The following is a 60948-nucleotide window of genomic DNA, read 5'->3' on the forward strand; positions in this document are numbered from 1 at the left end:
TTCAAATGAGTTTTGATAAAAAAAAAAGGCATATGCTTGATTGAAATTCTTATTTGCATCCATTACAGCTAAAAGTTTATTTAATAAGAAGATAATTTTATCTATGCAAAACCAATCCAACTTTACAATTTATATGAACCGTTTTACATATTTGCATTCACAATAATTTGCATAGTTTTCAAACACAGCTTAATTCATGTACATGCAAATGAAGTGAAGTAAATTTGAAGCAAAGTAAAATAACTTTTGAAAGCCAAAATTTGCATTTATTAAAGAAAATGTAAAATTGATTTAAATTTTGCATTGGTGTCAAATGGTTTTTGTTGTGATGGGCACAAACATGAACTCTAATATTAAAAATCACTTATTTTACATTAAGATAAATTGCGTTTATTTTCCGTATAAATATGTGACGAGTGTAAAACTTTACTCCCAATCTGTATTTATTGGCATTTGTTTTGAATGTACGTAATTTTATCGATGTAAATTCCACTTAATATAAAATTTTACATAAATACAATATCAATAAAATCGACGTAAATATTTGTTCACTTAAAAACAGTTCACTCATTTAAACCAATCAGTGTTGAAATATTTACACCAAAGTTTGTGTCTATGTTTTTTTGGATAACTTCATTTTCATTTGGAATGCAAACAAACTGTCATTTTGAATGCAAAAATGTGATATTGTCAATATGACCGTAACATTGAACCAAAATTACATATATGTATATTTAAACCAGCATTCACACTTTTGTCAAACTGAATGATTTATCTGACGTCAGAGGTGTATACCTTCCTATCTTGCAAATTATACAAAGATAAATGTTTAGTGCGGGTGGCATTTCTCATTTGGTGGATTTGCCATGTGGCAACCAGAGACTAAATGAAGTTATGACAAGAAAAAAAGAGGTGTATACCTTCCATGTTGACGCATGGAAAACTCTCATAAGTTTTAGGCAATAAAGCCCAAGGCATTCGAAACCCGGGGTGGCCGGGTGGGGGATCAATATATACTAACCAACTGATCTCGGCAATTCCTCGTCTTTTCTCCTTTTTCTTCTTTCTTTATAATCAGATAAAAAACCTACAAGTGAAATATTTTTTTAGGCTCAGTTTGAAAAGAATATTAATACAAACATGCAAGTGTCAACATATTTGTATTATATTATGCTAAGTTTAGAAGAAATACAAATACAAATATATGTAATATAAATACATACAAAATACAAAGTTTTGCATTCTACATATTTAAATTTATACTTCTTCCTAACTGAACTTAAGAAGTATAAACATAAATACATACTCTATAAATACATACAAAATAACAAAAAATACAAGATTTTGTACTCTACATATTTGTATTTGTACTCTTCCGATCAATAAAGAGTAAAAAATACAAATATTTTCTTATAAACAGAGCCTAAGGTTGTCTTTGGAAACGATGCAAATAAGTGTGAATGCAAATATATAGAGTGTAAGACCATTCATATAAATTGTAAAGTTGGGTTAGTTTTGCACTAACAAATTTATCTTATTACCAAACAGACTTTTAACCATAATGGATGTAAACATGAATTCCAATAAAACGTATGCTTTTTTTTTTTTATCAAAAGCCCACTTAATTGTAAATTTACTTTTTTCTTATTGATGTAGTTTTACATCTTATTATCAATTTAAATATGCATTGGTCTATCATTTGTCAATGCATAAATGTAATGATGTCAAACACAAATAAAAATGAACTAGAATACAAATTTACCCTGAATCAAGATTTACACATCATTTGTATAATTTCCAGATACAGCCTAAAGAGATAATTTTCAAGCTCAATGCAAAACAGCAAAAATGCTACAAAACCGAGATAACTATAATAGAGATTAGACTGGATTAGTGTCTTCACTAACATCAGTAGTGCACTCCTCCAGGGTTAAAACCCATTTTTATGTAAGGTACTATTTTTATTAGGTTTAATCGATTCATGTGCATCATTTTTGGTGTTTATCATTCAAGTGTGCTGCCGTTAATAGTGTCTCCAACGTTGTGTATATGGGTGCAGTATACGATAAATAATAAAAAGAAACATGGCGGTTAAAAATAAAAGGAAGGAAAATGAATGATTTTTTTTAGAAATTAAAATCCAATATAAAACCTGGTTAGATGGGGAGGGATCATTAGTTGGTGTAATTGTGAGGTATCGGACTGACAAGCGTGAGAATATGTAGGGTGGCTAGGGGTGATCATTTCAGTCCGGCCCGCACAAGAATAGTTCGAAAATTTTGGGTTTGGGCCTGGGTTTTGTGTTTAGGCCCGGGTTCACGTCAAGTCTGTAAATTTTAGAGTTGGGTTTGGATTTAATATTTGAAGTTTGGCTCGGTCCGGTTCGCATATATTTAAACTTATACATTTTATGTATAATGTATACATATATATATATATATATATATATATATATATATATATATATAAATGTTATTTTACATTATATTATATATTTTATATATAAATATTATAACATGATATGAATAATTTATATTATATGTAATATTTTATATTATACAATATATAAAATAAAAGTTTATATGCATGTTATGTCATTTAATATAAAATATTATAGATATGTAATGTTTTATATATGAAAGACATTGGCCTAGAATCAGGCCCAGCCTAAACCGGGCCTGTGTAGACATGGGCTAAGGCTTATGCTATAGGCCCAGAACCCCGGGCTGGGCCAGACCTAGGCCTAAGCTATAACCCTTATCATAAGTGCAAAGTCCGACCCGACCCATGATCACCCCTAGGGGTGGCCATTCAGTTTATTCGGTTAAACTGAATTTATTGAAAGTCATAAGAAACTGAAATTAAAGAATAAAAAACGAATTGAAATCAAATTATAAGAAAACCGAAATAATCAAAATAAAAAATTTTGGTTATTTTGATTAAAACCGAATTTCAATAATATATTTTAATATATGTAATGAAACCAAATTTCATTAGAATATATTATATATTATACATTAATAAATAAATATATTATATTATATAATGAAATTTGATTAATTTCTAATTTTAAAAACCAAAACTAAAGCTGAATATTCAAAAGATGAACTAACCAAACCAAATTAACCAAAAATCAAAAATGTCAAAACTGAAATTTTTAGTTTAGTCTTTAGATTTTAACTAAATAATGCTCACCCCTAATTTTTTAGTATTCGAATGAGAATGATCGATTTATACAACAAAAAATGGTTAGCGCCGTATCAAATCAATCCCTCCCAACATCTCATATGGTTGGATCAACATTGGGTAATCTTTTTAGATGTCCTTGGGGGTAAGAATCTACTGGTAAAAAAAAAAGATCTTCTTTAATCTGTGTTCACTTTTCTCTTCTTGATGATGTTGTAAAGAAGTAAACATGATGATCATATTTTCGGTCCCTACAACATCATCGTCCTTTGTTCCTACAAGTATGATTATTTCTCCTCCTCATTAATCATGTGATGAGGGGTGATTTTCCCTTTCAATCACATAGAACCACGTGGTGAACCCAAACCATTTTGTAATACATCGGCACTACGTGTAAATAGGTCGCATCCAACCAATTGGCCTAAGCTGACCAGTCTGAACTGTATTTTGACCGACGGAAGATCAGCGGGTTGCTTCACGGCAGAATGAAGCATGCCACCTCGAGGGAGAAAGCTAATGACTTCAGGTACCGACTTGTCCTCCCCCGACATGGGCATCCAATGACTTGAGTAGTTAATTTACCTCTAAGGGACTGATGTACGTGACAGGCTATCCTTATCATGTTAGCACGCTTATTGGTTCCGATATAAACTGCAGCACGTTGCCCACCTGGCAGGGATGACCCCAGTTTTGGTCACTTCGTGGGGACTGGATGAGGAAAATCACCAATGTCGATAAAATTGCTCCGAAGATAACGAGCCGATAAGTCTTACCATTCTCGGATCTCTAGGACATTGCTCATGGACCCCTGAAGCCTATAAAAAGGCACCTCCATACCTTCACAAGGTGCATGTGCGATTAAGAGCAAACAAGTTCTCTTTCTTTATGAGTCTCTATGCTTTCTTATTTTATAGTTCACCTAATTTAAGCATTGGAGTGCACGACCCGGAGCCAAACCCCAGGTACTTTGATCCTTCATCTCTTGCAAATCAATTTATCGGCCTTGGCATTCATACATCCGATTTATTCAATAGGGGTAGTTAGGTGATTCGCCCTATATCACCATGCATGCATAAAATGTAACCATGGTTGAACAAGATCGTGACACAATATAGATTTGAGAGAGAGAGATCTTCCTATTAGAGCAGTCTTGATGCTTAGATGGTGGAAAGAAAGGTTATCATGTCAAATTTTTTAATCAATTGGTTAACTTGGTCAATTGGAGAATTAATCCATTTGGGCAAGCACCGGTCAATTGCTTAACTTGGTCAGGTCGGTGTTGTGCTCTCAGGGTGTGTGCACAATTTTGGCTTTTAGGAGACTCAAACTCCATTCAACTATTCAACCTTGGGTTTCAATGTAAGGCTTATCATGTAGTAAGTAGATCACACATCCGAGAGTTGGGAAGAGTGCATTTGGTTCATGTAAACGTAAAGTTGGTTCAATTTTGCAATGATAAATTTAATTTATTGCCAAACGATTTTTAATTGTAATAGGCGTAGTAGAAAATAACTTTTTAACATTGACCAACTTTGAATGTAAAGATTCATATCTTTTTTTTTTTTTTTTTTTTTAAATTTTGCTCAAACATGTCTTGAAATACATTTTCACTAAACGCCAGCAAAACAGAACCACAATTTTATATATGCACTAAATCAGCATTTGCACTCTCCCCAAATGGAGTCTAATTGTCATTCATTAACCCTTCCGCCCCAAAAAGGTATATGATGTGATCCATGTAAGGAAAAAAATAAGGTGGTCCACCTCTAATTAAAATTCCATCTGGCCCACTGAAACCCATAATCACTCATGCCTCATGATCAAATAGCCCTAGAGGCCTGGACCTCCAAGAGTAAGGTGTCCATTACCAAATGTTGGTCCCGGTTCCAGCTACCTAGGGTATTGGGAGGGGTAATTAAATCTGCATTCTTGCACTTTGCCAGCTTGAGATTTTATTATTACACCAAGTAAGGACCCCTACCGGACCTCCAAGAGTCCAGACAAAGATAGCATTGGTCTCGATTTTAGTGACCATTCTTCAAAGTTCAAGCCCATATATAACCCATGCCCTCTTCGGATGAGTGGGCAACAAGAGTGTAGTCATTCTCATACTTCCCATGGTTGAGGTCGGCTGAAGCACTAAACTATCAAATGTAACGATACAAGATTGAAGCTCTTTCAGGGTAAAAAATGTACACAACACGTTTTTGTTTATTGATTTAGGAAACCAAATAAAGTATCAAAGAAAATTAGGCCTATTGCAATAAGGTTATGTTTAGTTGCAGTGCACTGGTACAAATGCCTGAGAACGTATTCTCCCGAATATTAAATGAATGTAGTATCTTTTTTTTCTCCTCTGTTCATTTTACATGGTATCAAAGCATTAGATCTTCTACTCCCAAGAACTGCCATCTCTCTTTCTTTGAGCAAGAAGATGGCATCAGAAATCGGAAATTCTAGCAGAAGCAAGAAGTTCTCAAATCCTTTGTCACTGTTTTATCTCCATTCCTCCAACACCCCCGGTTCGATCTTGGTCTCTTGCCTGTTAACGGGAGAAAATTACCAAATGTGGAAGAGTGCTATGATTTTTGCCTTAAGCGTTAAGAACAAAATTGGGTTTGTGGATGAGACAATCAAGAAACTAGACCATTCGAATTTAACTGAATGGTATGCCTGGTCTAAATGCAACTCAGTGGTGATTTCATGGATCTTCAATGTCATTGCTCGAGAACCACACTAGAGTATTGCAAACATTGAGAATGCTTATGAGATTTGGCTGGATTTGGAACAACGCTTTTCTCACTACTAAGACAAGAAAATCTCCCAGTTGCAGTATATTACACCAAGATCAAAGACATGGGATGAATTTGCAACCTTCTCAGGCACACCAGTTTGTTCCTGCGGTGGAGCAACAAAGGACTTCTTTGTTGAGAAAGAAACAAAGCACGTCTATCAGTTTCTCCTCAGCCTAAGTGAGAAATTCAACGCAATCCAATCCAGTGCGCTTAACATGGAGCCTCTCCCAAACATTGCTAAGGTCTATGCCTTGGTATTTCAGGAAGAAAATCATCAAATCTTGACCACTCAACAGGGACTAACGATTGATGATGCAACCATGAACATAGCAGTGCCACCCAAAAGTGGAAACTACAAGAATGTCAATGATTGGCCCATGATGTGTTGCAATCATAGCAAGAAGCAAGGACATACTAAAGACCACTACTACGAGATGTTTGTATATCCAGCAAATTGGGAAGCTAGGGGGATGTTGAAAGGAAAATAACCAGGAAAACCTTCCAACCAAAATCTGGATCACCAATTCACATGCTGAAATTTCTCCAATTAATGGTCTCTCATATGAGCAATATTAGTAGTTGATCAATCTTATCAATGATAGAAAGCCTATACTCTCCAGTTTTGCTGGTAAGGCTGCACAATTATATTGGTTTATGCACTCTAATTGTTGATGACTATTCTCAGGCCACATGGGTGTATCTCTTGAAATGTAAATCAGAAGCCTATTCTTTTTTGTAATGTTCTGTGCTATGGTGAATACTCTGTTTAATGCCAAGGTTCACTACGTACAATTAGACAATGGTTTGGAGTTTTAGTTTAGACCCATGAAAATTTTCCTGAACGAGAATAGTATCATGCAACAAACTTCTTGTGTAGAAACCCAGAACAAAATGGGGTAGTGGAAAGAAAGCACAAATATCTACTAGAGATTGCCAGAGCTTTGCGGTTTCAGGCCAGCTTGCCAATCAAATTTTGGGGGGAATGTATATTGACGACAACATATACAATCAATTATCTTCCCATACCCATCCTTTCTAGGAAGACGCCAGTTGAAATTCTACATGGTTGAGCACCACCCTATAACCATCTTCAAACCTTTGGTTGCCTTGCTTATGCTGCCACTGCAAGCCATGGTCTAGATAAGTTCGATCCTCACTCTAGGTGTTGCCTCTTTCTGGTATACCCCATGGACAATAGGGGTACGAGCTCCTTAACTTAAAGACACACTATTATTCGTCTCACGTGGTGTTAAATTTTTTGAAGTTCTGTTCCCTTTTTCTAAGCACAATCAAGTTGTTCTTTCCTTAGATTCAGTCGCCCAAACTCCAATTATTCCAGCACCAGCAATTGATGATTGAGTTGTGTTCAGGTTATATGAAGGCTTAGATTCCTGTCACAAAATTGGGCTGCCCACTAATACAAACATCATTGTTACTCTTCCCGTTCAAGTTATATGAAGGCTTAGATTCCCATGACAGAATTGAACCCATGAACAGAGTCATTAATGACCCACCACTGTTTTGGGCCCTACTAATCAACCCATTAGACATAAACGCATTTCAACCCACATATTAAATTATGTTTCCCCTACCATTCCAGCCTCCACCTCTCACCCTATCAAATTTTCTAAGTTCTAGTTCTACCATGTACAAACAAGCCCATAAATATGAATGTTGGAGGCAAGCCATGATAACTGAATTGACAACCCTTGCAGACACTAATAGATGAATTCAAACAAAGCTTTCACATGACAAGAAACCCATTGGATGCAAGTGGGTCTACAAAATCAAATACAAACCAAATAGCACCACTGAGTGCTACAAAGTGTGTCTCATTGCCAAAGGATACACACAAACAAAAGGCATTAATACACCGAAACTTTTGCCCCTGTTGCAAAATTGGTCACAGTGCATTGTTTTTTAGCCCTTGTTCTACACATGGTTGGGAACTTCACCAAATGAATGTGAACAATGTGTTCCTTCATGGTTCTCTTTATGAGGTAGTATATATGGTCCCTACTCCTGGACTTCTTTCTCCTGATGATACAAGGGTTTGCAAGTTGAATAAGTCAATTTATGGGCTCAAACAAGCATCACAAAATTGGTTTGACATACTTGTTCATGCTCTTAAACAGGGTGGCTTTCATAAGTCTTTGGTTGATAATACTCTTTTCACTCTACACAGCTCGGGGTCTTTCTTAGCAATATTGGCTTATGTAGACAATTTAGTCATTGCGGGTGATACCCTTCTAGTTGTCAATGACCTCAAGAAGTATCTAAGTACTTGTTTTCCTATCAAGGGTCTCAGTCATCTTTGATAGCACTGAGATAGTTCATCCTCTGGGCTATTTCTTAGTCGACATAAGTACACGTTGGATATCCTTCAAGAAGTTGGTATGCTGGGTTGTAAGCCTAGCTCATTTCCTATGGAACAACAATGTTATCTTGCACTAGATTCAGGGCCCCTAATAACTAATCCTGATCAATATAGACACCTAGTTGGATGTCTCATTTACTTCACTATTACAAGACCTGAGCTCAGCTACGCTGTACATCCACTCAGCCAATTCATTGGTCATCATTGCCAACATCATTTATTGACTATTACAAGACCTCAGCTATGTTGTACATACACTCAGCCAATTCATTGGTCATCCTTGCCAACATCATTTAGATGCTACCATGCATGTCCTCCGTTACTTGAAGTCATCACCTAAACATGACATTCTACTATCCTCTACTTGTGACTTTCGTTTGTGAGCTCACTGTGACTCGAACCGGGCATGTTTCCCTTCCACTCGCAAATCAACCACAGGTTACATCACATTTCTTGGTTCTTCTCCCCTATCTTGGAAAACAAAGAAATAAACTGTAGTTTCTCACTCTTTAGCAGAAGCAGAATACTGAACTATGACAACCAGCACCAGTGAGTTACTTTGGTTAAGACGATTGTTTGCTGACTTGGGCCCTGATCATTCTCAGCCCATGCTGCTCTTTTGTGACAACAAAGCCACACTTCACATCACAGCTAATCCCATGTTTTACAAATGAACGAAACACATTTAGATCGATTGCCACTTCATACGAGAACATATCTGGTCCAATACCATTTCTACTTCACACATCAGTTCTTGGATTCAGCCAAGAGATATATTCACCAAAGCCTTTAGTCGAGATCATTTCGTTCTGTGCTTTCCAAATTGGGCATCCACGATCCAACTTGAGGGGAGTATTACACATTCAAACTAGTTCGTTAGGTCATTACACTTAGCTGTACAGTTTGTTAGCCAGCTGAACTAGCTGGACTCCACTATGTATTCTCTATATATTCTCCCGAATATCAAATGAATGTAGTATCTTTTTTTTCTCCTTGGTTTTGGTTCAGTTTAGACCCTGAATGTCCTATCCGGAGATGGAAAACTGAAATTTTGGCTTGGAAGGGAACTCGGGGAGTGTGATCCCCTAAATTCTCTTCGAAGACCGAGTCAAATGAGAGACGGTGAAGCTATCACTCTCCCTCCTGCAGCAGCTGGGCTGCAATGCTCATTGGCGGAAATTGACTGTTTTAGTGGCGCTGCTGTTGAACTGCATGGCAATTCGGACCCTCACGAAGGAAGCTTGTAAGGCCTTATAAGTGGGTTCTCCCTGACGCAAGACAAAATCACAAGAATTCATTTTAATAGGACCTATCTTTTAAAATCAAGAAAGAAGTTGAACAAAGCGATGAATTGGAGGTTGACGAAGAAGAAGAACCATTCCTCTTACTCAAGCTAACGCTAGTAATAGATGAGGAAGAAGAAAAGGGTAAGAAAGAACTTGAGATGTAGAAGCTTGTGGGATTACAAGCTAATCTTGGAGAAGATGACATTCCTTGTAGGCAGTTGCTTTGGGTCAGAATTTGCTGATTCAAGACTCCATTTTGGTGGGATTTCTCACAGAATTTGAAAGAAATTATTATTACAACTTCACAAGAACACCCAAGAAGATAGGTTTTACGGTTTTAGGATTGCGTCTTTATTATCTAATTTATGGAGACAAAGAAAAGAAGGGCAGATTTGACCTTTTCTTCCGTTTTCTTCAGGCTTCAGCATCAATCCTGACCACAATATGGCTAGGCTTCAGCACAGCTACATCATGGCTAAGCTTCCAAATCTTATTGAGTGGAAGCCGGAGACTAAAGCCTCCACCTCCAAAATTTGAAGGTTAGCCAAGGAAACCCAATCATTCAACCACATGCAGACCTTTTAGACACCATAACTGTTGCAGGGGACTGGGATACCACCAAGTAGGTTTTCCATATAAAACTCATCCTAGCACAAGTATCCAGAAACAAATAGTTCTAGTTATATAACCATCGTCTCTGTCAGATTATCTCTGATGATCAAAGAGTTGGGAAAACAATGCATATATGTAAGCATTTAGCGATGAAATTAAATTCTCATTCACCATGCATCATATAAAAATGGTCTCTCAATATACTACTGCCACATCACTTGTGTGGTGTAAACTCTGAAAATCTTCCAATATTATTATACACAGACACAGGCTAGAAAAGACAGTTCATTTCAGTTCCTCAGATCACAATGCAGCATCAGCCAACATGTTCGACATGAGTCAGAGATGTCACCATGCCATTATACCTCATGATAATATGTCTACTCAGAAGTTTAGGAAAACATTTTAACGGAGTCCTGAGCCACTGAAGCAGAGGACTTCCAGACAACAGGTTAAAACATTAAAGCCAAAGGCTAAAAGATAACAGAGCCTATTTGAAATGCAGATTGTGAAGTTAAATCTGTGAGGACCAGTTTGCAGCACTCCCAACTCTTGGTATGCTACTTTCCTTCTTGGTCTCTTCATCAACTTTGAAAGTCGCACCACAAACCTGGCCTGAACTGTCAACCCTTGGCATTGCCTTCAACGCATTCAGAGGGTGCTCATAACTCCTCAAGCCTCCAGAGGATGTGAAGAAGCATCCTAACAAGAATCAACAGAAAATCAGAATGAAGCTACAAGAAAAATCTGCAGTTGCAGAAAAACTTGTAACAAAATATATTTATGGGATTTCTGTCAACGTTGTACTTCAAGAGCTCACTGTCAAAGTGAGAAAGCAAATCATCATCAACGAGTTTCTTCCTTTGGGAGTGATTCCAACTTCTCAAAACACTGATGTCAGAGTGGTTCATGTTGGTGAACACTCAATAAATCATTATATACCTTTGGGAAATGGTGCGAAAGACTTCCCACAGCCTTTTTTAACGACCTCCGCATCATCCGAGAAAACAAGATTGCCATCAGAATCAGTTCCCCAGAAGAAAGGAACATTCCCATCAGCATCCTGAGTTCAGGAAAATAATCAAAACCCAAAAGTGAGGAACCTAGCCCCAATCCGTATAATAATACACAAACAGAGGATTATAAACTGAAAAACAAAATTAGTGGTTAAGGATTTACTCACAGAGGCAACGAAGGTGAGTTTTGAAGAGCAGTCATAGAGGATAAATGCAAACTTCCCATTGAGATCTTTCACAACCTGATCCGCAGGATAAGGCCCTCTGTCCCTGAGAGTTCTGTAAGCTTCTATCACAATGATGACTTCATTCGCAGTCTTGTTTAATCCATATTGTTGCTTCAGAAGAGCAATGTTCTCGATATGTCCTTGGAACAAGCAGAATATATCGTCCACCACAGAAAATAATCTGGCAGAGGAAAGAGAAGGGGTGAGATTGAAATTTGTTGACAAGTTCTAGTAATGTTTTCGATTTATCGGACAGAGGTCGTTTCTCAACTATAGAAATTCTTAATCTGTAGTAAGATTTTTTCCCCCAATAAAAAGAATTATAGAAAGAGATGCAATCGAACTGGGGCAAAACAGCTTACAGTTTGCAGATCATTCGTGTATGGAATCAGTATATCAATGTATTACTGTAGGAAGTGTATATGGATACTACTAATAACAAACTACGACTAGTAATACAGAAATGGACTAATTATATCTGGTAGAGATCGATCAAGTAAAAACAGAATAAGCATACTGGATTTTGCACTGATCTTTTTTTGATACTTGATTTTGCATCGATCAAACATGAAAAATACAGGTATCATAATTTGGGATGTAATTTTTTTGGTAGGGAGACAATGAGATCTAAAAGAAAGAATCTCTAATGCCAAGTTTTCTTATTAGGCATGGTTTGATCATCCAAACCCAAACCAAAAGACATTCCAAACCACATAATTTATGCAAAGAATGTACACAAGAACAAAATTTCTGAGATGGGTCCTCTCATTTGTTCACAGACTAAATAATCAAAATGGAACTAGATTTTACTCTTACCCACTTGATCTCTATAGATAATCAGCACCACAGAACACATGGAACAGCAAAGAAAACAAAGAACAAATCATCCGAGCCAAAAAATATATAATCAAAAACCAAATTTATGAAATTAAATTTATGGATCTGGAGTTACCTTGGGAGGAGAGGGTTCTGTCTGTCGGTGGTGTACACAAGGGAACCTGCAGTCCCCAGATTAATGGCGACGGAACCCGGATTAACAGAGGAGAAGTAATCGACCAAAACTCCATCCTTCAACGCAGAAACCGATTCAGAATGGGGGCTCTTCAGGCCCTCTGGGCACTTCGCAACCGATTTGTCGAACACCGCCAGCATCCTCTCGCTCGAGTCTTCTTTGTAAAGCGGATAGAAAGTAAGCTCTCCAACTATATAATATTGGGTACGATTATTTCAGCCTTCAGGAGCGATTCGAGTGAAAGTCCATAGAATCGGAAATTGAGACATTAAAATTCTAACTTCACCCTTGTTTCATAGACAATATTACATAGTGCCACTGAACTGTTGGCAGATTGGGAGCTAAAGACACGTGTAGGGTTTGCAATGCGTCGAGCGTGTGATCGCCGATTGAATGTTGGGGTTCATACGTGTGAGTAAGCTAAGGATGACAATTTGACTGAATTGCAATGGGCATTTTGGGAAATTAACTTCAAAGCATATATTTCTGTGCAGCCGTACAGGCAAGGTTTGACCAACAACAAATCACAAAGCTTATCCACCGGGTAATTATTAACATTGATGACGAGTAAACTCGGTGACTCGGTGTAGTGAATGACTCTGTCAAAGTATCCGCTTTGAGTAAACGTGTACGGTTTGATTTCCACTTTTTCAGTTTCCACCACGGGCGGTGAACAAACTGAGTAAAGCGTGCAATCGCTGTATGACACTGTCCATCTAAAGCCACTGTGCGATGAGTTAAACACCACATTGCGAGACGCGTGTTGCACGGTGATTATATGCTTACGCTGTATCCTAGTATGGCTACTGGATCTGGAGAGTTCCGCGGGCCCACACCCAAGATTTTGGATGATGTGTCCCCTCGTCGGAAGTACGTGTTGTACTCGCGTGGGAACGGGATCAGCTCCTCACACTTGGGCGCGTCACATGCACATCCACCGTATCCACCGTGCATTAGAAACATTTTCCGTAAAAAATTACTTACAAGTTAAATTTCGATAAAATTTCATTTTGTTTGGAAGGTTAAACAAAACAAATACAAATATAGAATAGTTACAAATACGGGTAGGATATGCGTGTTAGGCGCGTGTATGGCGCCCTACGTGAGGAGCAGATCTGGTCTCGCTCGCGTGCTTGAGTGTAAGTCGCTCCCGGTGGCGGCACCTACCATTTTCACAAGGATAGAATCATAGATGGAAGGTGGCACGTGATGAAGGATCCGAGTCAGAATTCAGAGGACAGAGATTTAATTTTTTTTTTTTGATAGTAAATATAAGGGTTTCAGAACAGCTATTTCGTCATATTTATATTTAACTAATAATAAATTTATACGCTGTAATATAAAAAATAGATGCTCATTGGGCTGTCTCTTTTTATATTTTTTTTTTATGTTTTAAAAATAAGAAATATAAAATTCAATTCTCATGTAAGATCAGGCGTGCATTTTTTTTTTATTTTATTTTCATCTTTTACCATGCTTCATTCTATATTGATTTTTCATTTTGGCAAATGCTAGTATGTGGGAATGTTCTTCAATCCATACCTGATTTTTCCAATGTGCAGTATTTTGTAGTGTGAGTAGAATTTTTTTATGATGGAATCATTTAGTAATTTGTCTAAAAAATATTTTCATATATTAAATGAGTTGACTAAAAGTAACAAAAATATTTTAAAATCTTCAAAATACAAATATAAGAAAAAAAGCTTAATACATTAATCATATTGACTCAACAAAAATGATAAATGCCATTTTATAATTGTCTTATCTTAAAACAAAAAGTAAAAAATAAAAATAATTAAAAAACAAAAGGCACCTCTATAAAATGTTGAAAGCATATAAAACCATGCGCGAAATTGGGCTTTGTCATTTGACTCATTTCTAAGTAGGAATGGTTAGGCACCCGGGAAAAAAAGTTTATTAATGCTTAAAGTGTGATTTGAACCAAGCCAATTAACGATGAACTGTAAACTCTTAACATCATTATAAACCACTAAGTCATCTCACCTCTTGCAGTATTCATTGAAATAAAATTATTTTTATTCATTTTTGTATTCAACCAAGCAAATAATACATATTTATGATTAACAATTTCAACTAAAAATTAAAAGAAATAATATTTAAAATTAGTATTATATAAATAAATAGAATAAATAATCTATTAAATCCAAATTTACATCAAAAGGTGGGGTTTGGATCTACTCTTCATAGAGCGCACCTCACAACCCCATCCCATCATGTATCGAGAACATCTCCTGTCCTTTGTGCTGTTATTCATGGGGAGATGTTCTTAATACACGGTGGGATGGGACTGTGAGATCTGTGTGAGGTACACTCTATGAGGAGCAGATCCCCATTCCAAAAGATTATTTTAATCCCAAGAATTTATTTAAATAAAATATTAACAATAGAATAATTATCTTAGTACATAAAATTTATAAGTTGGTGCATGATATATATCTTACAATTTATATATGTTTTTATAATTATTACTTAATATTTTAATTTGTATTAAATAGCACTATATTTATCATTTACAAAAGCAATAAAAAATTGTTTATAAAATATTCAAGAATATAATATTAAATTGAATCTATCAAATCCACTAATTTACATTCATATGAAAAAAATGATTTTTAGTTTCAAAATATTTGTACAAGTTCAAATTTTAATAATGAAATAATTATTTTTGTAATTAAAAATTATGAATTTGCATAATATATCTTAGAAAATTTAATAGATTTGATATATTTTGAATAAAAATTATATATTTTTATAGATTGTTAAATGATAGTTTAATTTATATCTGAGAAATTAATATTTGGTTAACCTTTTTTGTTAATGTTAAAAGGTAAAAATAAAATAATAGAAAATAATTGATATAATAATTAGGGTAAATATAATAGGTTCATATGTTCTATGTATTGGACTCTTAATTAATGTATTGTTTGATATCCATATCCGAATCCAAGTTGTTTGATATGATACTCGACACCGATGCTTTAATCCTTGGTTCAATATCAAGTGTATAAAAAATGTTCTTCAAATTTCATTATCAACCAATAACATTCTACAAGAACCAAACTTAGATAGAACCATTCCATATAAAAGAGTAAACAAGATAATATATAAGTCCAAAAATAAATAAAACGAAGTGAATGAATGGGTAAATAAATAAGCTTGACTGTTGATAGCTCATAATTAAGGCAATCCTTATGTAGCACTGCAACTGTTACATGGAGTCTGAACTCCGAATTAGACCTGTTTATTATGAGCCGAGTTCAGCTCCAGGTTTATTTGTTAAATTTTGAACAGGGTTAGTCTGCATTAACCTGTCATGTGGGAAAAATCCTACTAACAGCCCAGGCTGTCAAACTTAGCCAAACTTTTTCCAATCCTCAAGCTTTGATGAAGTTCCATATCACAATTTGTAGAGACAAAACACAGAAAGTGAACGCTGCAATGAAATAGTTCTTCAAAAAGGGATTAAATAGAAAGGTATTACGTTTTGATATGCAAAGAGTATTAAAAAGCAATTTTAAGATAACTATCAAAATATGCTTTTATATGCATGGATGAAGTAAGTCACTAGCTGGTCCCTTCTTCATTTGCTGGTTCATCTTGTTCTAGGTTAAAGAACTCTAACACTGTTATTTGTCGGAGTTCCGACTAGATTGAAACAAGGTTCAAAGTATCGACATGTATCGGCCCGTATCAGCCAATACGTATTGTTTTGGGACCCCTCCGATATGCTCTTACACTGGGTGTATCGGGGGTTTGACCGGTTCAGGGGGTGGAGGAGCCTTAAATCGCCCCCCCTAAACCGGTTGTGAAAAAAAAAATGCATCAAAAGCTGTATTGATTCGCTCAATACACCCATATCGGAATATTGAGCATAGCGATAGTTTGAACCTTGCATTGAAATAATCTGCCGTCAACCATGAATGACCACGACATTGCTCTATGTTCAGACTCGGCTAATTTCTTGAGTCCAAAGAAGAGAGTTTGAGTGATGGGAATTTCTTCATGTATATATGCTGACTTCTTCTTCATGGTTTGCCGAGCTGACCAGAGTGTCGAGCTGCCTATTAGGTGACGAGTTGACCAGAAGGCCGATTTGCCTGAAGGCGAGCTAGATTAATTGTTGAGCTTTGTAGTTCTTAAGACCTGCGAGGAACCACTATCAGAGGACCCGGAGTGGCTAACCTGACGAAATCACTCCAATGCTTAAGTCAGTACTCTCATAATAGACTGTGAGCTAAAAATCACAAAAGTATGAGAGCTAGAATATGCTTACTTGCCACCTCCATGCCATTGGGGTTGGTGCCTTTATATAAGCATTATTTGGCGTGGGCTTCACGCACCATATCCAAGATTTCTGAAAAATTGTCTAAGTGGTCTGAGATTCCCTGAGGCAACCACCATGCACGTTGACCACCCTCCGGATCGTTTGGCACGTGGGCCAACTTCTAAGGATCGTGGGAGTGTTTGGATATGCATGCCAAATTTGTCACCGAGCACATCTCACAGGTTGCTAGCGCCTGTGCCAGGTTGCTAGTTCGCGCCTGGGCCAGATCGCCAGGTCGGCGCCTGTGCCAGGCCGCCAGCTCGCACCTAGGCCAAGCCACCAGGTCGGACACCACCAACTTGGCTAAGACAAGTTGTTGCCTAAGTGGTTCTAGGTGTCACTTAGTTGTTCCGAGGTGCCATGTGTCACAATATCGTTGGAGGGCCAAATCCGCCCTCATCATATATATATATATATTCAAGTTGCCTCGCAAGCTCTAGTAGGCTCAAGCTCAACTCATTTAATAATCTAGTTAGTGAATTGCGCAACTCGTGAAAAGCTCGACTCATTGCCATCCTTGATAAGGAGCATGTTTACAAACCATTTTGCGAATGCCATTCTCAGCTTGTCTTTAGCTGAAGGTGAAATAGATGATAAACTTATTTGGGCTGTAGATCCAAAGGGTATTTTCTATGTGAGATCTGCTTACCTTCTAGTTCTAGCCAAATCCTCTTGCCCTCTAGGCCCTTCTCATAGGAGATTAGATGTGGATTTCAAATCTGTTGGAGTCTTCTGTGGTCCATGTCAGTGGAACCAAAAATCAAAGCTTTTTTTATGGAAATGTGCTCATAATAGGATTGTTGTTAACTTAAACATCCATAAAAGAGGACTAACCCCAAATGAGTTGTGCTATTAGCTCACCTTGAAATGAAAGTAGTGTGGGAGTGTTCCCTTTTGATTCCATGCGATTTGTAAACAAGCTCCTGAAACGGTTTTTCATGCACTATGCGCTTGTGACCATGCAAAGAATATTTGGCTTGTCTCCCCCTTCAAAATAAAACTTGATCATCCCTACAGACACAAGTTTTCCCTCTTGGTTTTTTGACTGGATCAATGGCTGTTCAAAGGATAAATACCAAAAACCTTTACTTCTGATCTACAGTGATGCAGTTCTTTGGACAGTCTGGAATTCCAAAAATAGGATTATCTTTCAAAGTGAGAACACTAATCATTATGTTAATTATGATATATTATTCTTGAACAGGATGGTTTCGAACTCGATGGTGTTAGACAGTTTTGTATGCCCTTAGCTTCAATCAAAATGATGTACTTTATGAGTTTATTGTAAATGGATAAAAGTGCATATTTGATTCATGTTCCCTTGGTATGTTTCTGTGTAATACCCTTAAACTGGACACTTAATGAGACTCGTGTTAGTTTAGAATGTTCACAGCCAGTGGGTCAGTCTGGGGAGACCTATCCTGACAATGCTGACACTGTGGCGCCACCAAGTCCGTTGGGGTGGCTTGTCTCAGCCACCGAGGTGAGACCCTAGGCACATACAGTGTAGGATTAATTGAATCTTTGAACTAGACCAGATTTTTAGTAGTGCCTTGGACCTTGGAGATTGATGGGCAAAACTGGAAAGTTACACTCGACCCCTAGACTCGATTATGATACTGCACTAGGTGTCGGATTGGGTTGTCTTTGATGTACCAATCAATAAGATCCTTAGCAGGGGTCAAAACCTGGGTATGTTGGGACAGTCTGAGAATTCATCTGAGTGGGTGATCATAGTGACAGAATCAGCCCCTTTGTCGGGCAAAGGTAATGATCGGGGATGCACTCTCACTAATGGAAACCAAGACTGCCGGCAGTCGATTTCAATAGTTGAGATTTGTTTTGCAAAATATATTTTATATGAGATATAAAAGTATATATATTATGGTTTCGAAATGATTTGCAAAAGGTTTTAATTCCTGGGATCCATATAAGCAGAGAGTGCAACACTGTTCCTTGCAACTGAGGGAGAGGTCCTCTCTTGTCGGGCAGTGTATGATCATTATGGGCTGAGAGGTAAGTGTAAGATCGTTGACGATAATACCTGATGGGCTAATCTTGCATCTGCCCACAGTCCCTGGGTGTTACAAGGTGGTTTGGCCCAAGGACCACTTAGGGTAAGTGTTGGGCCCATAGAGCCCATCTGATGGGTTTCAGGGGGTGCACTATCCATAACAGTGTATTTGGCTAGGCCTTGTAACAAAGGCTAGGCTAAACCCATGTGACTGATGTGTAAATCAATGTTTGGGTCCCACGCCATACAAGGAAGCCCAACTGGGCAACAGTTTGGAAGGCTAAATGAATACATAACCTTAAATGGGCCTTAAGCCCATTTCGAACTGGGCTAATTTGATTAGTCACTTAAGGGGTGAATTCTGAGATGGATCAGCTAATAGGATTGGGCCCACACCCTATCCACTTAGAGAGTCCAAGATCTAAATAAGATTTAGATCTGGAAACCTCCTAATTAGATTAGGAGATGGCTGATCTAATCTGTAGATAAGATAAGGATTATCCCTTATCACTTAAAGGGACTTCTAATCCAAATATGATTTGGGTTAGCAACTCCTAATGTGATTAGGAGCTAATTCCTTTTTAAGTCTATAAAAGGAAGAAGGGGCGGCAACCTTTAGAGATGCAAGCAATACACTTTCTTGTCTTCAGAGCTGAAATCACAAGAAGAGAGAATCTGCACCCTGCAAATACTCTCTTGCCGCCTCCTTCCTGCAGCCGCCGCCTACAGCAGTTCGATCTCCAGTTCTTGGGAGACATCAAGATTGGATCTTGATACCAATCTTTTGGAGAAAAAATTGGTGGGAGTTGTATTCACAAGCCGTACAGGTGATTCTTGAGAAGGGTCAAGTTCTTTTGGAAGAACACTGCTGATTCTGCTCCACCCTGCACTGTGCCATATTCAGTTGGAGTAGATTTTGGATCCTTCCTTGGGCGTGAACAACTCCATTGGGAGATACTACTTCTCTGTATTAGGTATTATCTCTCCCTACTCCTTTTGGTTCAGATCTGGTTCAGTTTATGGTTCAAGAATGATTCTTGAAAATATGATTTTCTAAATAGGGAATTCGATTCCCAGTTGAAGGGAGAGAAAAATTTTTGAAATTTGCCCCCTTATTCCGCAATCTTTGGGCATCCATGTGATGGATTTCCTATCCCTTTTGTGGTATTAGAGCCATGGTTCAAATCTTGAACCATTCCGTTTCAGATCTGAACCTGCGCAAATAGGGAGAAGGCGTTCTACCCAATTTGCGCAGATATGGGTTTTGGGAAATTTGTTTCCAAAATTGATGGGCAAATAATCTGAAATTAAATTTATATAAATCTGATTATTATTTAGAATAGTTATATATGATTTTCTTGATTTATGGGTTGTTTGTACAAGAGGAGATCGAATTCTTGATTTGCGTAGGGTAAAATGCAATATTTGCAGTTTCTTGAATTTATTTATTACATTTGGTCTGTAAATAATTTTTTTTTTTATTTTTAGACTCAATGTATAGGCATTCGATCTGATGTAATTATTAATAGAAATAGGATTTCTATTTAATTTTATTTTGGATTGAAGATGGCAGCGCAGAGAAGGAGATTTCACAGATGGGACATTCGCTATTTGCGATTTGCAGTTTGTGAAACTGCAATCTGTGATCTAACCTCTGTTTTGTAGGATGGAGTGTGTGAACAACCCTGATTAACTGATTCCTGATTTTCTTTTATCAGTTATTTAATTTCTGATTATATTCTTGAATTAAGGATTTAATTAAAGATCAAACCCTAGACCCATTCGAACCAAGATTGGTTCAAAACTGTTTGGACCAATTCTAGGGTTTAATCAAGGCTGAAAATCAGCCCTAATTTTCCCACTAATGGGCCTGAGGATTGATATTTAATTAAATTGTTAATTCGTCCCAACCTGTAAAGGCCCAGTTTTAAATAGTTAAAACTGCTAAAAGCCCACTTCAAAGGATAAAGCTATATGGGCCGACTGGATAACCCTAATTCAGCCCATATACCTAGATAATATTAATGGTTAATATTATGGATTTTCAACGGGCTTCCAATGGGCCTTATAGATAATTAATTGATTGGATCAATTTATCCCTGCATGAGATGTTTGGATGTGTGATGTGTTGCGTGCATGGGCTATAAGTGCTTGGCCCATGCTCATTCGACAGTGGCTCTTGCGCACACCATGGCTGAATGCACATCATTTCCATGGTGTCCCTTTTGGTCATTAGATGACCTCCCTCAGTGGTGGGCCCCACACCTCATCAAGAGGTTACGTGCGGAACCCTAGCCGATTTAAGGCCTACAAAAATCTGACTTTATGAAAGTCAGTGGGAACCACTTTGGTTTGACCTAAATCAAACTAGGGCGTAATTAACTGTTCCCTCCAGCTAATATGAGTGCAAGTGATAGGGAGATTCATATGATGAACTCTCTAAAGGCCTTCCATCATTAGCATGAGGATGGGTCCTTCAATAATGAGGAAACACACCAGAAAATGGGTTATCCATTTGCTGTTGGGCTTGTTTGAGTGTTTCATAAGATGATAGGGGCGTCATAGACCAATGTGGGAGGGGCTTCACCAGAAAATGGAAACTCTCTCACGGTACTTTAGCGTTTACGAATATGATGGGTAAGCACTCATTGGACAGAAAGGTTTACCTGAAAACGGCTCTGAACCTTGTCTGACAGAGGCCAAAGGGAAACCTCATATGATGAGTGGATATGATCCTTCACAGAAAGGTGGTGGAGTTATGCAGCTGAAACAATTGGCTCCATGCACCCTATGTGATTTCCCACATTTCTAGAGACAACCCGTAGTCTCCATCACTGAGAAATGAGGGAAATCTCTGAGATGAATAAATGAAAATGGAACGTAGATTAAAATCCTCTATGAAATGAACATGAATCAAATTAGGTTGTGGACTGATGCTTGCTCTTTTATCAGAAAATGGCAAACAGATCTTTTGCAAAGCTTCTTGACGACAACAAGCTTAAGGGCCCAAACTATGCCGACTAGTATAGGAACCTTATGTTGGTCTTAACCTCTGAAATGTTGGATAAGGTAGCCAAGAATCCTGCCCCAGATCGTCCGGGAGATAGGGCTTCTGAGGCCCGTAGATGAGAATACCAAGAATGGGAGGAGTAAAACTCCCTTGCCCACTACTATATCATTGCCTCTTTGGACAATCCAATTCAAAGGCAGTTCGATCAGATCGAACTTGCCAAGGACGTATTGGATAGTCTTAAGACAATGTACGAAGAGCATAATCGTTCTACTCGGCAGAAGGTCTTGAAATAGTTCATGACCGCGTAGATGTCCAAGAACCAACAAGTTCACAACCATTGTCTCCGGATGATGGGTTATATCAATGAACTGGAGGCTCTTGGATTCGGGCTGGATCTGGTAACACAGATCGATGCTACTCTCAACTCTCTGCCTCCATCCTTTAATCCATTCATCATGAACTACAACATGAACAAGTTGAATGTCAGCTTACAAGAGCTCAGCAATATGTTGCAAAGAGCTGAAGAATTGATTAAAAAGGATGAGCCCATTGCCATGCTTGTTGAAACTGGCAAATCGGGCAAGAAAAGGAAAGCAAAGAGAAAGCCCTAGAAGAAGGCTGCCAAACCCAAGAGGCAGAAGAAAGACAAAGCATCGGATGCCTGTCATTTCTGCAAGAAGGTCGGCCACTGAAAAAGGAATTGTCCTGCCTACTTGGAATCCAAGAAAGGTAATTTCAAAAATTGTGTTATAGAAACCAATTTATTGGTAGCATCTGTGTCCTGGTGTATTGACTCTGGGGCATCAACTCATGCGTGTAACTCACTGCAGGGGTTCAAGGTAAGCAGAAGGCTGAGTGAAGGAGAAGTCATTCTCTACTTGGGGACTACTGCAACTGTTGCAGCCGCGGCAATAGGAACCGTGGAGTTAATTTTTAGAGAAGGAAAAATTGTACTGAAAGATTGTCTTTATGTACAAAATTTAAGAAGAAATTTGATTTCTGTTTCAAAACGGTGTGCAGATGGTTATTATGTTTTCTTTAGTAATACGATTACTATTAAAAGAAATAATAGATTCATCGCATACGGGGAACTGGAGAACGGTCTCTATGTTTTACATCATTCTCTAGAAACTAACATAACCGAAACTACGTCGGCTGAAATCCCCAAGAAGAGAGCCCGTGATACAGTTAATCCCACGTGTCTGTGGCATTACCGACTTGGCCACATCGATGTTGACCGAATCACAAGGTTGGTAAAGGATGGTCATTTGGATTTTTTAACTATAGAAGATCTTCCCACCTGTGAGCCTTGCCTACAAGGCAAGATGACGAAATGACCATTTAACGGTAAGCTGAAAGGTGTACAGGCACACTTGACCTAATACATAATGTGGTCCCCTGAGTGTTAGGACACGAAATCAACACGTGTATTTCATCACCTTCACAGATGATTTCTCACGATATGGTTACGTGTACCTAATGAGACACAAGTCTAAATCCTTTGAAAAGTTCAAAGAGTTTAGACAAGAGGTCGAGAAACAGTTAGGGAGAGATTAAAGCCCTTCGATCTGATCGAGGTGGCGAGTATCTCTCTAACGAATTCAGGGACTACTTAAAGGACAATGGGATAGTATCACAATTAGCTCCTCCTGCTACACCACAACTTAACGGTGTTTCAGAGAGGAGGAATAGGACCTTATTGGATATGGTCCGGCCACTTCTCATACACTCAGAGTTACCCACATCCTTTTAGGGTTACGCATTAGAGACAACGATTTACGCGCTGAATCGGGTTCCAACCAAATCGGTTCCGAACACTCCATATGAACTTTGGACCGGAAAGAAACCAAGTGTTAGACACTTGAAGATTGGGGTTGTCCAGCACATGTTAAAAGAACGAGTGCAGACGAGTTGGAATCCAAGACCAGTCGTTGCCTATTTGTAGGCTACCCAAAAGGCTCTATAGGTTACCTATTCTATGACCAAATGAGCAAAAAGTGTTCTGTAGTCGAAATGCTCAATTCTTGGAGACCGATTACATCCTGGACACCCATCGTCAGGAAATTGTTCTTGATGAGGAGAACTCAGGAGCAGTGGGAGATGTCTCACAAGTTCCAGGTAGTGACCAACCTAGAAGATCCACTCGGGTATCCAGGCCACCAGTCCGTTATGGTTATGACCAGGATAGTTACCTGGTGGAAACCCTGACTAGTGAGGAGGATCCCGTGACTTACGCGGAAGCTATGTTGGACATAGATTCCCAGAAGTGGGTGGAGGCCCATGAGAGCAGAGATGGACTCAATGGAGACCAATGGAGTCTGGACTCTAGTAGATCCGCCCTCTAGGGTAAAAGCAACCGGTTGCAAATGGATTTACAAGAGAAAGAAGGGCCCCGATGGTAGGGTTGAGACCTTCAAAGCTCGTCTGGTGGCGAAAGGGTACACTCAGAAAGAGGGCATCGATTATGAGGAAACCTTTTCACCTATGGCCATGCTTAAATCCATTAGGATCCTGTTAGCTGTAGCAGCATACCATGATTATGAGATTTGACAAATGGATGTCAAAACTGCATTCCTGAATGGAGATCTTACTGAAGATATCTATATGCAGCAGCCGCAAGGCTTCATAGCTGCGGGTCAGGAAAACATGGTATGTAAACTCAATAGATCCATTTATGGACTTAAGCAAGCTTGTAGAAGTTGGAACATCCGTTTTGACTCTGCTGTCAAATCGTTTGACTTCGAGCAGAATCCGGATGAACTCTGTGTTTACAGGAAGTATAGTGGAGATAATGTTACCTTCTTGGTTCTGTATGTAGACGACATTCTACTCATTGGGAATGATGTAGGAATGTTAATCCATGAAAGATCTTGGAGAAGCCTCCTATATACTGGGTCTTCGACTCTATAGAGATAGATCGAAGCAGATAATAGGATTATCCCAATCTGCCTACATTGACAAAATAGTCAAAAGATACAACATGGAAAACTCCAAGAAAGGAAATGTTCCTTTCAGGCACGGAGTCACTCTCTCCAAGAAGATGTCTCCCAAGACTTCTGAGGAGATTGATGGCATGAAAGACGTTCCCTATGCCTCTGCCGTAGGGAGCATCATGTATGCCATGCTGTGCACTCGTCATGACATTGCTCAGGTAGTGAGTGTAGTAAGCAGATTTCAGGCCAATCCACGACAGGAGTATTGGACTGCTGTGAAAAGCATACTTAAGTACTTTTGAAGGACAAAAGAGTTTTGTCTAGTATTCGATGGTAATTTACTACAGATCCAATGGTATACAGATGCCGATTTTCAGTCGGATCCAGATGATAGAAAGTTTACTGAAATGAGAGAAAAATTTTTGAAATTCGCCCCCTTTATTCCGCAATCTTTGGGTGTCCATGTGATGGATTTCCTATCCCTTCAAATGGTAATTTTGTCAAAGAAGCAGATCGGTCCCCCAGGCCTGAGTTCTAATCCTGGCCCCTCTCGATGGATCCTTCCTTTTGGTGTGTTGTAAAGGTGAACACGGTTGGAGGTTTTTTGGGTCTAAATTTAGCTCGCTTGTGCGGGCGCTCACAGGTTCTTGTGGAATCTGACTGCTTAAGTCTAATCAATGCTGCTAAGGCTCGAAATCTGGAGGTAGATTCAGAAGCTTTCTTTTTGGTGAAGAACATTCATACCTTGACAATCTCCCATTCTCTTTTAACTATACTAGACGGTCCTTAAACAGAGTTGCTCATGAGTTGGCAAGAAGGGGTTTTAATGATCGGGGTGTTCTGGTGCAGAACAGCAGGAGTGCCCGATCTGACTTCAAGAGCTTCTGACTGGATTTCAGTGCCTAATTGTGTGTTTTATCCTATTCTTCTCGTTTTTGAACTGTATTCCTTTCTGTTTTTCTATTCTGGTTTTAAGTCCTGTTATCTCTGTAACCTTTCCGGAGCCAAAGCTCCCTTCCAATGGAAAGTCTTGATTCAGAAAAAAAAAAAAAAAACCATATCAATTGATTTATAACAATTTGTCAAATTATCGCGTATCAATTTGAAATGACTGAGTTTGGGTTTGTAGTGCTTTGTGATGGTTAAGGATTTGCAGCAGTTTCAAACAGTTGGATGTGGATCTGCTACCATTTGTAACAGTTGAATATGAGCTTTGTAACCATTTGTGGCAGTTGAGCATTGACAAATCTGGACTGATACAAACACAACACATATAGATACAAGGAAGATATGGGAGAATTTTATCAAAACTGGAAGATATTGGTATCACCAAAAACTGAAACACGTCTGACCATATCAAACCAACAAGTATTGATGCTAGGTAAATCAGCTTGCCCTCCTCGTTCCCGCCAGTCTCAATTTTCAACTTTCTTGACGCCTGAGTGAGGTATTTGAAAATATTACAGGCTTACTGATAAAGAGGGGTGAGCAATTCTTCTCCTCAATCAATTAAACGCTAATGGGCAGTACATAACAGAGGCGCGGGTAAAGAAATAAAGATTATGACCCAAGACTTCAATTTATTAATACAATGAACTTCTATAATTTAGCTGAAAATTTTCTAGTCATTAAATAAACACAAGGAACATTGTTAGGGTGGATTCAACTCAAACTCTGTTGTAAGCAACCGATTTGCTAAACAGACGGCGGATATACACCACTTGGAGTCCACTTGCACAAATTAGCAGAAGGTACTCTGCAAGTGTATAGAAGATAACACGTCTCCTGGTGCTCTCATTGGCTGCAATTAGAACAAACAAAGATCCCATGAACATTGTCATAATCAGCATAATAACATCAGCAACAATAGTAACAATATAGCAACAATAACCAAGCAACTCTTCAATTCAACGGTACTGTGATTTAGGAGGATTCTTCCTTTGACATTAAGCACAGTCAGCCAGAAGGTTTTCAAAACTGGACTGAACCAGATTGTCAGACCAGAGAAACCGGGAACTGGACACCTGACCAGTTCCGTTTTACCCCCAGACCTCTTCTTGGCCAAAAACCATTGGTTTGGTCAACGAACCACTGACCTAGGCAGTCGGACCGGATGATCAGACCATTCAACCTGGAAACCCAACCCCAGAACGGTTCCCTCTCTGGTCCAGTTTTAAAAACCTTGATCTACAGCATTGATTTCGTCAGTCCTCGTGAAATCAATGCCAAAATTGACGTAGAACGATGAACATCACATTTAACTTATTGCATCCTTTTGAGTGGCCTATAAAAATGAAGATGCAGAATAGAACTGATTAACAACCTACCTATGTGCATAGTTCGGTATATGGGGGATCTTCGTACGCCATGCATACGGATCCTTCCCCCCGCATGTGTACCACAAGAATCAGAAGGCTATTTGCTAGCTTTTAATAGAGAAAGACTACATCCGCCTAATGGCTATATATATATATATATATCTTATTTCCCCAGAAAAAAAAAAAAAAGAAGAAACAAAAGAACTATAGAGGGGCTATACCTACATTGTACTTGCAATCAAGGAAATGAAGATAATTTAAGATGTGTTCCACCAGAAACAAATGATGGGTGATGGGGATGTAATGGCAATTAATGGTTGCTGATAGTGAAAACATGATAATATTGATATTAGCATAATTGTGTTCCAGAATAAAAAATTTTGTTTCAGACCGGAGGGGGGAGTGAGACTTACTATGACGATGCCGAGCATCACGTGCCTTCAGGTACTTCTGCTCTGCCGTAACAGCCTCCAATGCTTCTCTCAACTCGGCAATTTTAACATTTATTGGGTCCAAATGTTCTGAAAAACAAATAAAAAGTTAACAGGAATAAAACTGTAGAAATCGAATTATAAGCATTAGCCACAGATAAAGGAATAAAGAAAAACTAGCAAAACATCCACCAAGTAGATCTTCACGCAAGATTCTAGAATTGAACTAACCATCTTTAGCAAGATCATGCTCATTGGGGATATGGCCAACATGTATGTGAAAAGAAACAGTCTCTGGAGTTGAATAAGGATTATGGAAACAGAATTTGAACATTCCATTCCGTGGGGCCTTGAACTCAAACTTGTCTCCTGAAGTTCCCTTCAAAGTATGCACCACATTACCCCCAGGAGCTGTCACCTGTGTGAAACCAAGGGTTATGATTAATAGTAAATCCATATATATTTAAAATACATGTATTGCAGCAGGCATAATTGGACAAGACAACATTAACAATTCGATAAATTGATATTGCATGAATAAGACAAGGACTCTTTGACACATGGATAATGAAAACAAATGCATGATTGAACAGCAGTGGGAAGTGGCTTTGGAGATCCAATGAACAACCGTGTAGCTTATGTAGTCACTTCTAAATACAGAAGAAAAAATAAAATAAAACATACACAGACACATGGAGTGGGATTTAGGTGAGGTTAATTTCTCCTATGGTTATCCATTTTGGAAAGGGATTGAAAAAACTTACTAACATTTTATCAAAGGCATCAAATATGATGTTGGGAATGGTAAAAAGGTAAGCTTTTGGATAGATACATGGTGTGATGTGAGGCCTATATGTGAGACTTTTCCATCATTGTTTGCTATAGCACAGAATAAGGAAGATTACGTGGACAATTAGGTAAGACCAAATTACATGGTAGTGGGGCCCACATGTTAGAAGGAACTTGAATGGTTTGGAGATTGGCCTGTGGTTAAACTAATGCAGAAACTCCAAAATACCAACTTTGGTATTGACCAGGTAGATAGGAAGGTCTGAGGATGGAATAATTCTGGTAATTTCTTGGTGAGATCCTTCTATAACATAACACTACCCACAACTGAAAATAACTTCCAAGCACAAGAATATGATGGTCCGCTGTTCTATCTAAGGTTGCCTTTCTGGTATGTATAGCAACACTAGACAGACGCCTTACAATATCAAATCTATTAATGAAGAGTATCATCATCATCCAAGCCTTATCCCAACTATATGGGGTCGGCTACATGAATCCTGTTTTGTCATTTCATTCTGTTTAATGTCATGTCCATTGTTAAATTATTGGCTCTTAAATCATTTCTTACTACTACTATCCATGTCCTTTTTGGTCTACCTCTATCTCTTCTAGCCCCTTCAACTTGCAAATAATCACTTTTTCTTACAGGTGCAGTTGATGGTCTTCTATGCACGTGACAGAACCACCTTAGGTATACTTTCTCTCATTTTATTACATATTGGAGCTACTCCTAGGTTCCTTCAAATGACTTCATTTCTGATCCTATCCTCACCAGTTTTTCTACTCATCCATCTCAGCATACACATTTCTGCCACATTATTTGGACATGTTTCTTGACTGCCCAACATTGTCTTCCATACAGCAGAGCTGGCCTTATAACTGTTTTACAGAATTCTCCTTTTTTAATACAAGTGGTATTTGCCTATCACATAAACTCCAGAGCAGCACCCCTCCATTTTGCCCATCCTGCTCTAATTCTATGGATGACATCCTTCTCAATCTCTCCCTTTTTTTTTTGATGAATGGCTCTCAATCTCTCCCTTGTTATGAATTATCAAATCAGGTATCAGAGTATGATGCTAGATAATATTAATTGTAGTTTCATGGAAACAGGGAATCACTTCTTCCTCCATTTTAGTTTCCCTGCCAAACCATGGGCAAGGTTGGAGATAGTTAGAGTGGTATTGGTAGGTTGCTTCCCTGCCTCTCTGGAAGAGTTTTTGTGCTGCTGACAACTAAGGATCCTGAATAGATGCAGTAGGGCTGTTTGAAGATGACCCCATTTGTAGGGTTGCAAGTTGGATTGCTCGATTTGAAGAATTTCAATTACACCAGGCTGAGGTCAAGGTTCAAGCCCATTGAAAACTTAGCAAATTCACAACCCTACCCAAGTTGCAGCCCTAACCATTTATAGTACTATCAATAATCTCAGGGTTAGAGAAATACCTAGATTTTTGAAAACAAAGTCCACTCTAATAAGGTAGAGCTAAAAAAGATACAAGGAATGAAGGAATAGCATACACATGGCTGGCTATGTCTATAGCAGGTTACAACACCAAGGGCTCTCCAGATAGTGGAAACTGTGTGGCCTACACAAATGGTGTTCAGTTTGTTTCATGGATTGAAAGCCATGGATTAGATGATAGTAGGATAATAGGTTAAAGAATCAGTTTTTTTTTCCATAAAGACAATTTTTTCATGCTATTCATCCAAAACAATTCAATTCAATAATTGAAATAGAATAAATTGAAAGCAATTAATAAAAAATTGAAATTTAAGAACTGGTGAAATTAAAAGATAAAACTTAAGTGCAGTCTTTTATTTTAATAATTATCATTGATGGTTCAATAATTGCAATTCAGAACTGGTGTCCTACTATGCCTTTTTTTACAGATCATACATTGGTTTAGGACTTGGGTTGAGTCTAAGATTAAGGGAGCATGGATTTTCTTAGGCCTTATCCCTTTTGGAGTCTTTAGAGAGCATCCCCATTGATCCTTCCTCTTTTGATTTGAGAGCAGAGTTGTACCACCTAAAGTAGGCCTTTGGTTAAAAGTATTTCATGCAAATTACATACGAGAATCTTCAGAAGAGAAGCCCTGTTGCTATAATGCTATTTTTCTCCATTTATGTGATTTCCTTCCAGAGCAAGCTGTGAGATTACTTAGTACTTACCATCTAACCTCCTATCTAGCACTTACAATTTTTTTTCTCTATTTAAATGCAGATGGAATCCTTTGGGGATGTGAGAAGTTTCGTTTTTCTTTTTTTTTTTTTTTTATGAATAACAGGATATTTTATTCATTGCTTTGAAAAACCCAAAATAGTCTAGACAAAGAAAGCAGGGACATCAGAAACCAACCAAAATCTGAACAAACAACATACATAACAAAAGGAAAAAGTAATTACAACAGAACCCCAGGATCTAGCATTCCTAGTTCAAGCTTCTTAACAAAGAAATTACAACAGATCTTACCAAGCTGTCAGCTAGAGAGTCAGCCAACCTGGAATCCACCTGAACGAGAAGTTCAAGCTTCTTCACAAAGCTTTAGCCTCCTTATGACACTCTAAACCTCCAGGGAGGATCTGAAAAAGAATTAATGCATGAGATAGCAACTTGGTGGTCACCTTCAATAACCACATTTAGCTACCGTTGTTGCATCAATAACTTCGGTCCCTGAATTAGTGACTACACCTCAGCTATCAAAGAGTTGCCAAAACCTGCTGCACCTGAGTAACTTAACAAATTGGACCCACATTCATCGCTTACCACCCCTTCCACACCACATTCACCAGGGTTGTCTAAACAACCCCCATCAAAGTTGAGTTTAAGTCTGCCAACATCAGGAGGTTGTAAACAAATCAACCTTGGTAATTTTCCAAGTGTTTCACTTGTGATAATGTGCCAACCTCTAAGATGATCATTCATCCTTATGCCAGCAAACTCTTCACACATTAGCACCCAATATGCCACTCTGACTTTGATTAGCTCTATTAAGTTTTCCACATTATCATCCTTATTCTCAAACACCCTAGCATTTCTTCCCTTCTAAATACTCCACAATGCTGCTGCCCTTACGTTATGCCATATCAACTTCAATCTTTAGTTTTACAATCCACATAATCAGGAGAACTCAAAAGTATTCTGAGGCATACCGACTTCTCCCAAATAAGGACAAGAAATGATGCCAGATTCGCGTAGAATATTGACAAGAAAGAAAAAGATGGTTAGAACTTTCTCAGCTCTTGAGGCAAAGAATGCACGCATGTGGGGATAAGCACCCGATTCGTTTTCCTTTGAAGTCTATCATACATGCTGATGATTTGGAGACTGGCCTCCCAACAGAAAACTTTAGGGGTGGAGAGCAGAATCAATCACAAAGTTTTCCAAGGGAAAGGGGTGGGATTAATTTGGATGTGGAACAGAGAGGAAACAAAGACCTTAGTGAAAGATGAAACAGAAAACTGCCTGATGAACAGTGAGACCATACCCTTTCATCAGAAACCGAAAAAAGGAAGCAAACAGGGATCAATTATGCACTTCCAAGGATCCAGCTTCTTCACTCACTAGTAAAACTCTCCTCAGACCCAAATTCCAAGAGATATGACCATCAGAGGTCACAATGTCAGCAATAGACTTGTTTTTGAACAAGGAGAGGCTATAGAGTCTAGGGAAAGAGGGAAAAAAGTGTGAGTCTCCCTATCAAAGATCTTCCCAAAACTTCACCTTATTCCCCAATTAAGGGTTGTATCTAATATGCTAAGTGAAAATAGGCAAAATGGACACCATAGCTTTCTACAGAATTCTAAGAGTGTGATCCCTGGAAGACTCAGTCCCACCCATTAGGATTCATCCCATGGATACTTTTGATAACTATGATTAGCCTAAGATGCTCTTACATAAGAGAAAAATAAAGAATGAAGTGTCTAAACTTAGATAACTCGGATCTGATTGATTAGAGAATTAAATAAAATAAAGAATTACCATAATGACAAATAGATCCCTGCTGCCAATCTACCAACAACCAAATGCCACAATGCATTATCCACTTTTCGAAACCTCCAGAGCCATTTCCCTAACAAAGTGGACTTCTTTTCTTTTAATCTCCCCAAACCTAGACCATCTCACTCCTTACCCTGTGTAACAATTTCCCAATTTACCAAATGGCCTTTCTTCTCTCTCCCTGGTTCACACAAAAAATACCAAATATTTTTTTTTTCATTTCTCTTTATTAACTTCATAAGGACCCTAAATAAGGAAAAGAAGTAAACTGGGAGATTAGAAATAGTAACTTTAATCAGGGTAATCCTTCCTCCCATTGGGATATAATTCTTCTTCCAAGCCATAAACTTTAGGTAAATCTTTCAAATGATTACCTCCCAAAAATGACAACTCCATTGGAATCCCACCCGACAGCAAAGCAAGACATTTAATTGGCCTATCTGTAACTTCACACCTCAATACCCTAGCACTCTCCACCAACTCACTTTTCTCTAGATGAACCCCCACTAGACTACACTTGGCCCAAATTAATCTTCAGCTCACACTCTCTCTCCACAATAGCAAGGAGTCCTTTTAAGAATCAAACATCCTGAGGACTTCTGCATTCCCCCAAAAATAATGATATCATCTGCAAATTGCAAATGGGAAATCATCTTCACATCACTTCCAACCCTAAAACCTCTAAAACATCCCTTTTCATCAGTGTGCTTAAATAGACAGCCCATGAACTCAACCACCAATACAGAAAGCAGGTGGGGAGGGGATCTCCTTGCCTTAAATCCTTTGACGCCTTAAAAAGCCTCTAAGCAGACCATTCATGAGGACTGAAAAGTAAGCAGCTCTAAGGCAACCCATTATCCAACCGATCCATTTCCCACCAAAACCCATTTTCCACATGATACATCTTAAACACCACTAATCCACATGAGCATAAGCCTTCTCTGAATCCAACTTGCAAAAAAAGCCATTCTTCCTTGACTTTCATGAATCTTCCACTGCTTCATTAACAATGAGGCATTGATCCAAAATTTGGCATTTTTTTATGAAAACCCCCCTTGTTCATCTAATATAACCAAATGTAGAACCCCTTTTAGTCTCACCGAAAGGGCTTTTGCAACTATTTATAAACACAGCATTTCATTTTTCTCTCCTCATAGGAAAAGAAGCAAATATATGGATGGGCACTGAAGTAGCCATACTATGGGCAGTTTGCGAAGGAATAACAGAAATTATGAAGATAAAAGCTACAAGAAAAAAGCCTTAATGGAAAACTTTTCTGTAAAGGTCACCCAATGGGTAAAAACTTTGGAAGTATTTTCTCCATTCTCTATTGATGGCATCATATTGATGTGATGGTGGCAAATTCATCCTCTCCAAGAATATCTATATTGAAATATATATTATTTTTCAACTGATAAAAAATGTATGTTATTTTTTATCTTTCTTAATTTTCGAGTTTGAATAAAAGTCCATTTTATATTTCCTCATATAAAGTCATTTTGGGGACAGATTTTTTTTTAATTCCTTAATGGGAGGTTATATGAATCTTTTCCTTGTTATACACAGTGAGGGGTATACTTGTCTTTTCCTTGTGTTATGAGATAATATAAATAATAGGAGGCTGTGCACCTTGCAGTTTTCCCCTTTCTAAAATCTACACTCTCTTCCCCTTCTTTCTTCCACTTTTCTTCCCTTCTCTTCTAAATAAATACATTTAAAGCAAAAGCTCAAGTAGGTTCCTGAGTTAAGCTCATGCAGTTTATAGGATGAGCAGGTTGCATGGAGATTTGAAGGAGTTGATAAATCTGCATCAAATTATCTGGTTTTAGATGTTTTTTGAAGATTCATTGAAGATAAATGCCCAATAAGGGATCATATGGTTTTACTGAAACTAAGAAATACTAGAGGGAATTTTTTGCAGCTTTACTAAGCAGTTTCTAAAGTTGTTCTGAGGTATTTTCAGATTATTTACATTACAATATAGTGTGTAGTTTTTGTTTTATTGGGATTGGGGATCTCTAGAGTGAGCGGGCGTAATTGCACCCCCTATGTAGAGTACAAAAAAATGAGTGCGTGGAGGAAATGAAGAGATCTAGGAAAAGAGGTTTTGTCTGTAAGCTGGACCTAGAGAAAGCCAATGATCTGGTGGATTGGCAGTTTCTGTTAGAGGTGATGAGGAATTGTGGGTTTGGGGAAAGGTGGTGCAGTTGGATGATGGGTTGTATCAGTAATTGTCACTTTTCCATCCTAGTAAATGGAGTGGTTAGGGACTTCTTTCTAGCCTGTAGGGGCATTAGGCAAGGGGATCCCCTTTCACCTTTTCTCTTTACCTTGGTAGCTAATGCTTTTAGTCAAATTATCACTAGGGCTGATAGGGAAGAGGTCATAAGGGGTTGGAGAATAGGCAGAAACCAAGTTCCAGTTTCCCATCTTCAGTTTGCAGATGATTTAGTGATATTTTGAGATGGAGGCTTTAGTGAGAAGGTGGGAAACTTGAAGGAGTTGACTAAGACCTTTGAAGAAATTTCCAACTTGAAAATCAACTTAGAAAAGAGCTGCATGGCAGGGATTAATTTGGAGAATGAAGAGATTGAGGCTATTGCACATTGCCATGAATGCTCTACTTCCTCTTGGCCTATGACCTACTTAGGGCTTCCATTAGGGGCAAATCCTAGTGAGAGTAGGTCCCGGACTCCAGTCATAGAAAAGTTTGAGAAGAGGTTAACGGTGTGGAAGAAAAATTACTCTTACAAACCTACCTACTTTACGTTACCGCCTAGGGAAGCGAAGAAATTAAAAAAAAAAATGATGAGAGACTTCCTTTGGGAGCCAAGAGAGGGGAAAAAGATCATTTGATCAAATGGGAGATTGTGGGTAGAAACAAAGAGGAAGGGGGATTAGATTTAGGAATTTTGATTAAAAGGCTTTGCTAGGGAAGTGGTTATGGACATGGCATTTGGAGCAAGAGAGGCTTTGGCGTGAAGTGGTGAAGAGTATTCATGGATGCTTAGAGAATGGATGGGATGTTGGTGCATCAAGAAGGGCTAACATGGCAACACCGTGGAGTGCAATCCACAAAATTCTCCCAAAGCTTCTCAGTTGTGTCAGGTATAATACTTGTTCCGTGACTTCTGTTCGTTTTTGGGAAGACACTTGGGTTGGGGATCTCCCTCTTAAAGATCTTTCTCCTTCCTTGTTTTTTGTTTCTTGGTTTAAAAATAAGGCAATTTCAAAGTTCATTCTCCGTTAAATTTTCGGCCTTGTCTTGGGACTTGGGTTTTCGTCAAGGGTTAAGGGATGAGGAAGTTGTTTGTTTGGCTAATTTGCTTTGCCTCCTTGAAAAAGTGTGGTTGGATCCTTCCTTGCCAAACAAGAGGATTTGAGCCCTTCACCCCCAAAGGGTTATTTTCCTATGGTTCCTTTTTTAAGTCACTTTGTAATACCTCCCCTCAACAGATTTTCCCTTCCAAAGAAGTCTGGCGTAGGCCGGTCCCCCCCTAAGGTAATGGCTTTTTCTAGGGAAGTGTGCCATGGGAAAGTCAACACCATGGATAACCTACAAAAGAGAAGAGCCTTTATTTGTATCTCTCCTAACTGGTGTGCCCTTTGTAGATCTCATGGTGAGGATTGTTATCATTTATTTCTATCATGTGATGTCACTACAAAGCTTTGGGGATGGCTTTTATCTCTATCTGGGTGTAGGTGGGAGATGCCAACAGATAAAAGTTTGCTATTCAATTCATCTACCTTCTCATGGCCCCATAAAAGAGGAAGAAGAATGTGTAGGTGTGTAAGAGCAGCGTTGACTTGGACAGTGTGGGAAGAAAGGAATTCAAGATTATTCCAAGAGAAGGAAAGGAACAGCCAGGCATTGAAGGATTGCATTTTAAACAGGGCAATACATTGGTTAAAATCTATGAAACCATTTCATTCCTTCTCCTTTAATGACCTATGGAGGAACTGGATAGCAGTAGCAAGCTGCTCTTCCATAAAGGACAGGGTTTCTATAAACTGCCCCCCCCCCACAAGGTTTTCTAAAACTGAATTTTGATGGGAGCAGCCAGGGCAACCCAGGGCCCTCTGGGCTGGGAGGAGTTTTAAGAAATGAGGCTGAAGAGGTTATCCTTCTCTACTCTGGCCCGTTGGGAGTTGGGAATTCTGTTAGGGCAGAATTGTTAGCCACCATACAAGGAATCCTTCTTGCAAAATAATTGGGTATGGAGCAGGTGCTGATTGAGGGGGACTCGAAAAAGTAGTGGGGTGGTTAAATAATTCAGAGAAGGTTGCATGGATTTACAAGAACGAGCTAAAGAAGTATAAATGGCTGACAAGAAACGTGTTTGTTACAGTAAAGTGGGTGGGAAGATCAGCGAACACTCTTGCTGATACTTTGGCAAAACAAGGGACAAATAGGGAAACACTGTTCTGGGCTAAACTGTAACCTTGTAGTAGCATTCATGTACTCCTTGTTATAGTTTTTATAGTTTTGTTTTTTGGGATTTCTGTGTTGGAGAGGCGGCATCTCGTGCCTCTCCAAAGGACTGTATCTTTCTCTTGATCTTAATGAAATGTGATATTATTTATCAAATATGTGGAGCAACAGTATTATTGCCCACCTAACGGACATGATGACTACCTTGAGCGAGGCATAGTTGTCAAGGTGTCAATGCAAATTTGGGCAACAGTGGAGTGCCTAGTTGCCTAGGTCATAAGAATTTCATGGAAAAAAAACTAGCTTTGCCTAGTTCCTGGTTTTATATACCATTCAGCATGCATATTAATTGAAAAAAAAAAAGCAATTCTTTTTATCAAGAACATTTGATTTCTTCTCAAAACGGTTGGGCCTAGAAAGGCTAATAAGGTGATTCCACAACAGTTGTGGACTAATGAAACGGGGAAGGAGTCTCTTGGCACCTAAGGAATGGCCTTAGAAGATTCAAAAGGCTCTCCAGGGATATGCTGATTCAAATTAACTGGGTTAGAAGATCTGTCAACAGTTTGGCAGATAGTTTGGCTAAACAAGTGGTACGAAGACAGTATATGTTTTGGGCCTATATGTAATATTTGTGGGTTTGGACATCTGGTGTCCTCTTTGTTTCCTTCACAACTTCTGGTTGTACTGCTTTATTTAATTTTATTGAAATCGATTTTCTGAGTTACTGATAAAAAAAAACATTTAATTTCCTCTTGAAACATGCATATACTGGGCAAGGTCACTTGATGAAAGATAATCCACTTCCAAGTATTGTGCTTTCATGGGTGGAAATTTGGTGTCATGAAAGTGTAAAGAAATAGTCTATATCCAATGCAGAAGCCGAGCATAGAGAGCCAATGTCACATGACACTTCAGAACTCAGAAGTATTTTTTTAATCATAATCTTTGCTTGAAGAGTTAGGCATCATTTGACAATTCACTAGTATTAGACTGTGATAATTAGGCATTGTCCGATGAAATTTGCATTAAGACTGGTCAGCAGCTTGAAGATTTGTTCATTAAAGGTGTTACAAAAGTCTAAGATAGAGCATACTCTAGACAAGCGGGGTGTGATTACCATCTCTGCTCAACCTGAGGGGGAAGCTATATGTTATTTTTCAGTTTTGCAGGCAGATTTTATTACTGTTTTCCATGTTTTAGTGGGAAGTTATAGGAGTATTTTCCTTGCTGTACATGACTAGGGGTATGCTCATTTTTTTGGTGTATTATGAGGTAATAAAAATAATAGGAGGCTGCATGCCCCACACTTTTTCCCTCTCAAAACTTGTGTTTTCTTTTCTTTCTTCTACTTTTCTTCCTTTTTCTCTTCTAAATTAATACATTCACACTATAAATCTACAAGAAAAATTAACAAGCATCTATGGTCCAATCCAGAGATGTCATCAAAATAATTTTTGATTGATGCAGCTCGGATAACCTTGGGAATTAAGGGCATCTTTTATTGGACCCCAAGATCTGCCAACAGTGTGGCTGATGCATTAGCAAAAGAAGATGTAAACAGGAGCCAATTAAAAATCCAGTACACATGATGCATTTTCCCAGGCAATCAACTTATTCATAAGCATCCTGATAAGGGAGCCAAATAGTCAAATTTTCAATTTTTTGGGTGTTCATGTATTTTCTGTATGTTTAGACAGCAGGACATTTAGGTCATTTTAAATGTCTGCGGGGTCCAGTTTAGTAGCTTGATTTGTCTAGCTATAGTTAGTTGTATTTAAAGTTTCAAATCCATTGGCTAGCCATTTGGAAGTTAATATGTTTCCTTAATTTCAACGTTTCCTAGTTCTATAGTGTCTATATAAAGGTGTGTAACAAAATATCAGTATATGTATGTATTTTGAGTAAAACATGTGATGATTGATCTTGGAATGAGTCTGTATTTCCTAGTTCTTCTCTCTAATTTTGCAAACAACCATTACAATCGTTGACAGCTCTTAATTACCAAAAAAAAAATCATTGACAGCTATCAAATTCTTCAACCAAGGAGTTGATTCAGCATCTCTAAAGGATTGAAATTGATCCAGGTACATTTAATCTTCAATTTACACCAAAACCAAAAAAATTTCTTGCTTTGGCAATTTTCATCCTTTTTTGCCAAATTACTTCCAACTGCCCTCGTATTTGGACACCCCATATAGATCTTCGTAATGTTAAGTCTACCAAAATTTATCCCAAATCTCCACCTGAAACTCTAGATTACCTAAATTTTGAATTTTTTTTTCATACCACAGAATTTCTGTCCTCTTGTACAAAATGCAATTCAAATCATACCAAACTTGGTCACCCTAGACAAACCTACATATACAGTTTCATTGAAAATTCCAATGCTGAACCTATTTTCTCTAATTTGAAACTTTTCACAATTTTGTAAATGGTGACAAATTTGTAATTATTGCATAAGCTCCAAGACTTCTCTTAACCTAACCAATCCTTGCTTTTAGTCCTAAAATCACATCTAGGCTCATCCTAATCTGCCCTAAACTCATCTTTCAGTCATTCAAGTCCCACATTAGTATGGTATTTAGGACTACTGATCATTCAAATTGGTATTGAAGCAGGTCATCCTATATCACATCCATTGATCAAAATTACATGATCAATTTCAGAGTACCAACCACCTTGGTACAGCATAGATAGGTGATAAGTGTTGGAAGCACTTAGATTTAATGACAAGTTCCATACCGTTTTGGTCCATAACTGTTTTGACTAATGACTAAGCTGTCTAGATAATTATTCCAAAACCAGATCAAAAGTAACTAAGTCAGAATGCTAGTTATTCAGAATTGCAATGACAAATCCTGTAACTAATTCCACCTATTTAAAAACAAAGTTAATGCAAAAATCCTGTAACTAATTCCACCTACAGTAGCTTCTTTTGTTGAACAAGGAACAAAAACTGAAGTGGCTTGTCAGGCTAGAATTGCAATGACAAATAAAATAGTCACAGAATTGGCTGACATGCACCTAAAATGAACAGAACCTTGAAAGTAAAGTTGAACAAATGACATAACTAAGCAATTGAAATCATGAAGATAACAACAGAAAAGGTCAAATGGCTTCAAGCTGCTAAAAAAAATAATTTCATCAAAGTAGAATATGATATGGGGTATTCTTGTAGCTCAGAAATCAAAGAGCCTAAACTAAAAAGCATTCACACTGGCTGAGGGTTGGGGGTTAGGACAGTTCAAAAGGTTAACATAACTCTCCTTGGGCAAATGGTTCTGACATTTCAGTACTGAACTGGAAAGTCTGTAGAAACAGATTATATCAAGCAAATATGGAACATAGTTGTCAAGACAACAACTAGGCAGGCACCTAGTTGATGAGGCCCATGGAGGGTCACCTCACTTGAGCGCCTAGCTATTTCTTATAATGGCACTATAAAATATTTTTGTATTCTTTATTTTTCGGATTATAATAATAAAATAGACATTATTACACTAAATTATTCATTTTGTGGCTTAATAAAGTGTTTTCTTTTTATTATTTTCTTATTCATTAGGGTTCAATCAACACACACATTGGTGTATGCTGTCTTGAACCCATGGAGACTTCAAAACTTGAACTGATAAGCAAGGAAGAACTTAAGATTTTGTCCAATCAATGCATTCTTCACCACAATATTTTCTGGATTTTCTTTTCTTTCTTCTTTTTCTTCTCACGAATTTGTTGATTTTCTATGTTTTAATATGAACTTTATACCTTTTTTATGAAGATTATTGATAATTACTAATGAAAGTTTACCAGTCGCCATGGAACTTAGGGAATTACCCTAGGATTTAGGGTGTGCCACCTTCTCACCTAGTCACACCTTGGGGCCTTGAAAACTATGATTTGGAATGCGACCCTGGTGAGGTGAACACCTCATATGGCAGTGCAGTGGAGGGGAGTACAGAAGGATCATCAGCTTTTTCAAAGTGGAGTCAGGTCTGAGGTTGGAAATGGAGAAAGGGTGAGGTTTTGGAAGGATGTGTGGGTTGAAGAGTAGCGTTTTAGTACCTCTTTCTTCTCTTTTTGCAGTAGCACAAGACAACGAAGTGAGGGTGGTGGAGTGCTATAAGATACACAATGATGAAGCAACATCATGTCCTGAGTTCAGAAGGAGTTTTAAGTGATTGAACAATTGAGTCTTTAGTGGAGCTTGCAGCTTATCCAAATTGTTACAACCCCAACCAGCGGTAGTCCACAGAAGAATTTGAGCTTTGGAGAACTCGGGGACATTTTCTGTGAGGTCAATGTTTAAGATGTTGGAACCAATGGAAGTTGGGCTGTATCCCAGCCATAAGGTCTGGAAGGTGGGAGTGTCATCCAAGGCAGTGTTGCATGGACTCTCCTAAATTGACAACCTAACATGTCGGACATACATCCAAGTCCAACACTCCATGGATTCTTGAGGGCACTTCTACGTGACATTATTCAAATGTCACTTAGTAACAAAGGGCAATATCAGCAGAAGAATCATGGGGGTAGATAATGATGTATGTATAGGTATTTAATGTTAGAATCAAGAACATGAATTGTTTAAATATTATAGACTTTTCCATGGACAAGTCTGCAAGTCCATGTTTTCATATCTTGCTAAGTCAGACTCTTGGACACACATCGGATTCCAAATCCCATTTCTACGTCCATGCAACACTGAAAGGTTGCCTTTTTAACATGGAAAGAATCAAGGGGGCGGACAATGATGTATGTGTGCCTTATGATTCACATCCAGAATCAAGGAATCGCATTTTCCTACGCTGCCAAGGAGATAGCAGGTGTGTTTGGGTTTATTTGAGGTAGGAGTATTTTGGACCCTTTGGACCGAATGGAACAGTTGAATATTCGACCATAAATTGAATCCAAAGGGGAAAATGTTTGGTAGGTTATACTCATCGCCACTTGTTTATAAAATTTTTAGGGGGATAAAGTAAACTCTTTTTCAAAACACAAGTTAAACAGAGTGCATAACATCTCATAGATCAAGTTGTATATCCCTGGTATACAATGATTCAGTACTGTATACAGGGACATCTGTAATTTTATCTTTTCAGTTATTCAATTCAATACTTTAAACTTTTCAACCAAAAAAAGATGGCGCCTCTGGGATTTGTTGTATGCAAACATGCCAGGTAATACAGGGACATCTGTAATTTTATCTTTTCAGTTATTCAATTCAATACTTTAAACTTTTCAACCAAAAAAAGATGGCGCCTCTGGGATTTGTTGTATGCAAACATGCCAGGTACCATTAAGGGGAAAGATATTACCCCAAGTTTTTGTGTCATTTTTCCTTTCTTTTTCTTCTTTTTTGCCGGGGGAGGGGGGACAGTTAAAAGTCCATTACACGATGTCGGTCATAGCCATCTGGGTGGTCTAGGGAGAGGTGGACTGAATACAAACCTAACCTTTTGGCACTTGGTTGCACAAAGAAAGCGGCTGGTCCCAAACTCGAACCAGCGTTCTCATGCTTGCCGAGATTTTAGCTGAACACCAAGTAATAACCCCTTTTTGGGGGGTTGTACTCCAAATTTTCAGATTTTTAAAATTGCTATTGATGACTGTGCCATTCTACGATTCCTATTATAACCCTTATCTTTCTTAAATTGATTATTCAGGAATCAAAGTAGAGCAGTATAATTGTAATAAGATTTCAACCAGAAAGACTAACGCCTAAGGAAAAGCTAAAAAAACTCAAAACATAATTACTAACAACCTAATAAGGCATGAAATTTTCAGTATAATAATTCAAGAAGAAAAACGAAGAAAAAAGGGGAAGCAGAAGAATTGACATGGGGATAAATAGTTCCAACTCGACGCGATAGCAAATCAGCAACGAACATGGATTGTTTCATACTATTAAAAAGGAAAAATAGAAACTGATATTCAACATGACCCCTAGCGAATAAACCAGTTAAATATATACATAAAAAGATGAGGGAAATTGAAATGCGTACAGTAAAATCGATGCCGGGGTGATCCGAGCTCCAGAAGATCTCGTGATCCACAACAACAAAGTTTCCGGAAACAGAATCACCTTCGTAGAGCACGTACTCGTACACGCACTCAACGTCATTTACAGTAATTGAAAGAGCGGAAAGATGGCGAAAAAAGCTAAGCAGAAGCCCTAGAAACAGAAACATCTCCACGGATCCGAACCTCCTCCGCCCCATCGATTTCACGTTAATCTGATACCTCTTCGAGCTCTGAAACGAATATGGAGAGAGAGAGAGAGAGAGAGAGAGAGAGAGAGAACCAACTGTTATTTCGATCTGTTACAAATTTCTTAAGGTTCTAATTGGAGAGCTCCTCCTCTTCCTACGTTGAGTCAGAAAAGTCAGGTTACAAAATAGAAATAGAAACCAAAATAAAGAGACTGAGGGTTGTTTAGGGCAAATCCTAATTTAAACGGGGCACATCCCTTGTGAAAATACAAAAAATACCCCTGTTAAAATACACGAGTACATATGGATGGGGTTCCTCTCTTTTCAAAAGAGTGAAAAACTAAACAAATAACAACTTATATTCCGTTCAAAACTATAAGGAAGGAGAATAAATAAAAATATGTAGAGTGAAAAATCTTGTATTTTGTATGTATAAACAAATAACAACTTATATTTATATTTGTATTAATTTGGAAAGAGTATAAATACAAATTGTACAGTGCACATATATACAAAATTCAAGGTTTTGCATTCTTGCACTGATACAAAATTATGATAGTGCAAATGATTTTAGTATAAATTCTGACCTGTTTTTGTTTTAATATTTTGTTTGATTGCAATACAAATGAAGTAAATTAAGACATGAAGCAGAATAAAGTAAAATCCAAAACAAGATTAAACAAGATTTTTCATTTGTATCAGTGCAAATAAATTTGCATTGTTGCAAATGTTGTATGAAATGACAAAATTCTCTTTCTATTAATGAATTAGTAGAAGCAGCATTGAAACATCAATGCCTTATAATTTAGGAGTTGTTTAGTTCGATTGCTATTTATTTAATAATGTTTTCTACAACATTCATCTTGAAAAATGAGAAAAACGATTGAAAAATGTTTTTTTACAATTGGGCACCATGCTATGTTTGGTTTGAAGGAAAAGGTAGGGAAAGGAAAGGAGAGGTATGAAAATCTATACAAAGTTTGTAAAAGTTTCTTTGCCTTTCCCTACTTTTTCCTTCAAACCAAACATAGCTAAATGTCACATAAGCTCAAAGAGAAAAATGCCTTGGTGTTGGGGATTGTTACAAAGAAGTTTCCCCAATAATGGCTCTCACACAAAGTGAAACAAACGATTGAACCAAACGGCATTTCAAAACAATGGAATCAGACGCCATCCTAAGCATTGGAACGGATAAACTAGGTCATGAGACTCATCTACATGATACGATGGTTATTATTATTATTTTTATGTTTTTTTTTTGAAGCCTTGATAAGATGGTTTATTGATATGTTTTTTTATATATTTTTTTATTTTGTTGTAGAATATGTTTTATGATTCAAATTAATTATTTTAGTTGTTTGTATCTTGTTGGTTTAAAATATTTTGATTTTTCTTTGAATTTTTGTTTCCTTAGCCGATATACTATTTTAGGTTACAACTGAGTATTTGTCTTGGTAAAATAGTGTAAGAGCAAAAAAAGGATAAAACAAAATAAGTGATTTAGTATGTATTCGGTATAGCTTCCGTTTTTTAAATAAATTTTTGTACTTTATTTGTCTTCAAAACCGAGAAAAGTATTTGATAAATTGTTTATTGACAACTGGGCGCCATTAGGCACCACATCAGCAAAACAGTGAATAAACGCTCAACTGTTGGAGAAAGCATTAAAATGAAGCATCCCCTAATGGTTGATGCACATATAAATCAATGCCTACTTTTGTGAATAATTATCCGTTAAGATCAATATGATGGAATAAATGATGATTTGGCAATGACATGGCACTATTTATCAAATAAACGGAAGCCATACAAAACACCGCCTTAATTTTTATGGCGCTCACAAGAAAATATGCACTTCATATGGCATAGATAACATGGTATTAGAAGTGTAAATTGGGCTGTGCTGCCCCCAACCAATACGATTTTGAGCCAACCCGGCACAACAAAATTGTATGGGTCATGTTGGGATTGGGGTTGTAGGTCCATGGGATGGCATGGCACAACACGACCGAGCGGGCTGTGCCTCCCGTGGCCCAGCCCAACTTATAAAATATTAATATATATATAATTTTATTATTACATATATATAAACAATTGTATACATAAAAATTCATATAAAATAAAAATTTAAGATTTTTTTTTGTCTATTTTTAATTTATGTTAAAATTTTCAATATCTTTTCAACATTTAAAAAAAAAAACATGGCTTGGCTTGGTCCACTGCCAGGACTGGCTTAAGGCTCAACATGCGGACCAGCCTGGCCCACGGCACGGGCCCATGCCAGGCTGACACCCCAAAAAATCGCAAGAAGAAAGCACAGCCCGATTGACACTCTACATGGTATAAATAGATATATCGTAAATAAATATAATGGCGTTTTCTTGGTCTTTGTTGCATCTTTTTCTGCCTTATAAATTATCCGAGCTCTACATGAATATGAAGAAAGAAACTCTACCTGAGCCAACACATTGGTTTATTTTCTTGTTATACAATAATATGTAATTTCAGATTTTGTGCTTTGCTTTTTTTTTTTTGTATTTTTATACTTTAGTAACGTTTTTATTCATTATATCAAGACCACTGGATCTACCCAGTAGTCAGGCCTGTTTGACCTATGTTGCAACTGGTTCTGTGTCCCGTCCAAGTATCACAACATAGGTATTACTTTCCCAATTTGTATATTAAGGCAATTTCATGCAATGACCATCTATCCCTGTATATTAAAATTGTTTCCCGAATGCTCTTCGCAATTTCCCCAATGCACCATTCACTAATGATATAGAACCAGCCAAGAAACCCCTGGCAACTTTTACTTGCATAATCAATTCAAATCTAACGTCTCTTCCAGTGATGTTTTCCCTCAATGGTTGTTGAACCTCAAAGGCAAACCTATGTTAATAACCATTTTGTTCTAGTGTAGTGACAGGCTTACCGCTTCTGTCAAAAGAAGATTCAGACCTCCAACACCAGGCAATCAGGCCATCATATCATCCCAAGTCCACTTGCCCATGTCTCCTGCTAAAACCGTGGAAAACTTAGGATCATAAAAACCAGAGTTGGAGGATTTGATCTTCATGCAATCTACCACATCGTTACATTGTAACAGTATGTTTGATCTTTATGTCAAATTGTCAAGCAGAAACCTTGGATCATAAACCATAGTTGGATGATTTGTTTCAGAAAACATCGATCCTAATTCACTCTTATTGAGCACGACAAAAATACAGCCAATTTCAACTATAAAGAGGATTGGAGATACCCAATCAAGTCAGTTTAGGGAGCATTCATTCTCATAAGGACGGAAACCTGAAATTCATAGTCTTGCCCATAATTCTAATTACTTGAAACCTCACACCGAAGGTGTACACAGTACAGTGCTTCTTGGAGGAATCGGTACCATGGTCCACTGACTCCGTAGTAAATGTTCTTCACCCCTAACAAATTTGTAAAGGATCTCCGTCCAGAGAGTGGCATTCTTGGCTCTCCCAAACAAAACTCCAATGTTGAGAAGCAATGGTTTCTCCATGGAATCCTGAACCTTTACCCTCAGATGGGCCAGGGGGGCAAAGGCCAGAGAGAGGGACAAAAGAGGTTGCCCAGGTAAATTGAACAGGGTAAGAACGCTACCACTTACCAGTAGATCAAATTTGGTTGAGCTTCAATATTTTCACCATACAGGATTGCACTAAAAACAACTTCACACCCACCTCTCTTATATTCCAGTTGCATCATTGGCCGCCTCCTCAAAAGAGGCAGACAGGCATTCAGCAAGGCTAGACTGCGAACTGAATTCATTGCTAGTTTCTGAAACTCTGGCCTTTTTCATACTAATTGATTTTGGAAGCCAAGATCTTAGAGAGTCGGGTGTATCTTGACAATTGGATAGAATTGGTCTCCTAATCACAGGCTTCAAGAACTTCCATGGATCATCCATCATGGATTTGTTGTAGAACAGCTCTGGCCTATCCCGTGCTGATACATAAGCATGAGAGCCTCGCCCTCTTCCTCTACCCCATCCTGAACCATTACGAGGACTGTTGAAATGATAATTGCAGCCTCTTCCTGAGCTAACGTTTGGGCTACCTCCCCATCCTGAACGATTTCTGGGACTGTTGCCAAAGCGGTAACTACCACCTATGCCTGAACCAGGACTAGAGCTACCACCCCGTCCAAGACCAGGACTGGGGAAACCACCACCCCTTGGTGAGTTGAAGGGAAAGCCATAACCAGGCATGCCAGGAGATCTGTTCCGGGGCCCAGGAGTTTCTCGGTAACCAGGGAAAGGACTAGTCATTCCCATTGGGCTTCTCCAAGAATCAGGACCATGAAAGGCCATATGTGTTTCATTTGTCCTCTGATCAGGGGAATTATTAGCCTGGAACTGATGAGCAGGAGACACAGACATGAATGGGCTCCTCGGACCTGCTGAAACAGAAGAATGACATTCAGATTCGGGTGTTAATAACTTCTTTCCATCTTAAACTATACAAATAAAAAAAAATACATATTAATGAACAAAATAAATTAAACTTATAGTTCATAGAATGTGACTATGGTGCTGCACGTTCTGAAGGACTAAATGGGAAGATCCCAGCAAATCTGTTTAGAACGCAACTTATATGCAACTATTTTGTTAATGCATAGTCTACAGAACTAGAAAAATCACCTCAGTAACCATGTTCTTAGGTCTCTAACTTTCATGCTTGTAAATGTTCATACCTTTCTGTTATAATGACAAATCCCTTATACATTAATTAGACAAGCCATCTTGATTCCCCATTTCCCAAAATAACATTCCATCAACTTTTTGAAGGCCTTTGGCCCAAGACTTTCTGAGTAACAGGTATCTTGTAAGATATTGTCAGATTTTCAGTAAATTACAAGGCAACAAAAAGCTAAAAGTCTGGTCATAAAACAATCGCTATCAGATTTATGAAGAAGCCAACAAATTAACAGGCAACTTTCTGCATTGACAATCAATCTAGCAAATCAGCTTTCCGCATTGTTGGAAACTTTATTATACCTGAAGGAGATAATGATGGCCTAGTCATAGGAGAACCACTGCTAATAGAAGGTGAGGTATAACTTTGTGACGTCTGGTTTCTGTTGCTCCTTCTCTTGTTACCAGAGAAGGCTGACATAGGGTCTGTGTAATAATCAAACCTCGAAACAACATGTGAATTTTCCTTGGCCAGTGGAGTTGCAGTTGGTTCAATTAATGGATTGGATAGGTACCCCTGTGCTGTAGAACTGTCAACCTTACAAGAATCTTCAGACTGAGCAGCCTCTAGGCGCATTGCTTTCAGCCTTTCTCTTCTCTTCTCTGCTTCCTCCATCTGATTTCAAGGTTGCCAAAAAGAAAGAATAGGAAAAAAAAAAGTCAAAGCAGGCATCAGTTTGTGTATCCACGTTCAACCACACATGTAAATTAGAAATATCTTGGTAATGGCTATAGTTATCTCAAAGAAAATAAGACATACTTGAGTTCTTAATAAAAAGTAGGGATGCATCATATGAAGATTTTGCAAAAAATGTGGATTTTTTCTGTCCTTTTATTTATTTCTTATTTTACAAAGGCTATACATGAAATCAAGAATCATACATTTGATATGTTTTGTAGCTAAAACCCTTTTAGTTTTCTCAAAGAAAGATAAAGAGCAAACTTTTCCCTTGCCCACATTCCTGCCTGTGTAAGGAGATAAAAATTCCATCTTATAATCATTAAGGAAGGAAGGTTACTATATCTCATTTGCAGCTAATAAAAAATAATCTTCTCAAAACAATAAGTAGCACTCAACCAATGTAAGTTGCTTGTTTCAATTGTAAGCTCATGGAGCATCAAACAATTAATCAAAACCAGTAATTAGTTTTATCTGCATGATTTTGGGCCAAAAATAAGTATCCCAACTTCCACAGACACAAAAGAAAAAAATGCAAATTTGCATGATCTCAAAATTGTTATGCAACATAAATTCTTTGAAGAATGATTACCAAACAAGAATTATTAAAAAATGAGATATTTTCTACCTTGATTACATTAACTGCATAAAAACAACACAGAGTAAGACCACATCCAACAATCACAAATAGAAATAGATTAACAAATATTTGGGGAGTTCAAACATATCAAGCAAATGCTAATCTATGTCATCGAACCAAATTAGAGGTCTTGACAAAAAATACGAAAACAAACAATTCCCGGATCAGCCCTTAACTAGATGGAACCCAAAAGATAGATAGGTTCTATCATCTCCACTTGAAAATAAGATAAATTGCTAATAGAACAAACTTGGAAATAAAAGGGAAAAATGAACTAGAACAACCTGGTTTGACATATCTGGTGCAAGATTAGAATATTTCATTTAGAATTACGTGATTTACAAGCACACACACAACACACACACAGAGTTGTATCTCTGTTCAATGACTTTTTTTCTGTTGCAACATTCAGGTTGGAGGTTGATATCAGGGAAAGTTGCAGCCAGGCAGAAAAGCACAAGGGAGTTAGCAAGGCACATGAAAAAGTCACCAACTATCTTTTTCTAGGCTTTTGTTTTGACTCTTTCTTGGTACCAATGACCATGTAGTCTTGGTGATCAATTGGCATCTCCGCATCAAGGGAGCAAACCTGTGGAAAGGCAGGCCGCAGGCACTTTACAATACTTAGGGGCTTGTGGCTGGATCAGATCAGACCTGGTACCTGGTATAAGGGACATCGTGCAATCCCAACCAGGCCAAACCTGCACAACTAACCTAAAATCTGGGCCAAGACACAGTCCTAAAGGGGCATTCTGGCCATATTTACCAGCATGTGCAGTTTCATAAATAAGTAAAATAGAGGTTAGAACCTCATATTCTTGGATCTCTCAATATTCCTTCTCTTCTATTCTATTTTCTTCTAAGTCTGAAACTGATTATATTAGAAAATCATGCATTATCATCATCACCATCATCTAAGCCTTATCCCAACCATACAGGGTCAGTTACATGAATCCTTTTAGGATTCAGAATACAATTACATTAGAAAACTAAACAAGTTTTGGAAATTCCAGTGCCTGTAAGATGAGACAAGGTCTTGAAAGTAGGAGGGGATATACTGCATAAAGATAATATAGAACTTGTTGGACGCAAGGTTCAAAGTATCCATACACCTTTGTGTATCGGCAGAGGTGTATTGGTACTTTAAACCATGCTCCTTTGATTTTTTTTTTCAAATTTCGGTTTTATATTTTTATATTTATTATTCACTAAAAAATTAGGTACCTGTAAACAGGTGTATTGGGTATCCAAAGATACGATATGATATGCCTGATACAGGGCGTATCGTATCGATGCTCCGAAACTTGGTTGGACGTATAGCATATTGATGAGAGCATGCATTCAAATGCATAAATGTGCTCATGCACATGCATACGAACACCATATACAAAGGAAAAATATAGAGAGTATACATGAGCATTGCAATGGTAATATAATTCAGACACTGGATATTGCTTTAGTTTACTCCATTTCTCAAGATAGGTGGGATATAACTAAGAAAAAGAATCGACACAGCTCTCCATGTCCAATCAAAGTTAAGAGACATAGAAGTTTGGCAGTTTGGTTAGTAATTCTAAAATTTGTTGCAAACCTTCTTTTAATTAATTAAAAGTTCTTATATGAGCTTGAATAAACACATTGCTGACCTGTTTCAGATTTTAAATTTCTTACATCAAAATATCTCTATTGCAATTTTTTTCAAGTTTCTTAAGTTAGTATATGTTGTGCTTAACAGATTCTAATATAGAAATGTCGAGACCTCTTTCAACCTTATCCTGAAGCATGAAAAAGTTGCCTTTCGAGAAAGTAATTCTGTTCAACTCTGCTTTTCATGATGGTTCTCTAGAGGTATATCCATGCAAGAAGAGTATTCTAATGATGATAAGAAAGTATGCCAAAATGACGTGCTACCTATATATACAACTACAAACAAGCAGAGGCTCATATACATCATATACAGCTAACCCCTCAATTTGAAATTAAAAAAATGATTTGCCAGTCAATACAGGAGCAATAAAGATTCGGCAGTTATCATTTAAGTACTAAAGAGTGCCTACATTTTGGACTTTAATGTTCATTGAAGATTGGTATGAGCCTAATGATTCAAGAAGAGGATGTGTAGCTCCTAGTTATCATTGATATGTTAATATTGTACTCTCTTGCCTCCAGTATTCTTTATTCAATTGCTTTACTTTGCTTCCTGATTATCAATCTAAAACACTAATTCTTGATTCCCCTGAATTTGTTACCCTTTCTTCTTGATTTTTCAACTTAGAATTTCATTTGAGTAGTAACTATTTTTAAAACTCCTAACTTTTTCTGGAATTAATTAGTAAATACAGGTCTCAAATACTGGAATCTGAAATCTATGAATAAATCATAGAATGCCAAGCTGAAACCAAAAGCAACATCAAAAAATAGATAACTTCAAATTGAACAAATTTGCACTTGTTCACCCTTCCCATCCTAGATATTATTTTTTTCATTTAATAGTTTTCAGTACCACCTAACTTCAAATTTATACAAATTTGCACTTGTATATGGAAGAAGAACAGAGGTAAGAAAAAGCTAAAAGTGACCAAGTAATCAGCCAATCCGCCATTTAGCTTATGTATTTATAATGAAATAGACGCTCTCAAGATGTTGGAATTTGATCCATTTATAGTGCCCTTGGCATTTCTTTTCTTTTTTTGATAAGTAGTGTCTGGCATTTTCTGGACATGAATAACAGTGACAGTTGCTCCCCAATTCGAGGTAATACATGGAGTAAAGCAAATGTGATCAGAAATCAAAAGGTGATGATCCTCAAGAGATAACAGAAAGTGAGACTATATAAAGAATTTCAAACCATATACAAGTAGTAACTTCAACTATGAATTCATCTTTTTTTGGAAGGATAATGAAAAAAAAACTTTATTAAAATAAAAAGGGCATGAACACTTATCAAAAAATAAAAATAAAAAGGGGATGAAATACAACATAGGTGATAAGATATCACCAAAGAGAAAAAACACCCCCGTATACCCAAAATAAACCAAAGAACCCACAGCTTACAAACAACAAAACCCAAGCAAATACCCTGAGCACACCCAAAACAGATCCTCAAAGAAACAAGGATCACCAAACTGACAACTGGCCCACATAAAAAATTCCCTTCCTGAATCGCCCCTCTTCAATCTTCATCTGTAAGAACATCTTCCTGGTTTCAGACATCCTCATCCCATCCTTTACTTCCTGCCGAATATGATTTTTTTTTCTTCAATTTCTCTTCCTTTTTTCTTCAACTTTGAAAGACAGAAAACCCAAGATCTGTGACTCGTACATCCTATCATTAGCAGAAGATCGCTCTTGACATATATCCTATGGTAGCTTATTCAAACTAATAATTCAGATTCTGGATATATATCCTTTATCATTATGCTCTAAGATTTCGTAAGAAGCATATACTGATATACAATAGTTCAGCTTAAAATTTTAGTTCTCGACACATTTTGAGCCAAGCAGAACCATAACCTAATCCACATCATCTGTTTTGATCCCTACTAATTTCAGACACATTGGCAACATGTGATCGGCACAGGCCATATAGCCGGATATAGTAGGGTATATGAGAGAGAGAGAGGGAGAGAGAGAGAGAGAGAGAGAGAGTTAATCAGAGGGAGAGAAATCTTGAGAGTTGAGAAAATAGATAGATATACCAGTTCGTTTAGATGAATCTATTCAAAACGAAAAAGAAAATACTTTGGCAGGAATGCAAAAACCAAAGGGATCAACATTAAACCACCCCCTTTTGAAACGTAACTTCTCTTCATGAAGCAAGTCTGTTCTCACACTTTCCAATCACTGGGTCCCAGAAGCTCACACACCTCGGATTTCCTCCTAAAGGCATACCCAAATACGCTACCAGGCCAGTTCTCCACATTACAACCAAGGGCATGTAGTGATATGTGCCTCCAAGAATCAAATGGTATCATCAGCTAATTGTAAATGTGAGACCTTTATCTCATTCCTCCCAACAACAAAAGCACTCGGAAGATTCATCTGCTTTGCTTTCTCAATGAAATTACTCAAAATGTCAGTCATAAGAGTAAATAGCAAGGGGGGTAAAGGGCAGCCTTATTGTAACCCTCTGTTGGATTTAAAATACCATCCAGGCATATCATTTAACAAAAGAGAGAACCAAGCACTTATTATGCAACCTCCGATCCATTTCACTCACCTGCTACCAAAACCTTTTAGTTCCATTACCCTCTCCATAAGCAATCGTAGTTCACCCTATCATAAGCCTTTCAAGATCAAGCTTCACTACAACTCCTGATCCACCACCATCTTCTATCATCCACACATTCAATGATTACTAAAACACAGTCAATGATCTGCGGCCCCTTAACAAAGGCAAACTGAAAAGGAGAAGTCATTTCACCTAGAACTGCCTTTAGTTTGCCCACCAGCACCTGAATTTTGGACTTTAAAGTTCATTGAAGATTGGTATGAGCCCGATGATTCAAGAAGAGAATGTATAGATCCTAATTATCCCTCTGCTATGTTAATATTGTACTCTCTTGCCTCCTTTATTCAGTTGTTTTACTTTGCTTCCTGATTATCAATCTAAAACTAATTCTTGATTCCCCTGAACTACTTACTCTTTATTCTGGAATTAATTAGTGAAGTCAGGTCTCAAATACTGGAATTTGAAGTCTATGAATTAGCCAATGCCAAACTGAAACTCAAAGTAATATAAAAATAGATAATCTTAAATCCATCAAAGTTCAACTCATTGACCCTTCCCTCCCTAGATGTTCTTTTTACTTAACAGTTTCAGTACCATCTAATCTAACCCCCTAAAATTGACCTGATTGAAAACCCTAGCCTAGTTTTTTTTTTTTCGCCTTTTCCTTTCCCTTTTGAATTTCTTGAAGCTTACTCCCTTAGACTGCAAAGCCCTACTACACAGGAAAACCGATGAGGGATTTTTTACCCTTTGTAAAAAGCATGAAGATAATGTCAAGAAATACACCATTGCAAGGCACAAACTGATGAAAAGAAGCTTGTATATGGAAGAGAAACACAGGTATGAAAAAGCTCAAAATAGCTGTGTGTGCCATGAAAACAACCAAGTAATCAACCAGTCCAACATTTAGCAGATGTATTTATACTGAAATAGACGCTCTAAAGATGTTGGATTTTGATCCACCTATGTTATCCATGACAGACATTTTCTACATGATTAACAGTAAAAGTTGCTCCCCAATTTGAGATGGAGTAAACCAAATGGGAAGCAGAAGGTAGTGATCCTCAAGAGACAATGGGAAGTTGGAGTATATAAAATATTTGGAAACGTATACAAACAGCAACTTGAACTGCAGAGTCAAATTTGAAAGATAAGATCTGTGACTCGTGCATCCTATCATCGGCAGGAAAAAAACCTCTTGATATATATCCTCTGGTAGCTCATCCAAACTAATAATCCAGGTTCTGATATAAGGGGAACAAACTCAATTCTAACTAAACCACCCGTATGAATAAGGGTTAAGAATGCTAGAAAGAGAACCCATGATTGTCCTTTAACATTATGGTCTCAGATTTCGTTAGAAGCATATATAAAAGCTTAGCTTGAAATTATAGTTATCGACACATTTTGAGCTAAGCAGAACCATAACCTAATCCACATGATGTGTTTCAATTCCGACTAATTTCAGACACCTCACGTAGCCATATAAAATAGGGAGTGATAGGAAGAGAAAAAGCGCTCTAAAATAGGGATTATCAGAGGGAGAGATAGCTTGGGGAAATAGTTATTATACCAGTTCGTGTAGATGGATCTATTCAAAACGAAAAAAGAAAATAGTCGGTAGTCTGCTTCCTTCGCCAATACCAGCAGCAACTCTGTAACATACAAAGAAAGAAAATAGAAATTTAAGGTTGCAACGTTCTGATCAAAGAAACCAATGAACAAATTTAACCCCCATCCGGTGTGTGCCGCCGTTCCAGACCTCTGGTGTGGTATACAAGTGTGAAGTGTGTAACAGAGGTAGAGGGACTGAGGGGACTCGTCGCCAGTCGGCTGAGAAACGGGAAAGAAATGATCTTTGTCTCCTCGATTTCTCCAACGATTAGAACGCACTGATTTACTATTAAACCCTTTTTGTTTGATCACAAGCGGGCATCGGTGCATGGGTGTATAGAATGGGGGCTTTTACATTTTGAATGTTTATAAGTATGTAGTGGAATTCAGAAATCTGTGGTCCATATTTTTTCGTTTTATTTTTGTGGTCGGGCTAGCGTCTTATATGCCCCTTTTGAATAAATTAAAAAAAATGTACTTGTTTAGAAAATTGTACTTGTTTGAAAGTAATTTTTGAAAAACATTTTTCTCGATAATAACATTTATGTATATTTTTATTCTACGAGTAAAGGAGTATAATGCCTGATTTATCCAAACAAGTGACTTTACATTTCTCTTGTTTCTAACATTCCCACATAATAGAAACACATTTGGGAAAAAAAAAAAAAAAAAAAGCAAAACAACAGGTCGTTTTGCAATGAGAAGTTGAGAACATCCGAAATTCGTGTTATTTAGGAGTGACAAAATTGACACTCTCATCTCTTACGCTACATCTTATTACATAATAATACTTGTCCTTGATATCATTGCTTTGAATTGTAGCAACATCTCTCCCTAACTTGATTCCATCTATCCATAAAGTAATCATGATAAATATTCAACACCAAATATCCAAGACAAACCCTTTATACCAAAAACATTCTCTTTTGACTAGCGTAGAATGAGTTAGGAGAACTCAAGATACCATTGGAGACATAGAAGAATAAGAAAAAAAAAAAGAGAGAATAAGAAAAAGAAAAGGAGTGAAATAATAAGATGAATAATAAAGAAAGAAATCCAATAAAATAAAACAATCAAGACAAACAAATTTAAAATCAGCTATACTTTTGCCCCTTGTATGATGAAAACATTTGTTGACATTTACACCAAAAGAAATTAAAAGAGGCAAAACGCAAAGTCTACACCAAACAAACACAACGTTTTTGTTTCATTTTGTTATCTTTATAGTCCAATACATTCATGTAATGAGGTTGGGGTAGCTGGCTCTATTTATAATCCAACATGTTCAACTCGGGTAGTATGTAAAAATTTTACTAGATCAGTATTTAACAAAAGGCATGACCTTAGCAAGCTTGATTAGTTATGCTTTTTAATGAATAACAAAAGGCACTTGATTAGTTACGCTTTTTAATAGAAATTTGGGAACCGAAAGATAATAAACAAAACTAAAAGGTAAAAATATGATGTAGTAATAATACACAGATAAGGAACGAAAAGTGTTGAGGTAGAAAGAAAGAGAAAGACACAACTCCCCCCCCTCACAATCTCCTCCTTTTTTTTTTTTCCTAGTTAAAGACTGAAATTCTCTAGTATTCCCTGAATCACAACATGTGGCAGAAATCACAATCTCCCCCTTTTTTGTTTTCCTAGTTAAAGACTGAAATTCTCTAGTATTCCTTGAATCACAACATGTGGCAGAAATCACAATCTCCCCCTTTTTTGTTTTCTCAATTAAAGGCTGAGATTCTTTAGAATTCCTTGAACCACAAAGTAGAGTTTCTTAGGTTTCAGTATAATACGAGTTCAGGCAGGACCCAAAGATTTCTACTCATTCACATTCATGGTAAGTAGTTAGCTAGGAACTAACATACCTGATTTTCTTTTCTTCCACCACGAGCTTTTTAAGTCGATTTGAAGGAGAGTGCATTCATATTCAAATTTATCTACTTTTCTTGGAATTCTTCTATGTAGGAGTACAATTGCTCTATCAAGTTCTTCCGCCTGCCATTCCTCATTTAAGAATGGAAGATTATTGACAGTACCCTTTTCTAAAATAACTTAGAAAAGGGTAGTTTAGGCATTTAAAAATTTTTAAATAGTTAGATGAGATTTTTTGTTTAAATTAACTGACTGAATATTAACAGAAGGGGGTCTTTGTCTAACAGCCAAAGTTCAGGGGGGTATTTGTCGCAAAAGAAAGTATAGGGGGGTCTTTGTCACTGACCCCATAGCACAGGAGGGGTTCTTGTAATTTACCTTTTTTTTTAATCTTGAAATTTTGAAAGTTTCAGACAAATCTATGGTTGCAAAACAAGCAAATGCAGTGAAGGGTTCAAATGACCTAGACTCTTGCTGCAAGTCCAAATTTCAAATCTGTTAACTAGAACCTAGGAACATTAATAACGTTCACTCTTTCTGTTAGGTGTGGTGTCCCAAAGAAATCATTGTACAGTAGAAGCATCTGGAGCATCCTTCCTTTCATTTTGCAGAACTGTCCTGTTCATGGCAAGTATACTACTAAGATGGAAGGTACAAGTATTGTTGGCATGACCATTGTCATCATCATTTGTTACGTTTTCATGGCATGACCATTTTACATTACAATGGCATGACCATTGCTGTCAAAGAACCCATCTCAATGAAGTTGGATATAACAAGACTAAAAATCTTATCTATGTGATAAAGAGAATCAATCTTAGTAGCTCCAGGTCCACTAGCTTAACCAATATAATACAGACTTGTCTTCCTTCAGCCCACAAAGAACAAAAAATACTCGGTTGGTAGACTCCATTTTACATAACTGTAACTCTAGATTGAAGAATAGAGTATGTTGTAAAGAAACTCCGCTAGGAAATATATAGCAAGACAAATAACCCCAATTGGTTTCATGAAGTTACCTTTCATTTCATAAGTTGTAATGTTTTCAAGAATGAAAGCAAATTAAAATTTGTATGGGATGATAACAATTGGCTCAATTTTCCTTGAGAGGATGGGGCTTACAAAGTCCGAGTAAGTGCTTGGTATGTAGTCGTTTCCTCAAGTTCAGGTACAAACGTTGCATGAAGAAATGATCATGATATCAAACAACCACCAAACGTTCTTGTAAATTTCACCCAACTTTAGTGGGAGCGTTCTTCTTTTGGATTTTGGGAAGGGAGAAGTTGGTCAATAAGATTTTGGTTTCCATTAATCAATAATCCTATGTTCTTTTTCATATTTATGTGGGGACCAAGGAAAGTTTATTTTCTTAGATATCATTTACCCAGGTAAGTGATACCTATCTCCTAAGTGGACAAATAACTTTTCCACCTAAGAGAAAAGTTGGCAACACTTGAATGGGACAAAAACGCCCATTTTAATAGTGGATTTTTATAGCTAAAATGGTCATTGCCTTATTTACCTCAGAAATAAAAGAACATGGGTAAGTGTACTTCCCTTGGCAAGTGTTTCATAGAAAAAACTTACCTAGGTAATTGCATTTACCCAGGTAACTTACCGAAAAAACAAAAGAGGCCTTAGGAGTAATATGACAATGCCTGATATGCTTGAACAAAAAATTTATTGTTTCATCATTAAGCAAACACAAAACAATTAAATCAAACATTAAAATATATATTCATGGGTAAGTGAAAAACCAAGATGAACATGGAAAAATAAATAAACAAACATTAGAATACCCATAAAATTTTGTGGAGTGCATCTCCCTTTGGGAGAAGACTAAGACATAAAGAAAGATGATAACTTGTTTTATGCACGGATAAAATCTTGAAAATCGTTAAGTAATAAGGTTTCCAAAAATAATTATATGCAATAATCAGTATGAAAAATTCAAAAAAGAAGACAAACAGATAAGACAACTGAGGGAAGGGGAGCCAAAGATTAAAAATTTCAAGACACACTAGTACGAATCTAATCCCAACATGGTTTCGTTCCTCGCACCCCTTGTTGGGAGGATGCGCAAAACATAGTAGAAAGAAGTGTGGTCGTTCTTCGAAAAAGAAGACATACCTGTGTTACTACTCGAAAAAAAACAGACGTTGGAGAAGACTTGTTGCAGCGTTCACCCTGTAAATGACACTGGTAGGGAGGAAAGCGAGTGAGCGATAAAACAATAGATTCTGTATACTAAGAAAAACGGCAAAAAAAAAAAAGTTTTGCCTTGGTCACTAGTTGTTTGTCATCGTTCACCATTAACAATAAGCAAACCAGAGTTTTCACTGAAGTCCTTGATCGTTCACCGTCAATTCAACGTTCACTGGCCACTATGTTGTGCAAGTCGGAGGAAAGCCATTAGAGGTGAAGTTTATTTGGTTAGGAAAAATGTCTAAAATGCCCACAAATGCACACGTATACATAAATTTGAAGGATGATGTAGGAACCACACAATGTCCATTTTTGTCACTCCCAGAGAACACGGATTTTGGACGTTGTTCTCACTGTAGAACGGTTGTACCGGTCCCAAGTTTATACTTGAAATCTATAATTATCTACGATAAAAGCAACTTAAACCTTGAGTTTTGATAATATTACCTTAATAAAAATGATTAAGGTTAAGATAGAATTCCGTGTAGGTTAGTTTTCTTTGTTTTTCGAATTTGTTGGTTGCTTTTCTCTTTGTTCCGGGGTTGGCATGAGATGGTAGGCTTTGTGTTTTGTATATTGGTTTTGGGTAAGGTAGGCTATGCCCTCCCTTGTATTATGTTTTTCCCTTTTAATAATGGCTAATAAAATTTTAAGATGATTTCTCCTCCACTTCAAGTAAATTTAGTCCATGCTTAGGAAGGCTCATTTAATAAGTGCTTAAAATAAGTATTTTTATTCGAATAAGAACTTATTTGCATTTGGCATCTAATTTTTTACAAGTGTAAAATATTGAGTGTTTGGTGGTCTTTTTCTATAATAAACATTTATTTGTTCAAAAAGACAATTTTAACCCTTGTTTAGTAATTGGGACGCTTTTTGTTGGTATTTGTGAAGGAAATGGATGAAGTGTGAAGCATTGAAGATACCGCGCAACGTGGTAGCCATAAGAGGTTGAGAAGAAGGTCGAGTGTTGCTACATACGGAGGATTCTAAGAAGGAGTAGACTTCAAGCAGTGGAAATTATGTTGTAGACCCACATGCTAGTTCTAGTATTGTTGATATTGTTGTGGGACTTGTGGCAGTGGTTGTTCATGTCGGCAACTCATATTGTGCATATCTTGCTCCTTGACATTTTAGTTGTGCTACTCGAACAATGTTTCAGTGGGATCATGGAGTATGTTTTGCACCAATTGGTTGTTAAGTTCGTGTTCCATTTTGAAGCCGAGTTGTTGTTGGAGGTCAATTCCCATAGAAACAACGATTATAGAGGCATTGGTATCACCAAAGGGATTGTGATGGTCTAGAATGTCCTATGGGGAGGCGGAATTGGAGAGCTTGAGGTTTTCTTAGTTGTTCATAAGTTGTGTTAGGCTTAAGCAGTCTGTGACAGTTTAAGAAGGATTATCAACCGATATTGCTCCTAGTATCTTATGAAGGTTGAAATACTGAGTCGCCTACAAAATGCAGGGGCGATTCTAGCAAAGAAAAGGCACACAACACCTCTTCCTCCTCCATCAGCATCAATAGAGGAAACATCAGCACCACTGGTGCTACCACCTAAGTCAGGAGGTTTTGCTTCATCGTCCAAATTCCTACTTTGACAAGAGGGAAATCGATCATAAGTACACACGCAAAGGCTAAATCACAAGCAATCCACTAGGAAAGAAATCATACCTGAATATTCGATCAAGGAGAATAATCCGCCACTAGTTGCGGAGGGCAATGGAGAAGAAACAACCGATGGCCCAAACCCTAGGTTTTTTACATTCAAAGAGCATTAATTGAATTATAAAAAATTATTGGGGACAGATTTGGTAGAAAAAATGGAACAAGTGATTATTGTTTAAGCACTTAAAAAATTGGAAATTTGGGCTAAAAAATGAGCAATTGTTTTAGGTTTATTTCCCAAATGCCAATAAGTGCTTAATCGCGTGGTCCTAGCCCAAAATAAATGCTTATTTGAAGAAGCACTTGTTTTTA

General features: G+C 37.5%; 3 protein-coding genes across 4 annotated transcripts; all 3 read right to left on the reverse strand.

The window, feature by feature from the left end:
• Nucleotides 1-10398: 10398 nt before the first annotated feature.
• LOC148848036 (stem-specific protein TSJT1-like) lies at nt 10399-12699 on the reverse strand. The gene is made up of 4 exons (XM_088950851.1): nt 12452-12699; nt 11440-11680; nt 11199-11319; nt 10399-10958 (listed from the first exon to the last, which is right to left on the reverse strand). The coding sequence occupies exons 1-4, from the start codon at nt 12649-12651 to the stop codon at nt 10771-10773; spliced, it is 750 nt and encodes a 249-aa protein (XP_088806977.1). The 5' UTR covers nt 12652-12699; the 3' UTR covers nt 10399-10770.
• Nucleotides 12700-26023: 13324 nt separating this feature from the next.
• On the reverse strand, nt 26024-43421 carry LOC148848037 (transmembrane emp24 domain-containing protein p24beta3-like). Its single transcript, XM_088950852.1, has 4 exons — nt 42795-43421; nt 27797-27983; nt 27548-27655; nt 26024-26617 (listed from the first exon to the last, which is right to left on the reverse strand). Exons 1-4 carry the CDS (start codon nt 43008-43010, stop codon nt 26484-26486), a joined length of 645 nt encoding a protein of 214 aa, XP_088806978.1. The 5' UTR covers nt 43011-43421; the 3' UTR covers nt 26024-26483.
• Nucleotides 43422-46171: 2750 nt separating this feature from the next.
• SIC (hydroxyproline-rich glycoprotein family protein) lies at nt 46172-55296 on the reverse strand. 2 transcript variants are annotated; one of them, XM_088951818.1, is made up of 4 exons: nt 55034-55296; nt 54845-54926; nt 48025-48337; nt 46172-47426 (listed from the first exon to the last, which is right to left on the reverse strand). In XM_088951818.1, the coding sequence occupies exons 3-4, from the start codon at nt 48335-48337 to the stop codon at nt 46714-46716; spliced, it is 1026 nt and encodes a 341-aa protein (XP_088807944.1). In that variant the 5' UTR covers nt 54845-54926; nt 55034-55296; the 3' UTR covers nt 46172-46713. The 2 variants fall into 2 exon arrangements, with proteins under 2 accessions (XP_088807944.1, XP_088807945.1); XM_088951819.1 differs by having other exon boundaries at nt 46172-47423; nt 55034-55232.
• Nucleotides 55297-60948: the final 5652 nt, after the last annotated feature.

This window comes from Nelumbo lutea, chromosome 6, assembly GCF_056320005.1.
Source record: "Nelumbo lutea isolate HS-2025 chromosome 6, American lotus-T2T, whole genome shotgun sequence".
Lineage (NCBI taxonomy): Eukaryota > Viridiplantae > Streptophyta > Magnoliopsida > Proteales > Nelumbonaceae > Nelumbo > Nelumbo lutea.

Bases quoted from the DNA above. Each gene is read 5' to 3' on its own strand.
- SIC (XM_088951818.1), bottom strand. From the start codon at position 48,337: ATGGAGGAAGCAGAGAAGAGAAGAGAAAGGCTGAAAGCAATGCGCCTA. The intron at 47,427-48,024 runs GTATAATAAAGT...CTTCTGTTTCAG, and splicing joins GCCATCATTATCTCCTTCAG to CAGGTCCGAGGAGCCCATTC.
- LOC148848036 (XM_088950851.1), bottom strand. From the start codon at position 12,651: ATGCTGGCGGTGTTCGACAAATCGGTTGCGAAGTGCCCAGAGGGCCTG. The intron at 11,681-12,451 runs GTAACTCCAGAT...TTCCTCTGCCAG, and splicing joins CAGAACCCTCTCCTCCCAAG to ATTATTTTCTGTGGTGGACG. The intron at 11,320-11,439 runs GTGAGTAAATCC...TCCTGAACTCAG, and splicing joins AACTCACCTTCGTTGCCTCT to GATGCTGATGGGAATGTTCC.
- LOC148848037 (XM_088950852.1), bottom strand. From the start codon at position 43,010: ATGGGGCGGAGGAGGTTCGGATCCGTGGAGATGTTTCTGTTTCTAGGG. The intron at 27,656-27,796 runs GTTAGTTCAATT...TTTGTTTTTCAG, and splicing joins GCATGATCTTGCTAAAGATG to AACATTTGGACCCAATAAAT. The intron at 26,618-27,547 runs GTAAGTCTCACT...TTCTAATTGCAG, and splicing joins TGATGCTCGGCATCGTCATA to CCAATGAGAGCACCAGGAGA.